Source organism: Acomys minous (genome assembly GCF_964271855.1).
Source record: "Acomys minous genome assembly, chromosome: 9".
In the NCBI taxonomy this organism is placed as follows: domain Eukaryota; kingdom Metazoa; phylum Chordata; class Mammalia; order Rodentia; family Muridae; genus Acomys; species Acomys minous.
This window is the reverse complement of record NC_140490.1, coordinates 103,054,007-103,126,095: the sequence shown is the minus strand read 5'-3', so window position 1 is coordinate 103,126,095 and position 72,089 is coordinate 103,054,007. Positions and strand designations below refer to the sequence as shown.

The 72,089-nt window shown below is 36.7% G+C and overlaps 1 pseudogene across 1 annotated transcript; it reads left to right on the top strand.

The window, feature by feature from the left end:
- The first annotated feature begins 38,267 nt into the window (after positions 1-38,267).
- LOC311604952 (nucleophosmin-like) lies at positions 38,268-42,868 on the top strand (annotated as a pseudogene). The gene is made up of 2 exons: positions 38,268-38,711; positions 42,176-42,868. The product of its transcript is annotated as a nucleophosmin-like (transcript).
- The last annotated feature ends 29,221 nt before the right edge of the window (positions 42,869-72,089 follow it).

Below are 72,089 nucleotides of genomic sequence, written 5' to 3'. Positions count from 1 at the left end.
CCTAGGTCCTCTGGGTATATGTAAGATTTGTGCAGCTGGGTCTTCATGTGGTACTTTTAACAGTGGGAGCCAAGGCTATCTCTGACTACATTGCCTGCTTTTGGATCCCTTTCCTTTAACTGGGCTACCTTTTCTAGCCTCATTAAGAGAAGATGTGTGAGGGCTGGTTGATATCAACTAGAGGCCTCCCTTTTTCTGCAAAGAATAGGGTTGCTATAGGAGGGAGGCAAGGTGAGAGGGAGGAGAAGCTGCTGAATGGGTGTAAAGTAAATAAATAATTTAATCAATAAAAAACGCTTGTAATCGCATAAACACAGACATGTTTATCAATGGAATTGAATTGAAGAGCCAGCCATAAATCCACACACCTATGGACAACTGATGTTTGATAAAAAATCCAGAAATACACACTGGAAAGAAAGACAACTTCAGAAAATGAGGCTGGCCATACCAAGATGGATACAGGGAAAAGAATGCAAATAGCTTCACACTTACCACCATTCACAAAACTCAATTGCAAATGGATCAAAGACCTCAATATAAAACCAGATACATTGAAATGGATGGGATAGAAAGAGGGAAACAGCCTTGAACTCATTGGCACAGCGACGTCTTCCTGAACAAACAGTGGTAGCACAGACACTAAGGTCAACAATTAACAAATGGGACCTCATGAAGCTGAAAATTTCTGCACACCAAAAGACAGTGTCATTGGACAAAGCAGCAGCCTACAGAATAGGAAAAGGTTTTCAACAGCTACACACCTTATTTTAACTTACATAATATGGTTCTCAACAGAAATATAGTACCATTATTCTTCATAACTATTGTCTAGGAAATCATCTAATCTTCCCACACAGTAGGCTTTTAGTGATTGTAGTTGTGTGTGTGTGTGTGTGTGTGTGTGTGTGTGTGTGAAAACCCTGCTCTTTTCCAAACATAAAAAGATTGTTTAAAATTAAAACAATGATTCTGTCACAGCATATGTAACTTGAAAACAATTTAATATGGCTTACTGCTAATTTATTTTAGAGGATACATTTCTATAAAGGAAACAAATTCATTCATTTTCACACAGGCTGCAAAACTTGAGAAATTCAATAAGGAAATATCATGTCATCAATGCATTCAGCATATATTCATTAGGAGTTTAATATTTAGCCAGGAGTGGTGGTGCATGCCTTCATCCCCAGCACTCCGGAAGGCAGAGGCAGGTGAACCATTGGGATGAGGCCAGCCTGGTCTAGGACTGTGTAGGTCAAAGGCTACACAGGGAAGCCCTGTCTTGAAAAACAAAGAAACAAGTAAATAAATATGAATTTACTATTTAAAGGTGTGTGTGAATTTGCTGTTTATCATCAATCACGTAAATGCTGGAAAGTTAGAGCTAAAAAACACACCGTCTTCCCTGTCGTCAAAGAGTGTGTAATCAACAAGAGGGGAAACAGGCTTGAAAACACATTATTGGTAAGGTTTTTATGTCAACTCATAAATTATTCAATCGACACTTTGCAAAAGAAATTAAAATTTGGAAAGCCTAAATCAGTTACATAAGTGAAAGTCACAGCTTGTGACAAGTTTAAGAAATTTTATAAGTCCTATTTGTCTTCATTTGTTCCTTTCCTTCTCATACCCTTCATAGAACTGGGACTTGTGTCTGTAGTACTGAAAGCATCGATTTATTTTGTGAAAACCTGATTGCTTTGGCAATGGCCATGGGATGTTTTTGAGGTCTGGAGACTGCATCATTGTTTTTTTGTTTGTTTGTTTGTTTGTTTGTTTTACATAAAAGCTATAGGCCACTAAGGTGTTAGCTAATTAAATCCAAACTAATTCCACTTTTAATATTCCCAAGCATCACCCAGACTGTTCCACAGGTCACCTCAGAGTCTCTTTGAAAGGAATAAATGTGTATATCTCACTTCTGTCTCTTAACTATTAATTACCATACCAGATCTGTAATTCATTCAGGATACTTAGAACGTGATAAGAACCTTCTCAGAATTTACTAGGAAATAAGATCCACATCTCCATGCCTTCTAAGACTTAATCATGAAAGACACACACAAGGAAACACTACTCTATCGGTGTCCATTCTGACCACTACAAGTTGGTAGAAATTCCCGCAAACAGCCTTAGAAAACGATGCCACTCTCTTTACCTAGCTCTGACCAGCACATATTAGACACATACTCACATGCTGTAGGCATACTGCCCATTGTGATGAGTCAAATGGGAAAGGTCAAGAACAGAGCAGACAGCATCCAATGGGAAAAGAAGCAAATAAAATCAAAGCTCCTGTCCCAAGATTATAATGTCATAACTGCACAGGATAAATCCTAAACCAGCAACATGTGGGATTACATATAATAAGATTAAAGATCAAGTCAAACACTGGACAGAAGAGTGGTGTGTACCATTAGACCTCTAGGAATGTGCTTCCTCACAGTCTCAGAAGCAATCTTAGAAGGAACATTTCGCCTAATTCCTGAACAAAATAAAAATCACAGTCAGTGCTCACATTCAAGAATAAACTGCAATACCAAATATAAACTTTTGCTCACAATTCACTGTGTAACTAGGTGCTTTCTAACCACTTCAGATTTTCCTTAGGAGCTAAATAAATAGCTCAAGCTTCAGTAAAATAGCAGGAAAAAAAACCACTTTGCAAACACAATGCTGAGGAACTACTCATTAAGGCATAAGCCTGACATTCAGACTGCTACAAGGAAATCACCCCAGAAGGAGATCAGTGAGAGTGCAAAAGTTCAGACATCACTTGCTGTGACTCCAAAACAAATGCCATCCTTTTCCTTACAGATTCAAATTTTACTAACTCAAGCACCAAAGTTTTGATTTTGAGATCCCTGTCCCACCATTGCTATAACTTCTATGAACAATTATTTTTTGTTTTTGCAATTGAGGGATTTTCTACTCTATACTAGCTCCCAGAGAAATTCCCTGACATATATCACTCACTGCTCCTTGACTGTAGCTCTCCATGATGTGACGAAAGCTTCAATCACCTTTTGACCGCATTACTTTTTTCAAATAAATTCCTCCTGATTACATAGTACTGATTTTGGAATAAGCACTCTCCAGAAAGCCTAATATCAGACCTAGTGTATGAGTTATTTTTCTCCTTGCTGTGGCAAAATATGACAAAAAATAACTCACAAGAAGAAGGTTTACTTGGTTCAGAATTTAATTAGATAGTAATTTTAATTAGATAGAGGCATGCGGCAGCTGGTCACATGACATTGGCTGTATGGAGGCAAAGAAAAATAAGTGTTGGTGACTATTTTGCTTTCTCATTTTTATTCAGCCTGGAAACCCAACCCATAGAACGATGCCACACACTATAGGGTGGGTCTTCCCAACTTACTTTGCCTGTCTTAGAAACTTCTCCACAAGAATGCTTGTAGGTTTGTCTTCTAAATGGTTCAAGCTCTTATCAAGTGCACAGCGTTAACCATCACAGACATCATCTGAGACAAACAAGGCCCTTCTTGCAAAGCCACTGCTCTCTCTATGGATCCACAAGGCGAGCTATATTATCAAACTGTTACTAACCTAATACTAATCCATTGTTTCATTTTCCATATAAATCCAGGAAAACTACAGAATAGTTTCAATTACAGTGATGGAGTGCTACCCAAGGCCACTCACAACGAGCCTAAGGAAAGAGACTAGACAGACATCACTTTGTCTTTATAGTCTCGTTTTCCTCACTACTGAGAGCAATTCAGTCAGAATACAAATAATTTATCTTCTTGTGAACCAAAATAAGAAACAAAGTTACAGGAAATTTTAAACCAACATATTAAAATGAAGTACCCTTTGATAATTTTGAATGATGAATCTACTAGGAATGGACAAGCTGCTGTCAGTAGAAACACCAGAAGGTAACTTATTGAGCATTTCAGCTTTCAGCATCTTTTTTGGAGGATGTTTACTTTTCCTTTATATAGCTCAAAGGGCTACAAAGGTTGCTTGTTCTTTCTTTATTACTTTTTATTGTAGGGGGTATCATTTCTTTTCCCAAAACAAATTATCAAGTCCCCTAAAGATAAATATAAACTTCGAATTCTGGAGATTACCTCTCATTTTAAAAGACAGTTTCATATTTTGTTTATGAGTGAGGCTCTTTCAGGGCTAGTCGCTAGGACCCAGATTCAATCATCACACCCTAAAGAGTACTGAAAACAGGCATTTCAAATGAATCCTAAAACCCAGATTTCAATTTGAACACAGATGGTAAGAGAAAAGAGCATCAAGCAGGAGATGGGACAAGAATTTGTGAGCAGGAATCCAATCATTTGTGAATTGTTTCGTCAAGACAGCAGCAAGGCTCATAAAGAACTCAAACTGGACATGAAACTGAATACCAGAGCACATTTCAGGTTTTAAGTAAGGAAAAGAATGTTCCGTGGATTATACGTGGGGTGTGCTTTTTCTTATAAGCAACTTGTCCATCATGGTCACAGGGGAATGGACCATAAATGTAGCAATGTTTTATTGCTCAAAGTTGTCATTTGTCTCAGGTCCAAATGTTCACTGTAAGCACAGTGATATCCCCAAAGGGCAGGAACCCTGGAAGGTCAGGAAACTGGTAAATACTTTGACATTAATATTTAGGTGATACCTCAACATACTCTACATAGTTCCAAGGCTCTAATACCATATTTCAAGCTCAATTTTTCTTCTATATTTGGTTTACTAAGTGATATTAAAATATATCTCCTTTAGATTTTTCACATTTTCCTATTTAAACAGGCTTTCTTTTGATTTTGAATTCTTACTTAAGGTCATGACATTAGTTTCTACACTTCTTTGCTCCAGGAGTATGAAAAATGCAATTTTCTTTGATAAATCAAGCAGTGCCACCAAAGCAGAGTGATTCACTATAGCCCAGGGTAGAAATGTGAGTTCTTTCAGAGAAGTCAACCTAATTATCTTTTATTTTTATCCTTCCTATCAAAAGAGCACATCCATGCCTCTAAAAAGACCTTATTAAAATAGACTTCTTACAATTATATATTTCAGTAATACTATACACACTGTGAAAAAGTCAACAATGTTACTCTAGCTCCTGCTAAAATCATTAACTTCTTTCATAAACAAAGCTGTCAAAAATATTTCATTTGGTGTAAGAAGCTTTTGATGCATTGCCTCCTGGTAGGCATCATTATTTTTGTGGCAATGAACATTTGTGCTTCAGTCAGTCAGCAAGGGCCTCCTCACCACCCTTAGGCCACATCCACCCAAATAATGGGGCAGCAAAAGGTGCATGAATATATGGAAATAAAGACAACCTTCAGATCTCATTAAATCACCTTCCAAACCAAATATTAGATAGGTTTAACTATTTAAGTTTCTCTTCCACTCCAGAAAAAAAATTAAATACTGGTGGGCGATCAGGAAAAACGGAATGTTGAGTGAGTAGGATAACAATAATATTCCATCCTGAACACTTGCTTACCTTCGCTGCTTAAGGTATCCTGTGTGTGCAAGGCAGAACCAAGTTACTCTGTTGTTTATTTAGTGGCGGCATAATAACTAAAATAATAAACCAGACCAGAAATAAATGTTCTGCCTACAGAAGTGCTTCCAAGAGTTGTCTGACACCCACTAGACTGGATCTGACTGAGAAAAGAATGTATTAAACAAGAGCAGGAGACAGTGGCTATATTGTGCTGCTTGGAAGCAAATAACAATAATGGTTAGTTACTTGGGTAACAACATCTTAGCCATTTTAAGACCGTCTAGATAACATTTGGTGATCATTAGGCTGTTTTATCACTGAATTCTCCTCAAGGAAAATTTTCCGAGCAGTTCTTTATTAGGTTATGAAGTTTTCTTATTAGTTCTTTATTAAGATTGTTGCGTATCCTCCAAACATAGGAGGATGCGCTAGGGAAGCTCAGAGGTTAAGGACATTCGCTGTTCTTGCAGAAGACGTGAGTTCTGTTTCCAGGCAGCCATAACTCTGGCTCCAGAGGATCTGATTCTTACTTCTGACCTCACTGAGGAGAAGGCATTCACCAGGCACATAAACACACAGGTAGGCAAAACCCTCATGCATATAAATTGTAAGATTCCTCAAAAATATTTAAATAAATAAATGCAGAGGGAATATAGAAGGTATACATTTTTTATACCTCTTTAAATCACGTTCCTCAATGCCCAAAGCTAGTGTATAGTGGGTGTTTAATATATGTATGTAGAATTAGTATTGATACAGGAATCTAAGATATAAAATAGATATCAGCAATCTAAAGAATGCTCCCTTAATTTTCACATTCCTCCTTGCATTTTCTTGCCTTTAATATGGACAGAATGCATCTAACTGCTTCCTATGCCCTGATTTTTTTCATTTTATATACTCTTGTTACATTTTGTATATTTACTCTGACTTTTCCTAATTTTTCTCATTATGAAAACATTCTATTTTATTTTCTTTCTCTCTTTCTTCCTTTTTTTCCCCCCATTTTTCAAGATTTTATAAAATGACTTTACAAGTTCTGGCTGGGGTTGGCCTTCCATCCTTCCAGGTAACAGTTAAAGACCCTTACGCATTGCTCCAATAGACAGCAAGTCTGTTTCTAATTCACACAGAAAACATTGATTGTGTTCTTAGTACAAGTTGGACATTACGTTACTTTCAGAATTTGAAACAACAGGATGATAAAGTCAAAGCCAAAAACCACTGTACCATGTTTTCTCTAGCAACAATGAGGTTGAAAGAGTACCTTCATGCTCTTGTGTGTCAAATTAGCATCAGAGTTCATAGAGCATGCCTGACATCTAGGGTGGAATGCGTGTGATGGTCACTGATCAAATACAAAGTTGATAAGCATGCTGAACAATGGACAGCAAAAAGGAAGGTCAAATAACTCCACTACAAATTATTATACAGAGAGGAGTTCAGTACAAAAAGGAAGTTGTTCTAAGAATAACTGATTGTATAGATACTATAGCTTTGTACACTATGTACTATTTCAGCCAAAACACACAATTTTAAAAGATCTTTTCTTCTAGAAAGAGTGTAAAATATGATATTGCATTACAAAATTAAAATTATTGATTTATTAAAAACAACTACTATTTAAAACATTATTCTATTTGATTCTTCCCTTTAGTAAAGATATTTCCAGGCAGTATTTTTCTAAGGCATGAAATTTCTAATTCTCAATAGCTGTCATCATGCCAGGGAAGGCAGTTGTTCATCCGTGAAAGCTTCCTTTGTTAAAGTATAGATCTCATTATTTATACAATCTGAATGTTTAATGAATGCACACAAATTCAAATGTCAACGTAGATAAACTAAAATTACATTTCTATCAAGGAAGAAAGCCGTTCAACAGAAAAAGGAGACTTTTTTTTTTTTTAAGGTGAAAAAGTTACAGAATGAATCCCAAATTGTTTTTTCTAAAACCAAGTGATACAGAATGTTTGAGGTCTTCGGAAGGTTATCTTAAAAGCAAATGTGAAACCATATCTTTACTAACAGAGTAGTACAGCCATCGCTTTTTAAAGTTTGAAAAATATATTGATACGAGGCTGATTTGGATAACCAGTTGGTGTGCTATTCCATGGGAAAAGTTGTTTCTCTCATAGTTGTTTCTATTCCTTAGTTATTCTTAGGTGGTTTCTGTTTTTGTTTCTTTTTTTTTTTTTTTTTTTTTTTTTTTTTTTTTTTTTTGTCTATGATTGAGCATCCTTCTTCCATTACCATATCTAAGGTACCACCCTTATCATGTTTAGGCAGCTATATTATTGAATCTTTATGGGCATAGCTTCTGACATCTAGAAGACACACTCTAAAGTCAAAATTTCAAATAATATATATAATTATATAAATTTGTTCATGCTGTAGAATATCAATGTCATATATAAATATATATCCCAAATATCTTTTAAGGGAAATAATATATTTTAAGAAATTTTTATCTATATCCAAAATGACATGTCATGAGTTATACTTACAGTGCTAATTTAAAAATCCCTTGAAATTTTTTTACTTGGATTGAAGAACTGGGACATAATAAAAGATTACGTTATTTTCTAAATGCATATAAAAATTTCTCAAATGAAATTATATCTTCTGGAATGTTATTGTAAGGCATTTATCACTCTGAAGGCCACATCAGGAGCTATGACAATGCTGTTCAGATCTTCTCAACTCATCCTCAGCATGGCTTCAAGAAGAAGCCTGTGATTTTAACAGATGCATTTAAAAAAATGATTTGCTAAATAATATCAAGCTTCCCTGTAATTGAATTTAGGCTCATTGTTAAGATGTATTTAATGAGTTTTTTTTGTTCACAGACAGAGAAAACTGGGTAAAAAAAGAAAAAAGAAAATCATGATTTCTGCATAGCTGAGAAGCTAACCAATGAGCTACGTTTCCCTCGAAACCCTATTCTAATTGTTCTCTGCATCGAAAGTTTCTACCATTCGCATATTTTCTATGAAATATTCATCAGCTATTTTACAACATCCATAAGCTTGGCTGGATTAGCAATAACAGAATATAGAGAGAAAGGAAGAAAACAAAGGAGCCAGTGTCACTGGGTTACCATAAGATAATGCAAAAGTCTAGTGGACAGTAAGCAATAATCCCACATAATGCTGAAGCCGGGACACCTACTTTCATAGTGACAGAGCGGTCAGGTTCTGGGATGGTGTTTGCTCATGGTGGCCGACAAATGTTTTCTCATATCTTCAAAAGAAGCAAATGGAGGTCTCTGGGGTCCTTTTGTTAACTTAAAATTAATTTATAAATTTTAGGAACAAGTTGTTGACTTATTATTTACTGAGAATTGCACACACAACTACTGCATTTACTGATGCCCTTTACAGGCACACCAGTCCTCTTCATGAGGGGCTGCTCCACCTCCCAAAGGTCACCTTCCTTAACACTATCATGTCAGTAGTTAGGATTTCAGTGTACAAATTGTAAGATACACATTCAGTTAATCAAACTTAGAAAGCTATTATCTTCTTCTGTATAAATGCTATGCTCAGTGTTGTACAAAACAATTATTAATCATGACTAAGTAATAAATTCCAACTACAATAGATCTTCAAGGAAGCAAATTTAGTTATCTACATGAGAAACAACCCAAGGAGAAATGAAGACACAATTTAGAACAACAATTCTCCTACATTAAGAGATATCCTGTTGATGCACCCTGCAATCTCAGCGCTAGGAAGGTAGAGACGGGCAGGTCTGGGAACTCTCTAACCAGCTAGCTATATGGAACCCTCTTTACTAAATGAGCTTTCATCTTTGGTTTGTTATTTTTTTAATCTTTCTTTTAGAAAATATTTTATTTGTAGAAAATCATTAAAAATAAATTATTATTCACAACCCATTTTCTCTAATATCAGAACCTAAGTTTTAGATGAGTTTGGGGGATTATAATTAATCAGCTGGTATAAGATATTAATTCTGGATTCAGATTGGTTTTTTTTTAACCTAATTGTCCTTTGTGATTTCTGTATCACATTGATTATACAACTTTGTATCTAGTTTTAATCTCTCCTTAGGCTTCTCTCTGTTAATGCTTGTCAAAACTTTGTTTTAATTTAATGAATTTACCAAGAAAGTAAACATAATATTTGAGCATTGGGCATAATGCCTTGTGGGTATTTTTTTTTTTTGTATGTTTGTTAGGTTTTGGTTTATCAAGACAGGGTTTCTCTGTGTAGCCCTGGCTGTCCTGGACTCACTTTGTAGACCAGGATGGCCTGGACCTCACAGAGATTCACCTGCCTTTGTCTGTGGAGTGCAGGGATTAAAGGCATGTGCCACCAGCCCCGGCTCTGCGTTTGTTTCTTGAGATGCTTTGTTTGGTTCCACTGAAGGTGTATGTTCTTGAGATGATTACAGAGCTGAAGGGAAACTATTATCACACTATATCTAGAGAAGATACTGTTCAGGGTTGACTGTACATCCTGCTCAGGTGGCTTTTTACCAGGTTTCTCCATTGTAGGTAAACTCTTTCTTACCTGTAGCTGTAGGAGCCGCTGGTTAGAAGCAAGCATTGAGCACACACTCAAGTTATGCTGAACTGATTCAGTAGCTAATGTCACTAGAAATTTATTCAGCTTACTTCACATTTTAAGCAACAATCCTTTCACTTGCTTATATTATTCAAGCTTTGGCCGTGTAACTCTGTAGTTCATTAGTTGCCTCTGATGTCTCTTCCACATATTACCATTGATTAATTCTACTCATTTCGTGGGGTGGTATGTTACTCCTCGTTACTGTATTTTCTGCTCCTCGTCGCGGATTCAGAGCAGTCTCCAGTGTGCTCTGATTCCTTCTAATGAAAAAGTGGTAGCTATATTCTGTGACTGGGGCATAGTTCATTCTTGATCTTTCAAGTTAAACAGTGTGGTCATACCAAGACCTTCAACAGTAATTCACTACCATGTACATCTTCTCCCTATGCTTACCTTGTAAATTCTTCGTCCAGCAATGGGGAATAAATGGGCTTCTATCACATGCCATCTATTTGCTCAGTTACTCAGTCCCAATAGAAATCTATAGCAGCAATTGCATATTAACTCCTGTTGTGAAATATTTATTAATTTTAAAAGGCTCTACTATAACCTGGCTAGTTCCTCGAGGATTAAGACAGACCTGTTGATTTATTTAAAGACTTAGGCACAATAAGTAGGGAGGTACAATTTAAACCAATTTTCTAAGCTAGCCTGGCTACCGTCCAGCTGCAGGCCCCAAGTTTTTTGCCAGGGTGTCCTCCTGTCTGCGCTGGATCTGCTCTATCAGGCCATGACCTCTCTCTCCATCTTTTTCCTTCTCCTTCCTCTCTCCTAGCCTCGTGGTCAGTAGAAACTTATGCAACTTACTTTATATTTTATGCAAGAGTCCTTTCATCTACTTATATTATTCCAGCTTTGGCTACGTAACTCTGTAGTTCTTTGGTTGCCTCTGGTGATACCCCAGTCCAGGAACTGAAGCGCTACCTACCTTTCTTCTGTCCAGCTACTGGCTGCCCAGCCTATTTTATTAACCAATCAGAGAATACTGGGGAGCAAATTTTACACAAGGTCATTAGATATATGTGAGAATGTGCTCATCTGGACTGCAACCGCATCTCGGGTCCTAGAAATTAGCATTTGTATACATAGCATGAGACCAACCCCTAACAAACTCCATTATATTTAGGAGAGAAAACAGATATATATGTGAGAGAGACAAAGCAAGTCATATCGGTTTTTGAGGTCTGGCTTACTTCGCTTAACAGAGTAACTTAAAAATGCATCCAATTTCATGCGCAAGAAGTACTTTCTTTCATTTTATACATTAATAAAATTACAGTATATAATGTCTGTCCTCGATGTTAAGGTGTGTTTCTTGTACGTCTCCATCAAATAACTCTCCTCAGAGCTCAGGGAACCTCACAAAGAAGAGGAAGCTAAGAGAGTGCCAAAACCAAAGGAAATGGAGGCACCATGAAAACAAGTCCTTCTAAATCAACATGAGCTAAGCTCTCATGAACTCATAGAGTCTGAAGCAAAAGCACGGGGCCAGCTCGTGTTTGCATCAGGTCTTCTATGTATATATTTTGGCTTCCACATTAGTGTTTTTATGGGATTCCTGAGTGTGCAAATGAGTGGATCTCTATTTCCTGTGCCTTCTCTTCGGACCTTTTTCCTCTGTTGGTTTGTCCTGTCCAACTTTGATGTGATAATTTTTGTTTTGTAAGGTATTATTTAAAAATTACAATAGCTATATACGTACCAGAGTTGCTTTATCCACTCATCTGTTCATGGAAACTTTGGATAAATCTGTGACTTAAGTATGGTGAACAGTGTCACAATAAGAACAAATAAGGGGGCTAGAGAGATGGCTCAGCAGTTAAGAGCACTGACTGTTCTTCCAGAGGTCATGAGTTCAATTCCCAGCAACCACATGGTGGCTCACAACCATCTATAATGTGATCTGATACTCTCCTCTGGCCTGCAGATGTACATGCAGGCAGAGCTCTGTATACATAATAATAAATAATAAATCTTTTTTTAAAAAAAAGAACAAATAAGTAGGTGTCTCAATGTCACGCTGGCTTATATCCCTTTGCATAGATTTAATAATAATATACAATAAGATAAAACCAAAAAAAACTAATATATGGGAAATGGAGCAAGCAAACAAACAGAAGAAAATGATCCCAAGGGAAAGCACAAGAAACAGTGACCCACTCATTTTCGTACTTAAGAATGCCACAAAAATAATAAAGGGAAGCCATAATATATACACAGAGGAACTGGTGCCGACCGTATCTACACAGAAAGCCCTGTGTTTCCTGTGAGTTCATATGTGCTCAGATTTTCTAAGAATTGTTTGACTATGTTATGATATAGTTGAACAATATACATCGGGTCATTACTGTAAAACTGTCAGATTCAAGTATCACAAACTTCCATAAGAGAAGACAGGGTAGCAAGTAGAGAATTAAAGAACATCATAGTCCTATTTTTCAAGAATGATTTGAACAAGCATTGTTTGTTCTCATGATTTACTAATATCACTAAGTCATAATTAGAGAAAGCCACCTCAATGAAGTACCAAAGCATCTTTGAAAAGCAAATGAAATCATACATTACACATGTAAGATGCACATCATTTCTTGACTTGTAAAAGAAAACTGTTTTGCTATTTGTTCAGAAGAAATAATTTGAAAGAAATTATGCCACCCATCACCAAACTAAAATTGTCCATACCTTACCATGAACGTTTAAGAGTTAACTCAAATTTAAAATAATTAATAATATGACAGTTTAATTTGTGGATTAAAATTTTTTGTTTAACTTAGATTCAAATTTCAAGAAACTTACAGAAGAATCTTAGTCTTTGTTATATTAAACAACCATAAAGCAATTCAATCTAGACTGTTTACAAAAGGCTTACGAGTTGAAACAAGTCAAGTCAATTAAAAAGTAAAGCCTGAGTTTCTTTGTTCTTTGTCGTTGCTTTTTCACAATTAACTCTGGCTTTGATGCTAAGGGAGTCCATAAAAGGTTCATTAGAGCCAAGAAACTATCATTAAAAAAAAGACACAAAGAACAGTTAACAGCAACAGTTCATAAAAACTCAGAGTTTCCAAAGAAAGAATTCAGGAGATAGATTTGATGAAAGTTTTGTTCAAATTCAGGGCAAGTGGTGTGACTCATATTACAAGCAGGATGTTCAAAGGGAAGCACTGACTCGCACAGAAAAAGCCTTAAATCTCATCCCAGAAAATCTGAAAGGACTAAATGAGGATTTTTGTCTTTGGTGCGAAGAGGGAATAAACACAGCCTGAAGAAGATGAGCACTTTCATTACGGGTCGATGAAAAGACTTCTAAGTACAGATGCTGGCTCATCGTCTCAAATTGAAACATGTCTACAACTACAATGTGTTATTTTTATAAAGCCCACAGTGAAAATATTTCCCAAAATATTTGAGATGAAATCTTCTATTTATTTTAAAGAAAACTGAACTTTCTCCCCATTCACATTTCTCAGCATCCTCTAGACATTATGCCAAAAATAGTAATTGCTTACTGAAGAAAGCTATTGGACTCATGTTTTCCTTACCTCTTTTTGCTCTACTTCAAATTTGTGTTATTTTTTAAATTGTTATTAATTCCTGATAGTTTAGCTGCTTATGGAGATATGTTATGTCCATTGATTTATTTTAAAAGTGTACACTGGTTTAAGTCACAAGTAAAAGGACAGAAAAGGGCACAATGGTGTAAAAAGATGCATTTTCCACTAGTTTATAGTAGTCTTTCTCAGTCTAAAAGCTCTGCTTTTTGTACTGTATTTCTAAAACCAATTTTTGAAATCTTTTATTAATAGAGGTACAGGCCACTTCACTTCTTGTTTTTCTATAAGGATTTAATCCTACATTAAATTGTTGGTTGATTGTTTGATGCTAAAATAATAACAAAAAGATTCTTCTGTAATTTCACTAAGTTTGAATCTGAAGTAAACCAACATTTGAATCCAAAAGAGTAAGACCCACAATCTTATTAATTATTTTAAACTTGATTTAACTATTTACTCTTAGAGGTAAGGTATGAATCCTTTAGTATACGTTATTACAACCACAAGTGAAGAATTAATACATATTAAAGACTCTGTTTTAGAAACTTAGGCTGGAATACAGCAGCACTCAAATAACTCCAGTAGTTCAGAGGTACATAAAACAATCAAGGCCAAAGAGGTGTAGACTGTACAGAACGGCTGAACTCTGAGGGCCTTTCAGAGACAAAGGCAACATCAGAACCTCACACTTGCCAAAGCTATATTATTTTATTAAGGAAAGACTATGTGGAAGAAATGGCTTTCTTATGGTTTATTTTGTCAGATAGAAACTTTGAGCAGAAAATATTCCAAAAGAAGTCAAATACATAGGACGAATAAGAGATTTTTTCATATATACTTAATATCTGAGTGTATATATCAATATATCGCTATCAAAATACATATCAATAAATATCTGAGATAGATATATATATCCAATATGTAAGAGTAGAGAATACAGACATTTTCTCTATCTGGAAAGTAGGTAGAATTCATGATTCTCACTTCTTTGGCTTCCTAATGGTCACTTCAAAGAATTAAGGAAGAAACTTCGAACTCCTACGAAGATCTAGACAATGGACAGGACATTCTCCACAGTTGAGTGGAGAGTTGGGTCTGACTTTCACACGAACTCTGGTGCCCCCTATTTGACCATGTCCCCTGGATGGGGAAGCCTGGTAGCACTCAGAGGAAGGATAGCAGAATACCAAGAAGAGACTTGATACCCTATGAGCATATACAGGGGGAGGAAGTCCCCCTCAGTCACAGTCATAGGGGAGGGGAGTAAGGGGAAAATGGGAGGGAGGGAGGAATGGGAGGATACAAGGGATGGGCTAACCATTGGGATGTGATATGAATAAATTAATAAAATATTTAAAAAATAAATAAAAACAACCATGGCTAATGCAGAAATGAATGAGCATAGTTTTTTAAATGAAACTTTATTTATATTTTAACAACAACAACAACAAGAAGAATTAAGGGACGGCCATTGTGAGAGTGCCAGCTGAGGCTCCACGTTGTTTACCAGAGTAGTGTGTGTGTGGACAATGACCAGAAAGCCCTAAAATAATCTCTACCAAATTTAGACTTGCTAGTTTACAAGTCGGGATTCCGTACCAGACCAGGAAATGTTTAGAAAATGACTCCGAATGAGGGGAAACAAAGAAGACAACACCTGCAGTGTGATTGTTAACTTTTTCCCTGATAAAAAGAACACTGAATGGAAAACTCTAGGGATTTTTCATCATCCACCATTAACTCACACAGCATGAGAGAAGATACGGGTTTGTAGCTTATGTTCTGTGAGTACATAAAGGCAATACCCTAAGTCTAAGGTAGCAGAGGATATCTTAAAAACGTAGACATAGATCATAATTTAGCATCTTTTCATGGGAGTTCCTATGTGGAATCTGATAGTCAAAGCCATGCTGCAGATTTCCAGGTTTGAATCTAATTTAAAATCCCCAGCATCTCTGATGTCTGTGATATTATCTAATTTACCAGATAAGAGACCCCCAACCATAGTAGTTTCATCTTCCCATTACCTTTGCCCTGAAGTCTTCTAGCGTCTAGTAGAAATAGAGAACGTGCAACTTGGGACAGAAAAAAACAAAAAACAAAAAAAAACAACAAAAAAAATACCTCACTTGTTTCCTTTCTTTGCATATTAATAAGTAATCTTTCTAGTCTCAGGTTTTCTGTTTAGATATTTGTGGTGTCTCTTTTTTTTCCTAGTGAGAGACACTTGAGGTGAAAAAGAAAAGCTCATTAAAAATTGTTTATTTCATTGTCAAATGTGATTTAAAGTGTTGTTTTTCTTTATTGACTCAGCTGCTCGTTCCAGCATGAACTCCGCACCACTGTTTTCACAGCTACCTTCTGACACGTTGCTAGGTGACACGTTGCTAGGTGACGGACAATTTTCTTCACTAACTATTGTAGAACTGCAGTTGCTTTTAATTCAGAAGGTTTTTTAGCAGCTTTGGCACCGTGTCTTTCCTAAGTTTTATCTTATTTTTCTACAGTGTACTTACAGTATGAGGACCTGGCCGCACACACTGCATTGCTTACTTTAGCGTTTTGTATCAGGCTAGGGCTATTCAGTTAAAAAACAAAACTACATATTGTTTAAGAGACCAGTGAAAAGCAGGTGTCGCCTTTCCTTCACACTTCGAAACTTGAATATTTGAATGTATATATTTTTCTTGTTATTTTGCCAAACATCTCAATCTTTATGAAGATAAGCAATTAACTCCTCATTTTTCTACTTTGTTGACATCTCCTCTTTCCCACAAAGAACTCTTCCTGGTATTTTGAAAGAAGCACACTTTACTAGGCCACAGAGAAGCCTCAGCAGAAAGTATGTTGTCAGAAACTGTCTCGTGGCTTTCATTAACCTAACATCCAGGGAATGTCTCAAGCCAATATCTGACAAGGTTTACATTGAAGTGTATGCAAACTTTTATTTCCCAAATTCAAAATCTTTCTGAAGTGTATTTGAAAAATCATGGTACATGTCACAAACAGAACTAATAGAAAGTTTTGAAGAAGGATCAATCACAAGAATATGCGTTTTAAAAAGCTCATGTACAAATAACTCCAATTTAAACTCCTGACAGCTGAAACGATAGGTATAGCAGGTCTCAATTTCTTAGATTAACACCATTCTATGTTACTAAGGTAGTGCTGTATATTTTAGAAAAAAATTTATATTTTTGAAGGTGTTGGGTTTATGTAAAAGAAAATCATTGATTTTTCACCTTGGAAAAATGAGCAGGAAGATTTTGTGGATATGTCATGGAGATAATCTAAATTTCAGAAGTACATTTAGGTCACTGAGGCCTCAGTGTCATCCATTAACTTGCATATGGGTTTCACTCTCTTCTCTGAGTACCAATTCAAAGCTTGTGATAGAATTGTCATTGTCACTTGAACTTAAGTTCAAGGAAAATGTTGTCATAATTGTCTTAGTAAGTATATAAAGTTGTACATTTATAAAAAGTATAAAATTTTTGTACATAAGTTGATTGCAGTATATAAAGTAAGTAGATAAAAATCATATATATGTGTGTGTGTGTGTGTGTGTGTGTGTGTGTGTGTGTGTGTGTATAGAATTTTTCTGATCAAAGCATAGTCACCCTACTTGTAGAAGACAATCTCATTCTTACTCTGAGAAATCATTGTCCATAACTTCCAGTTTAGGCTTTTGTGTGTGTATATATATATGTGTGTGTGTGTGTGTGTGTGTGTGTGTGTGTGTGTGTGTGTGTGTGTTGTGTGTGTGTATGTATATATATAAATGCATGATTATAATGATGGGCATATAATTTATAACTTCTAAGCAAACTGCTTTATAGTATTTACTATAGCGACTGGTTCAACAGTCGCCAATTAACAGTCATATCAACTACTGATAGTACTTTGGTTTGAGACACTCTAAAGTGTCAATTTTCTTCTTTTGAGTTTTAAGGTAGGAAACTTTAAATCCATTCCTACTGGAAACTCACTTGCAACCATGAGGAAGGTTTTCTGAGAATACATTAAGGAGGAACAAGTGATAAAGAGAAGAGAGAATTTTAATGACCTGCTCTGTACCATGTGTCCACACATGTGAGAAGGCTGGACATTTTTCTAGGCATGTGTTCAACATCGCCCTGTGCTGCTTAGTACACTTTGCAACCAGAATGCTATCTATGGGTTCCATTTTAACGTTACAAATAAAAACAGTTTTCAATTCTTCCTTGTTATATGTGTACTTTCCTAAAACAAAGCATTCTTGCACGCTTGACACTAAATAATAATGATATAATAAATATACTATGGGCTGTTTTTTTTTTTATTTTAATGGACACAAACACACAAAGCAATCAGAAGAGAACCAGTGCTACTTCCAGGTGCCCTTGCTTTGAACTCCTATCTATTAACTTAGAGGAAGTGGATAATTCAGGGGCTAATAGCATGTCAATTATTATTGTCATTTCTGAAATATGGCATACTGAATTCAAGTGCCAGTACTATAATTATGAGCAATGTAATCTAATGAAAATTATCACATAGTCCATTTTCTCACTTACTAAATTTAGTAAAGCACGTTATGAGGTTGTTAATGAATTAAATGAGATGATATGTATAATGTACCAGGAATAATGCGAAAGGTCTGTAAACACCAATATCTAGACAATAATTTTATCATATTTCTTCTGTTCAATTAACTGTTAATTATAAATAAGTGCAACTATAATGTAAAGTAAAGCTAGGAACGTTTGTTCTTAGTACTTTAATAGTTGGAGTAATCTCCTTTGTCTAAATTAATAAGCTACGTTTATTATAAACTTCCACATGGCTAACTTACCACAAAGCTTTGGTATTTATTATGTAGTACTATGAATTTAAACATTAGGCCGTGAGGTTATAATGCAGTAGGAAAATTTTAAATGTGATGACTTCTCCAAAGGAATGAACAATCTAGAAGTGACAGAAAAAAAAAACCTCAAAACAAATACTTATAATTTGGAAAACCATGTATGGAAGAGAACAATCTCAGGTTCCTATTCTTGACCTTGAAGGTCATGCCAAGCTTTATTAATACTGATTTCAAGTTGAAATGCTGTAACAGTTGAAAAAGGTGCATGTGTTTATATGAAAACACTCATGACACAGAAAGAATGTGGCATGTAGGAAAAATGAGGAAGGCAATTAGTTCTACATGAAGAACAGACAACCAATGAGGGGAAATGGTTGAAAAGCAGGAAAAAGAAAAATTCTGCAGGAAATTTAGAATGTAAATGGATGGTTTATTGTTGGTGTTACTGTTTTAGCATTCTAAGCCATATCAGAATCCACTAAAGAGTCATTTTAATATTAAAAATGGTATCTCTGAGGCTATGAGTATAGCTAAGGGATAGAATATTTACATAGATAGTGTTCAGAAGATTCTGAGCTTAAATAGAAGATCCCAGAGAATAAATAAATAGAAATAAATACATAGAAATAAATAATAGAAATAAAATCATTCTGGTATATATTTCCCAAAAAGGTTAAAATAAAGCATAACCAATAGCGGTGGTAAGTTAAAGATAAATTTGTTAAGAAATACTGAGAAATAAATATATGAATGGATGGATTAATGAGGCAAATACAAGGTAGAAGTGACTAGCTATAAAATATGGCAAAGGAGCTGGCCGAGAAAAGAAAAAAAACTGCCTCATGAGTATTTATTTAATAATGATTTTACAAATGAACAAATACTATCATTTACTAAAATAAGAATATTTTTGCTACAAGTAGACTTCCTTAATTTTTTGACAAGAAGTTAGTAAATAATGACAATAATATAAACACCCATTAAAATAGACAAAAGGATAAACAAAAATGGACTAAAAGGTACCATGGGATGTTTAAAATAAGTTTTTATTTCTCTAAGTTAATGAAATAGCAAAATAATAATAAACTATAAAAATTAAATTATATTAGAACATATTTTGATGAAACATTACAGAATTGCAACAAAAAGCAATGAATAGATAACAAAACAACACAATTTAAACTAATAAAAAATTGACAAATCGGAGTAAAATCAATGCAGACTTCTTTGTTCAAACCCATACTAGGACCTACGGTGAAGGATACTAAACTAACAAATACAGCCAAATATGAGAAGGCTTTTATTAGAAAGACATTATATTTACCTTACATTGTCAGTTTCACTCTGCTTTGAAATTATGCATTTTATAAAATTACTTAAATTGCCTCCCTTGGTAATCCAATTTCCCTCTCTCTCTCTCTCTCTCTCTCTCTCTCTCTCTCTCTCTCTCTCTCTCTCTCTCTCTCTGTATGTCTGGAAATAATCAAGACAAATATAGTTGAAGAGCCTGCCCTTGAAGTATGAGTGTGTGAGATGTAAGAAGAAAAAGAGAAGAGTGTATGAATGAATAAAAGAAAAAAAGGAAACCCAGTCTGAATGACCCTAAGGGGGTATAAATACAGTGAGAATGATGATGAATCATTACTGTTAGAAAAGGTTTTCATTTCTGAAGAACTGATCTTTCCCCTACTAAGCAGGATCACATGTCCAAGTAATATATCACTTTGAAGGGTCACGATCTTTAAAGGCTTCCAGTTTACAATTTGAGCACACAACAAATTACTCTTTGACATAAATGAACAATAAATTTAAATTTTAAATTAATTATAAATATAAACTAAATAATACCAATAAAAATATTAGATAAACATAGTACAAATACTAATTTATCTTCTATAATACATTTAAATGTTAAATCAAAAGTAATATAACAAGATGGAAACATTACAAAGTAAACGCTTTTCTCTATAACAAACTACCATGCCCACTAGAAATCCATACACTTCCTAGTGTTTTTAAATGTGCCTTTAACAAGTTGATACAATCTTAAGCTGACATTGAAATTACATATTTTAATACAGATATATAGGAAACAGATTCTACTGCGATGCTATAAAGTCTTAAAAGAGATTTGTCTGTATTTCATAGTAACATATTTTCATTATCCATATAACCTGCCTATTTATTATTTTTAATCTAACACTTTAAGAATAAATAAAGAATGATTTCATCTTATAAAAATTTGAAACAGATACAACAAGGACATTTGCTCAACAATTTTGATAGCAGCTTTAGTCATAATAGCCAGAATCTGGAAACAACTTAGATGTACCTCAGCTGAAGAATGGATAAATAAACTGTTGTACACTTACACAGTGGAATACTACTCAACTATTAAAAACAAGGAAAGCTTGAAATTTGCAGGCAAGTGGGTGGAACTAGAAAAGATCATCCCGAGTGAGGTAACCCAGACCCAGAAAGACACTCATGGTATATACTCATGCATAAGCAGATAAAATCCACATAATACAGGATAACAACATGACAATACAGTGACTGATACATCAACCAAGACCATGTATGATGTGGACCTAGACTCTCTGTTCAGATGTAATAGCACAGTCTCCTTGTGTGTCCCACAATATGGAGAGTGGGGACTACTTAGGACATGGACTCTGGACACCAAACTTTGATCACTTCCCCCTGACAGGCTGGCCACAGAGGAACAGGTTACATACAAGTAGTACAGATGAGACTTGATGGACTGAGGTCAGACGTTATGGGATGAAGGCTCCCCTTTCCGAGGACCAGGGGAGGGAGAGAGAGGGGGATGATGGAGGAAAGGGGATCGGGAGAGCTCATGAGGGAGGGGGATACAATCAGGACGTGAAGAATTTAAAATGCAGAACAAGTAAGTAATTTATATTGCTCATCCCACTGTATGGGAATAGCTCTGAGACTGGCTGAAACATGAATGTCTGGCCATAAATAATGCTTCTTGCTGGCTACAGAACCCCTATGAATTGTTATTAGATGCCATTCTTCATATGGAATAAATGAAGATATACAAAGAGCAGAAAACCAGCCTAAATTGTTCTGTGGCTCATGCACACCTTATACATTTACAATTTTATGACTGTATAATGTTTGTGAGAAATTATGTTTTCAGAAAAAAAGAACCAGACACTAATACTGGATCAGACCTGACAGGATTCACTCTTCTCAGCATGCTAGACACTGACAATCTGCAGCCTATATGTTCCAGCACCAAGTGCTACAATTGCTGTTCCTCATCAGAACAGGACAGCTCCCAGGACACCTTCAAAGAAATTTTCCAATCCCAATTGGTCCAGCATTTCCAACTGTCCCACACAGGACTCTAATTAAACCTGGGATTTCTCAATATTTAGAAACTGGACCACAAATGCTATTCCTAGCTTGTTCAACCATTTTCCCAATGGTATTTGGGCCCCTACAAAGGTATTATTCATCCCAAATCAGCCAAAAGAAACCTGAAGAGAATGGCACCCCATCTCCTTTAAGGGAGGTCAGGTAGGTTTTCGGTTGCTTTCTTGGCATATAGGGGATCACTATCAATGGGAGCTGGTTATAAGTTATTACTGGTCTTATTCAGAGAGAAAACAAGGTTGAACACAGGGATATCTCTCTTCCTTTATCTTACTTTCTTAGGTTTGGAGATAGGGGTTGAAATGAAAGAAGGGGGAATATGGAAATATATAGGGAAGATAAAACAAAAGGTGGAATAGTGAATCTACTCCTCTACTGAATACCTTAATTGTTACTCACAAGGTTATTTTTAATTCATGGGTATAAAATTTTGTACGTAGATGCAATATAAGTTTAATTTTATGTACAGTGGTATAGAATTCAAATGTAAGATTATTCTTCACACACATTAGTTATATCTCTACTCTAACATGAGGTATTGTACCCATATAACTCAGTTATAATACAACGTTTACGTTCTATGCTTTGAAAATGCTATTGCAGGCTGTTTAAGATAAATAAGTTATACAAGTTAATTTTTAGTTGATCAAATCATGGTCATATCAATTACTAGTCTCTTTTCATCACAAGAATACACATCTTAGGTACAACCAATGGAGATGATTATATAGAAAGATAAAATATTTAGACAAGTTCTTCAAAAACTTCAGAGACATACAGAATATGTCATTTAAAATGTTTTTATTATTTTAAAGATTCACTGACAATGAGACAGGTTAAATCCTGGCAACACCCAGCCTACCTCAAAGAAGATGATGAGCATCAAAGAACCTCCTTATGGAGATGGCTTCATATGTGGCAAACAAACCACTGGGGAAAATGTCCTCATTTCTACTGCAGACAGAAGTCTGCCTAAAAAAGGGTAAGCTTGGATGCAGGCAGATTAGGCAGCCAAACTCTGCCAAGACAGAGAAAGCAAGTCCTCAAAAGTTCCAGCCTCACAAATACATCCATCAGATATATTAGGCCAGAAGGCTGAAGAAGATACTTCAACATAATACAGAGTTTTGGGTGACAGCTTAGGTAGCAAACTGTCTCTGTCATCTTCTCATCTGGGAAGCTGCTAACCTGCACCCGCTATATACTCAAGGTTATTAATTTTATTCTTTCTCATGTCTCTGATGGGGTTAAAGACCAGATAGTTTAGTTTTACAATTAAGCTTGGTTGCTTAGGGGTTAAGCTGTTTTTAGGTCTGGATAAATGTCTTAACTTGGTAATGAGGAGATATGATAGATACTGATTTACATTCAGAATTGTAGACACACAAAAGACAAGAAAGATGTTCTCTTTGAGGATATCAAATACAAATGGCCAAATCACAAAGAATGTAACATTTATATAATTCCAGATTGTTTCATGGTTCTTATTGGTGTAGGTAGTTCATTTTATATATGTGTAATAATATACATATAAATGTATATGTAAAAATAAAAATATTTAATAAATAAAAAAGAGTACACAGCTTTCATGAACAAAAAAATATTGAAATGGACTGTTTTACTCTAATTTATAACTTGTAAGTTCCAATTTTGCCATGTATTAAATAGTGCCATCTGCCATATTACAAATGAAAATAGAATCAGCTACATTGTACATTGTCTCTGTCTATGGTGGCAAATTTTATAATCAATCATCCTTTAAAACGGTTCTTAACCATCCTTCAAAAGCATTCCAACTCTTCTTTGTCTATCACAACCCTCCAAGGAAAACATTCCAAGCTCTTAACAATCAGGCACGAACCTTTCTTTCCAAGAACAACTCATATCACTGCCAACTATGAATTTTTAAACCTGCTGTATCTAATTACTTGCCATGATATAAAATGTGAAAACAACATGCTTCTATGATTTTCTTTCTTCCTGAAAGTGTCTGGTTTTTTTTTTTTCATCTTTTAAAAAGTTATCACCAGCTCTCAGGTTTGAAATTCAAATGCTTTATGAACAAGATAAGAATACAGCTACCTAGTCATGGATTCCTTCTCTACAGAAACTCCCATTTCAAGACTATTAACCCAGGAGATTGCATTCATAAGACCTAGGGAATCCATATAAAAGACAGCACCTGGCTTTACTATAATTTTTTTTAAATGCTCACTGAATAAGAAAAAAAAAACCCAGAAACTACCCAATTGCCCGCCACCTAACACTAAGAATGACAGCTTCAATAATTTGAATTAAGCGTAGACCATGAACTTGATATAGAACAAGGATGGGTATAAATGACAGCTTGGAGGAAGAAAGGGGTACGGAGAAATATTGTGATTATACTATAATCTCAAAAAATAAAAGAAAATGTTATATCTAAAAAGAGAACTGACCCAAGGCATGAGTCATTGAGAGAGGGGGTAAGTAGTAAGTATAAGAGCTAGAGGTGATAAATGACTACTGGAAAACAGGGATTTCCAGACATTCAGAGCAGATTTATGTATGCATGCACAGCAGCTGAAATAGCATTAAAGGACCCAAGCAATACTAACCCATGATGACCCCAGCGTGAGGAGCAAAGGTAGTCATAAACTTCCACTACAATGTAAGGAATTACTAGCAAATGGCAAATGCTTAGAAAAAAAATTCAGTTTGCTTTTCATTTTTTATTTTCTTTTTTATTTTTATTTAAGCAATTTATTCAGACTACATCTCAATTGTTATCCCCTCACTTGTATCTTCCCATTCACCCTCCCTCCCTCTTTCATCCTATTCCCCGCCCCTAGGTCTGTGACAGGAGAGGACCTGGTCCCCTACTATAAGATTACAGTCTATCAGGTCTCTCCCTGGTAGCCTGCTTACTCTTCCTCTGAGTGTCACCAGCTCTCCCTAGCAGGGAGGAGTGGTCTAATAGGGGGCACCAGAGTTCATGTCCAAGTCAGTCCTTGCTCTCCACACAAGTGTGGAGGATGTATCCATTGGTTAGGTCTGGATAGGGATTCTAGCTTTACTGTATGCATTGTCCTTTGTTGATACAGTATTTTGAGCTGACCCACCTGGGTCCAGATCCATCAGCCTTAATGGTCTTCTTGTAGGTTTCTAAGACCCTCTTGATCCTTCTATTGCCCCATTCTTCTTTACCTCTCTCACCTAGCATCCCAGTAGGAAGTCCCAGTTCTATCCCAATCTCTGGCTAAGTGAAGACTTTCAGGGGAAATCTCCGTTGGGCTAGTGTCCAATTATAAGTGAGTATATGCCGTGTGTATATTTCCAGGTCTGGGTTAACTCACTCAGGATGATCATCTCTAGTTTCATCCATTTGCCTGTAAATTTCAAGATGCCCTTGGTTTTAATAGCTGAATAGAATTCCATAGTGTAATTGTACCAGTTTCTTCATCCATTCTTCAACTGAGGGACATCTAGGTTGTTTCCAGGTTCTGGCTATTATGAATAAGGTTGCTATGAACATGGCTGAGCATATGTCCTTATTGTGTGGTGGAGCATCTTTTGGGTGCATTCCAAGGAGTGGAATAGCATGTTAAAAGATTCAAGTAGATCCATATTTATTACCATGCACAAAACTCAAGTCCAAGTGGGTTCAAGACCTCAACATAAAACAAGAGACACTAAATCTGTTAGAAGAAAAAGTGGGGAAGAGCACAGGAGATAACATCTTGAACAGAACTCCAACAGCCCAGGATTCTAAGGTCAACAATTTATAAATGGGACTCCATGAGGCTGAAAAACTTCTGTAAGGCAGAAGACACTGTTGACAGAACAAAGCGACAGCCTACTGACTGGGAAAAGATGTTCACCAACCCTACATCTGACAAAGGGCTAATATCCAAAATATATAAAGATCTCAAGAAATGAAACACCACCAAACCAAATAACCCAATTTAATAATGGTGCTCAGAACTAAACAGAATTCTCAACAGAGGAATCTCAAATGGCTGAGAAACACCTAAAGAAATGTTAAATGTCCTTAGTCATCAGAGAAAGGCAAATCAAAAGGATTCTGAAATTCTATCTTACCCCTATCAGAATGACTAAGATCAAAACATCAAGTGACAGCATATGCTGGCAAGGATGTGGAGAAAGGGGAATACTCCTTCATTGCAGGTGAGAGTACAACTTGTACAACGACTTTGGAAATCAATCTGGTGCTTTCTCAGAGAACTGGGAATAGGGCTACATCAAGAATCAGTTTTCTTTAAGCGTGTGTTCGCAGGTAAGTAGACCATGTTGCAGTGGAAAAATCACACATCAAAGAGTATGTGGGCAGCCTAAATTATGTGTGAATCTCAAAAAGATAGAGAGAGGGAACAGTGTGGTAGAGAAGACACACATACTTGTAGGGCAAAGGGGTGGATATGGCAGGACCTGAAGAGGGGGATGAGAAAGATCAGAATACATTATATAAAACTCACAAAGAACTAATTTTAAAATGAGGGACTGAAGCATGTATAAAAAGGAAACCTACCCAGGTACACCCACAATGAGTAAATTAAATTCAATCATTGAGATAAAGCCTCATATGAAATAGCCAAGATCTAAAGCAAAACTGCTGAACCCCACTAAAGATCCCAGAGAAAAGAATTCTTCCAAATTCATACCTTACATCCAACATTATCCAAACTTATAAAGGAACCCAAATTCCGACAAATATCTGCCAAAAATGCTCTCAAAGTTATACTAATGGAAATTAGCAAGGTGGATATAAATGGAATGGATCTAGTTTAGATATAAGAAAGTCAAATTGTCTGGCAAGGGACTACTAGCAGAATGTAAGAAACTCAGGTAAATAAATAGAATATCCTAATTTATAGATGAACAACAGACACATGTATTTCAGAAAAGCAAACATAAAAATAGATCACTGATATAGGCAAAGCCTCTTGAGACATTAAAGACATGCAAGTCAAAAGCACAAGGTGATTTCACCTCAGGTGCAGAAAAATTACTACTACTCTCAAGTTTATTGTGGTACTATCATATACCCCCCAAAACAGAAAGAAAATATGCTAAATATACTGAATGCAATAAAATTTGGTGACCAAGACATTACTTCCTGTCATTTTGTAAACAAGTTGTAAGAAAGATCATATGTAAAGCTTAATGAGATAGACACTGCATGATCTCACCCTGTGAAATCTGAAAGTTCATCTCTCAGGAGCTGAGGGGTGAGTATTGGTTACAAAAGGCTGACAAAGCTAGAAAGGAAGGACAGAAGAGGAGAAGTTAATCAGACAATTATAATTACATAATTATAAAAGTCTGAAGAATAATATGGAAATGTACTACTATAAACAGTTCCTAAAATATATACATACTTGGGAGTGATCTAAATTAAAATGCCAAATAAGTGGCAAGACAAAGACCCAGTTGGACATCGCTCATCACCAAATCAAAATTCTGTTCTGTGAATGGGTTACATCTATTTAAGATATTGACTACAGGGGCCCAATGAAACCCCTAAACAACCAAGGATATTGTCTATGCTATTAGTTGCTCACCACAAACTGTTGGTAAAGGCCCTACTGGTGAAGACAATACCTTCACAATTCATTAAACATGGAGAAGCTGGTACCTACATAGAGCCTTCACCACTACTGACTAGTGTTCAATATACTAGAAGGCCATCTGCAAGTACCAAACGGAAAATGTAACTACCAACCCAGCTACATATTCTTCATCTACAATGGTGTCATGCATGCAAGATGTGTTAGTGCATAGTGGAAACGCTTGTGGGATTAGATTCAATCATGAGATTGAAAGCATGCCTGACACAGCTAGGTGGCCAAGAACCTGTAGGTAGATAGGTCAGGGACCTAGATCAAACTGTTCTGCTAAAGGAAGGTAACAACAAAATGACTCCTATTAACAGTCTGATATACTCATAAATTAGTGCCTTGCTCGGCCATCATCAGAGATGCTCCCTCCTGCAGTAGATGGGACTAAATACAGAGACCCACAGTGGGACTACGGGCAAAGAGAGAGACCTTAGAACATTCAGTTCCATATGAGATGTCTCCAGAAAATCCTTCCCTTCAAGACTCACAGAACTTTGTTGAAGATAAGGCAGAAAGACTATAGCAGCCAGAGGGAATGGAGAATAGCACAGAAACAAGACCTTCTAAACACAGAAGGGCTGAGCAGACACATAAGGACTCACATGAACATGGACACTAGCTCCTCCCGCTTCCTGCTCCCAGAAACTGTTTCCTACTGATAACTACTCATAAATGAAAATTTCTCCAACACAAAATAAACAATTGTATTTTGGGAGATTTTATTGCTTTATAATGCTTTGTCTGGGGACCTTTTCTCTCTTTTTTTTTCCTTACTCTACAGATTTGTTTATATATTATGTTTCCAATTTTTTATTTCTGTGTCTGTCAGTGTGTATTACGCTGGGTCTATATGCATTTCTTGTGGGAGTTTTTTTTTGTTTTTTTTTTTTTTGGTTGTTGTTGGTTTTGGTGGTGGTGGTGATGGTTTGTTTGTTCCTTTTTATCTGGTTGTTTTATGTATTTGGGTTTGTTTGTTTCCATTTTGTCATTTTATATGCATGTTTGTTTTATATTTTAATAAAAAATATTCCTCTTCTATTCACTACATCCCAACCACTGATTCCCCTCCCTCCTTGTTTTATATTTTAATAGAAAATATCCTTCTTTCCTACACTACATCCCAACCAGTTTCCCCACCCTCAACCTTCCTAGCTACCTCTCACCAAGATCCACCCAGACTCCTTCAGAAAAGAGCAGGGCTCCAAAAGACAACAGCCAAACACTACAAAAGCAAAAGCCCTCATATTGAGGATAGATATGGCAACCCAATGGAAGGAAGAGTAGGCAAAAAGAGTCAGAGACACACACCCCCATTTAGAGTCCCACAGAGACGCCAAGCTAACATTCACACATGTACATAGAGAACTTGGTGCAGACCCATGTACACACTGTGCTTGCTGCTTCAGCCTCTGTGAGTCCATTTGAGCCCCACTTAGATTGCTCAGTTGGCCTTATTCTCCTGGTGTCCTCCATCCACTCTGACTCCTACAATTTTTCCTCCCCCCCTTCCATGGGGTTCCCTGAGGTCCAATACAAGGTACCCAATGGAGAGACCTACAAATGAGACTTTCTTTCTGCATAATGTATGGCAGTGGGTCTTTGCACCTGCCCCCAGAGGAAGCCTCTCTTATGATGAGTGGACACAGCACCATTCTACAAGTGTAACAGAAAACCCTTAGGAATCACTTAATTGATTTTTTTTTTTAACAAGAGAAAGTATGAAAAAATATGTGGGTTTGAGTGAAAGGGAAGGATCTGGGAAGAGTATGGGGAGGGAGAACCATTATCAGAATATAGTGTATGAAAAATTTTTTCAAGAATATATGTGAAAAAATGAAAAAGAAATTCTTTGAAAAAAAAAAAGAAGTGCCCAAATATTGCACACAATTATGGACACTCTAACTTGAGCTCTATAAAATACACGTGTGTGGAAATTATCACATGATATCCCATATACACACAAAGCATTTTATAGGTGAAGAATTCGTTCTACCAACCTAATTAGCAACAATAAAGACTTCAGTTGTTTTAAGTAAAACCAAACCAAACAACAGCAACAAAGCAAACATCACAGTCTGTAGGTTGCCTTCTCTAAATACTATCTAACATAATTGCTTGCTTGGATCTCCCACTGTGAAACCATTAGCTGTAAGTCTGCTATGTGCACTTGTGTAGTTTGTGCACTATACAAAAGTACTCAGGGGAGAGAACGAGGACCTCAATCCAAGAAGAGCTCCATTCCCTAACCCTGCATCCCAGCATGGGGCTTTATCCTCCAGGAACAAAACAGAGGAGTCAAAATATAATTCTTTTACAGTCTGGAATGTGAGCATCTCCCTAAACCACCAAAAAAAATGGGACTTGCGCCTAGAGGGAAGACTTGTCCTAATTTATGCACCCAGGGGAGGTTCCTTCTAATTCCCCCACAGTTGTTACATGGCTTAAGTGAAGGGGTCTCTGATTATAGCGCTCACATAGTACAACATTGGGGTGCAAATTGTGACCTGAGGACAAACCAAAACACTGATCTTTGAACTAAAAGTTATCTATAAGTGTTCTAGAGTTTGGTACGCAGGTGACTTTCATGACCATTGAATTATCCTTCCAGAAAGGAACACAGGGAAGGAGATTCTATTAAAGGTAAGATACACTGAATTCCTGTCTCTCAATATTCCTCAGCTGCTTTTTCAAAGAAAAATCTTAGTGACAAGCACAAGCTACCTCCCTACATGTTATTGGCTAAAGACACTCCAGAAGCACCAAAAGCAGGGTAGATTTGGGCCATCTCTCTTGGTTGCTAGCCATAAACAAGAAGATGGTGACACCTTATTACTGAAGGCCCACTCATTTTGATTACATGATACAGAGAAATTAGTCTTGAAATACCTAAGAAATTCTACTCCTTACGCCTATCTTTCATAGTGCTGGGAGATTTTTCTGAAGGTTCATGAATGACAAAAGAGATGCATGCTGCCCAGAGCTTAACCTTGAAGAAAACATTGAGCTGACAGGCAATAAGTGCCCATAGGTACAATATTGGCAACACTGCTTATGTGTGTAAACAACTACTCTCTTCATTGAATTGAAAACTGGCTCCACACAAGAAAATTTATTGTTCATACTGAAATATGTTCAAAATCCATGGTCAGAGAATCATAGGCACTAGACAAGAATTTATTAGTGTTGCTTTACTAAATACATCGTTATTCTAAGTACCATATCAATGAATGTTAATAACTAAGTTTTCTCTTCATTTAGAAAATATCAACTTCAAAATAAAATTGATTTTTCCCTTTCTAATTCATTGGGATACATCTCCCCTATTGCATTCTGCAAATGGAGACACCCATCTCATTAATTTTAAATGTTAATATCAGAATTTTTTACACATCCTGTAGCATAGTGACTGACATTATCAGGGACACAGTATACTGCATACCAAAAAAAACCCCTCATTATTTTCTCAGACAAATACACTCCTCCATTTGTAATGGATAAATTTTAAAAGCAGAAATTTAATGTGGTATTTCAGCCATAACATGTGGTGGGGATAGTCCTTCATGGTGAGTGCACCATTCTCTCATTAACAATACTCTCCACGGCTTAATATCATGCACTTCCTATGTTGGATAGCATCTGTAAAACATACTCTGACACATGGGAGTGATTTCACACAGATGTCTTTTATACCCAACAACTCATTTGCTTCAGTACTAGTATTTGAAAAGAATGTTTTCTTATCGGTTTCACCTGCTGCTTTTTACACTTTGCATATTTAAGTGCACATCTGTATTAACCCAATGAACTTATCACCTTCTATTTCTTTAGCACAAACTCTTAGTGCCATCTTTCTCTTCTTTAATGCTATACTTTTCTGCACAACATCCAGGCGTCTTTCCGGGGTTATACTCTTTGTCAACAATTCTTCCTGCCTCACCTGTGTCGCTTAGAACAAAAACAAAACAAACAGACAAACCAAAAAAAAAAAAAAGTATTATCAGCAAGCCCTTGATACCTGGATTCTTCTTCCTCCCCCTGTACCCACTAACCACACACAGCCATCACTAAGGCCACCGCTGCAGGTGGTCTGGTATCCAAGCAACTGCGCTTTCCTTCTGAAACCATGACTCTGGCCTATAGGTGAAATCTCACATAACAGCAGCTTCTTACTTTTTTGCTTTTCTCTGTGCCACTTGTCAGTCTGATTGATATTATATTAGTTATTAGAAGAGGTGTTTTGGGATGACGGTTGTGGGTGTTTTACCATTCTTTTTCTCATTTCTCCTTAAAAAATTTTTGGCACAAGGTCTCCCTACATAGTCCTGTCTGGGTGGCATCTCATGAACAGACTAGTTTCCATTTGCAGTGAATCTTCTCCTTCTTGCTCTCCAGTGGAGAGATTATGGACATGCACAGCTGGGCCCTACACTGTATTAGGTTTTCATATGATTCCATCACTTGAAGTATAAACCTTAAAAGCAAAGGTTTACCTGTTCATTTGAGTGTCAGCATGGTACCCACCATGGAAGCAGGAGTACAACAAAGATTACAACGTGGATGAATTCACATAACCTAACACTTACATTTAAGTATTAAGTTGTGTGGTGTTGCCAAAGGTTTTTCTAACATAAGAAGCTTAGAGTTGTTGGCAAATGACTCCAACCTCAGCATTCAAGAGACACAATCATAAGGCTATTCCTTAGCTCAGTGTCATCCTTAGTGATGACATAATGTCTTCATAGTGAGATATGGGTGTGTCTGTGCTACATGGTGATACTATTAAAGAAAGAAGGAAGGAAAGAAAGAGGGGATTTTTTAAAAATTGTAGTTCACAAACACTTCAGCTACAAAATACATGTAGCAATATTTTCATCTGGAGGAAACCACTAATACTTTGTTATACATTATGTGTGGGGGGGGGGGGAGGTAGTCAGGTGTGTATCACAGTGAGACTGTGGAGGTCAGAAGAGAATTTGTAGAAGTCTGTTCTCTCCTTCCACAGTGTAGGTTTTAGCAATTGAATACAAGTCATCGGGCTTTCAGTAGATGCTTTCACCTGCTGATTCAAGTTGACAGGCAGCCCTCACTAATACTATTTCAATGTGAACTCATGTTGAAGGCTTTCTGTTCTCCTGGTAGAAAAATCTTAATAGTGTAGTTAAGTTTTTAATCTTGTTCTTAATTTCTGATACATGCTCAGATGTGATGGTTGGCTGAAAAGGACCCTTCTGCACAGTAAATTTTTTTTAAAAAGCCATATATGTAAGAATGGATACTGTGACAACTAGGGCACTATAGCTTTGCTGAAGAGCTGCCATTGCAGTTTTCTGTGTATATACCAAACAGGAGAGCTGTATAAAATATAGTTTATCGACCAAAGATGGATGCTGCCTGAGAAAATTTATACTTGTTTTCTTACTAATTCCTTTTATGATGATACATACTTTGAGTTTCTCTCCATTTAAGTTGATGTTGGCTGTAGGCTTGCTGTAAACTGCCTTTATTATGTTGATGTATGTGCCTTGTATCCCTAATTTTTCCATGACATTTATCATGAATTGGTGTTGGATTTTGTGTTAGCTTCAGTTTCTATTGCTGTAAAGAAATACCATGACCATGGCAACTTTTATAAAAACAAACAAACAAACAAAACAACAACAACAACAAACTCATTTAATTGCAGCTGGCTTACAGCTCAGATTTAGTCTTTTCTTAAATAAGGATTACATTTTGTTCATAATGCACGCTCAGTTTTATGTATTCTTTCATTAGATCCATATTATTGAAAATTTTTTGTATCCTTTCTAAAGGAAAATGATCTATGATTCTCTTTCTTTGTGCAGTCTTTGGGTGGTTTGAGTATCAGGGAAGCTGTGGCCTTATGTAAGGACTTAGTCAAGGCTCCTTCTGTTTTTATTTTGTGAAATAATTTGAGGAGTGTTGGCATTAACTGTTCTTTGAAAATCTGGTGGAATTCTGCACTAAAACCATATGGTCTTGTGTTTTTTGTTTTTGTTTTTACTGGCAGACTTTTGATTACTTATTTCATTGAGGCTTATATGTCTGTTTAAATTGTTCATTTGATCTTGATTTAATTTTTGGTAAGCAGCATGTATCTAGAGTTATCAATTTCTCCAACTTTTTTTTCAATTTCATGGAGTACAGGCTTTTAAAGCATGTCTCCACAATTCTCTGGATTTCCTCAGTAACCTTATTATATTTCCCCTTTCATTTCTAATTTTATTAATTTGGATATTTTTAACCTAGCTTTTAGTTGATTTTTATATGAATTTGTTAATCTTTTTTCCCTCAAGTAACCAACTCTTTGTTTTGCTAAATCTTTATAATGTTTTTTGCTTGCTTATTTCCATTTTATTGATTTCAGTCCTGAGTTTATTTCTTGGCCACTTCTTTTGGTTGTGATTTCTTCTTTTTGTTCTAGAGATTTTAAGTGGGCTGTTAAATTACTATTTAGATCTCTCCAGGTTTCTTTTTTAATGTGGGATCTTAGTGCTATAAACTTTCCTCTTAGAACTTTATTTTTTGTGTTTCATAAGTTTTGGTATGTTATGTACTCACTTTCATTTGATTCTAAGAAACCTTTAACTTCTTAATTTCTATCTTGACCTATTTTTCATTCAAGAAAATTGTTCAGTTACTCTGATTTTGTAAGTTTCCTCTTGTTTCTGTTGTTTTTAATGTTCAACTTTATTCTGTGTTGATCTAATAGGACCCAGGGAGTTACTTATTATATATGTTGAAGTTTTCTTTGTGTCTGAGTATATGTTAATTTTGTAGGAATTTCCATGAATCATAGAGAAGGTATATTCTTTTGTCCTTGGGTGAAATGTTCTTTAAATATCTGTTAGTTTCATTTGTTTTATAATATCTTTTAGTGCTAGCATTTTGCTGTTTAGTTTTTGTCCAGATGACCTATATATTGGAAAGAATTAGGTATTGAAGACTCTCATCATCAACGTGTGATGGTAAGCATGTAATTTGATCTGTGGTAGAGTTTATTTACAAACTTGGGTGCCATTGTTTTAGGTGCACAGATGTTCAGAATTACAATGTCCCATTAATGGATTTTTTTCTTCAATGAGTATGTAGTGTCCTTCCCTGTCTCCTCTGATTAGTTTTAGGTTAAAGTATAGTTTGTCAGATATTAAGGGCTACACTGGCTTGCTTATAATGTACAATTGCTTAGAATATCTTTTCCCGTTTTTACCCTGAAGTAATGTCTTTATTTCATGCTACCGTGTGTTTGAATAGATCCAGTTTTCACATCTATCTGTTATTCTGTGTCTATTTATTGAGAAATTGACACCATTGATACTGAGAAAGATCAGTGAGAATGTTTTCTTTTTATTTTTTTATTAAGAGAAGGTTTTCTTGATTCTTACTATTTTGTTGTGGTGGGGGTTGTGTTGGTGCACTTCCCTTCTGATATGCTAGTCTAGTATTATTTATTCCCTGTGTTTCCTAGGTGTTGTTAACATATTTATAGTTTCCTTCTACTGCCTTCTATAGGGCTGAATTTATAGATAGATATTAATTTTCTGCTCTCTTAAGAGTATATAGAGCATTTTATAAAGCATTTCTTGCTTTTAAAGTCTCCATTGAGAAGTTAGGTATAATTCCAATAGGTTTGCCTTGATATGTCCCTTTGTCATTTTCTTTTGCAACTTTTAATATCCTTTCTTTGTTCTAAATGTTTAGTGTTTTGATAATTATGTCCCAAGGGGGCTTTCTTTCCCAGCCCAGTCTATTTGGTGCTCCTTACTCTTCTTTGCCATGATATGTATATATCCTTCTACAGGTAGGGGAAATCTTCTGTGATCTTGTTGAAGATATTTTTTGTGCCTTTGACCTGGTTTTCTTCTCTTTCCTATATTCCTATATTTTTAGGTTTGTTCTTTGTATTGCGTCCCAGATTTCCTAAATGTTTTGTACAAAGAGGTTTTTGTTTGTTTGTTTTCTTTGTTTTTACATTCTCTTTGATGGAGGTATCCATTTTTTCTATTGTGTCTTCAATGCCTGCCATTCTCTCTTCTATGTTTTATATTATGTTGATGATGTTAACCTCTGAGGTTCCTGTTTGAATTCCTAAATTTTTCATTTCCAAATTTCCCTCAGTTTGGATTTTTTTTAAAACTTATTCTATATTTACTTTCAGGTCCTGAATTGTTTTATTATTTTCCTTTTACTGTTTGTGATTTCATACATTTATTTAAGCACCTTATTCTTTCTCTTTAGGGGCCTCTATTTTATTCATAAAGACCATTTTAGGGTCCTTTTCTTGTGCTTCAGCAATGTTGGAATTCTCAGAACCTGCTGGTACAGGGCTGCTGAGCTCTAGGGGAGACAAACTGTTCTGGCTGTTACTGACTGTGTTTGTATGCTGGTATCTAGGAATCTGGGTTGGGGAAGATTGTAACCCTCGTTTCTGATAGCTGCTCTTATTTTGTTAATAGATGTTTTGTTCCTTGGTTTCTGTTTCCCTCTCTAGTTCTTAGTAGAGTTTGCTGGCTGTCATTTGTCTAATAGGAAACTCTTCTGACATCCTGATAAGTGTGTTCACCGAGGATTGCTGCTATGTTATGTTTTTAGGTATTAGGAGCTTACAGTTAAAAATGATGATGGGCAAGGATGGGAGAAGCCTTGAGGGGATTCTACAGAATAGAGGAAATGTAGAATGTTCCCCCAGAATTGGCTTAGTCCCTTGGTAATGGGGGTCAGAAGGTGAGGAAAAGCCACAGAGAGTGGTCTTCTATAGAGTTAGGGATGCATCTACTGTGTTTGCGGGATGGAATAAAACAACTAGTGGTGGAGAGAGTTAGGAGAGGAAAACCTGTGTGATCCACTGGGGATGAGGAAGGCAGGGCTGGGAAGTGGAAGGCTGCAGCAGGTTTGCTACAGAGCTGGGGGTAAGACTGGGTGATTGTTTTTGGAGGAGCCGAGGGAAAGGTGAAGATCTGCAATGAGCCTACCTGACTCCCTGGCTGGAGTGGGCTACGAGCTCTTAGGAAGTGCCTTCTTAGAAAAACAAGGCCATGAGGCATTGTCATTTTTGTAGTGTTTATTTCTGTAATGTCTCTTAGTCTTATTCACTCACTAGGTATAGTCACCTGAAAATTATAGTTGCCCAAACAGCCAACTGATGAATGGAGCACCATGCAAGCCTAGAGTTCATGAATGGAGATGTCAGAAGCAGACCTATCAATTGTCATGAAACAGTTCAGGAGAGATTGACTCCAGTAGCTGCAAGCAAAAGTTTTGTCCCTAAGTGTGGCAAACATATTGGAAAGAGATACAATTGGGGGAAAAACTACTTTTTTCTTTTAAGTGGGTGTCAATTGCAGATAGTTTCCTGGTTGGAATGGGATCCTGTGTCCACTACCCCTTCTTAGAATTAGAACCCTTCTGGCCTGTGCCTGGGCAAGCCTTGTACATGCTCCAACCCTATGTTCTGCAGTAGATGGCCAATACAACATAAACTCAATGTTAATTTTTTAGTCTTTGTGTCTCATATTTCTTTGTTTGGGTATTTTCTTTGTCTTGCTTGTCTTTTGCTTGAATATTATGGTTTCCAATTTTGTGTTTTTATACTACTTGTGGGTTATCTTTCTACTTTTCTTCTTTTTATATTCTGGACTGTTTGTTTTGCTCTGGTTATTTGTTGTTGTTGTTGTTGTTTGTTTGTTTGTTTCCTTTTTACCTTTTTACCTGTTTGTTTGCTTGAGATGGGGGCATATAGTTATATTGTGTGGGTAGGGAAGTGGAAGGAATCTGAGAGAAGTTAGGGGGTAAGAAACCCATGGTTCAAAAAATAATTTTTAAAACTGTTTTGTCTTGAAGCCAACAAGTGAGCTTAGGATCTAAAATTAAGAATCCTATTCCTCATGACAGCAAGAATTCAAAAACATTAATAGAACAGCTGGGAGATCCTGATGTGCCTTAACAGAAATAGCTGCATCTTGAGTAAGTTCAGAATAGTTACCAAGTAGCAGTAAAATTTAAACACAGATAATTACAATTCATCATGACGCACCTCTCATCCACTGAACAGATAGCATATGACACAAGTTTCATGCAGTACTAAAAAACATAGTTTAGACATTCTTTAGGGTTTATTTGTTTGTTTTATATTTGTTTTTATTTTATGTGTATGTGTGCTTTGCTGGCATCGATGTACCGTGTTCATGTAGTCCTCACAGATGTCAAAAAGAAAACCAGAAGAGATGTTGACTTCACTATAACTGGAGTTACAGATGGTTGGAAGGCAACGTGAGTGTGATAGCGATTAAATCAATGTCCTCTGGAAAAACAGAGCCACCCGAGCCATATCTAGCACCAATTTGGGCATTCTTAAATTCTTGTTGGCATTCGCTAAAATGCAGAAGTTTAGGATGGCCTAGACAATGAATGAATATAAAACTCTGAATACATTCTTCTTAAAAGACTCTTCATTTCTTCCTGCTATGCTTTCCTGCTTGTTAGCAGTAAACAGGCACCCAAGATAGAATGTGGACCCTGTGTGGAGAATTCACAATGTGGATCTTAATCAGCCGTTGCTCAGATTGCTGTCTAAAAGAACCATACTTTTAACATAATGAGATGATGTGGAGTTGAGGAAAGTAAGGAGCCATCCAGAGACATTTATGAAATGAAAGGGGCTTGGTGTAATTCCGTCATGCATGTCTGCTCTGAGGAGCAGTAAGTAGTTTCCTCTTCTGACTTCTCTAATACCCAAGTGTGCACCTCCTTCTCATGGAAGACTCAACGGACATGGACATAGCCCTCTTAGGCTGCAGAACTACCATTTCAATTGTGAGCTAAAGGCTGACTAAGATTATCACTTTACAGCGCATAATGGTAAAAATGAGCACCAGTTATCATTAAGAACAGTCAGATTAGGGCAGTAAAAGCAGAATTAGACATCATAGAGGCAGAAGCAATGAAGTATGAAGGCAGTCCAATTAAAGGAACACTGACAACTTTGAAAATGTCTGTATAACAAATGGCTTCCCTTGGGTGCTTTGAAATTACACCACCTGTGGTCTTAAGGTTGAAGTGTGGATCAGGGCTGGTGCACATTAGTGGCAGCTAGTAGCTATAGAGGAAGATGAAGAATCTGAAGATGAGGGTGAGGAATATGTAAAATTCATAAATATGTCTGGAAAGCGATCTGCCTCTACAGATGGTAACAAATTTGTGGAGAGCCACAGATAGCAGCAACCCCTGCTGCTTCCCCGGTGCAATGTGCCCCCTTTTGTGCATGCACAGTGAGTAAACCTTATGCCCATGCGCAGTGAGTAAGTCTCTTATGTGCATGCCTGAAGGCATGGCTTGAGGTGGCGTGATTCGAACAAAACATAGCGTGAGGTGGTGTGATCCAAATGCATCAACCAGGAGTGACGACGTGGCAGTTTCTGATAGGACAGGCACACTATAAAGGTTCTGTGGGAGCTTTTCCCGGGGTCACTCCAGGATCCTAAATAAAAACTGCTGCAAGAAGAGTTCCCGGTATTGGTGTCTTTCCTGCTGGACGGGAGCAACATCGACATTTTGGTGGCCCATACGGGGACTCTCAGAACTTGTGGCAGCCAGGGCAGCTAGCTGGTAAGTTCCCGGTCAGTGAGACATAATTGTTAAGTTCTCAGGCTTTGAGACAATAAAGTTCCGGGACTCGGACAAAATGGGGAATTATATTTTGGGGAAAGTGAAAGAGGAACAGTTTGAAGGGGACGATTCTGGCCCCGAGGACGAAGAATTAGAAGAATTGGCTGAACAGCTAGATAGCATTATTATACCAAAAAAGAAGGAGACCAAGATTACGCAGCCGTCAGCTCCTGAACTAGAGCCACCTAAATCTCCAGGCGGAATAAGACCCCCGCCCCATATACCAGGGGGAGGTAGGTCTGCCTGTCCTGAGATATGGAGGCAATTTCATTTGCAAAATGCCCCTCAATGTTATTCAGTTTTTCAGAATGCACAAGGGAATCGTTATCACGAACCCTTGGATTTTAAAATTGTCCAAAGACTGGCTGAGTCTGTTCATGCTTATGGCACGACCGCAGCCTTTGTTATGGCACAGTTGGAGTCCCTAGGGAGATATTGCATGACACCCTCAGATTGGCAAAATTTAGCACGAGCCTGCCTTTCACCTGGCACCTATTTAGATTGGAAAGCTTATTACATTGAGTTCTCAGCTGAGCAGGCAACTGCCAATGCAGCTAACGGACAACTGGCATGGGACCAGGATATGTTTATGGGACAGGGACGTTTCGCTAACCAACAGACAGGATATCCGGTACAAGTTTATGAACAACTTAATTTTATTGGCACAAGGGCATGGAAAGCCCTTCCTAAATGAGGGGAAGTATCTGGAAATCTCACAAAAATTATTCAAAGAGGCAATGAAATATTTGCCGACTTTGTGGCCAGATTAGTTGATGCTGCTACAAAGATCTTCGGTGACCCAGATACTACAATGCCTTTGATAAAACAACTTATTTTTGAGCAATGTACCAAGGAGTGTAGACAGCTATAAATCCATACAAACATAAATCTTTAGATGTGTGGTTAAAGATCAACAGAGAGATAGGAGGACCATTATCAAATGCAAGATTGGCTGCAGCCGTGATGCAGACAGCCCAAAAAAGAAATAAAAATGAAATTACTGATCCTCAAAATTGCTTCAAGTGCGATAAAAAAGGTCATTTCAGACGCCAGTGTCCCAGGGGGATTAATCAGAATAGTCAAAATCCTCCTCCACATACACCTGGCCTCTGTCCCAAATACAGGAAAGGAAATCATTGGGCTAATGAATGCCAGTCAGTAAAAGACATTAATGGTCAACCACTAGCAGCAAGATTTAGGGGAGCACGGCCAAAAAACGGGACACGGGGCCCTCGTCCTCAGGGCCCTCAAATATATGGGACAATGGAGAAGACCAGAGCTCCGGAACAGTGGCCGAGTCTGCGTTCTCCCATAAAATGACAACGCTCCGGAGAGCTACTAGAGGGAGCACAGGCCTCCACCTCTGTTCCACCACCAGACTCGTACTGACCCCACAAATAGGGCCTCAGCTGGTAGCCACTGATTTCACTGGCCCTCTACCAAAAGACACAGTGGGACTACTAATTGGCCGTAGTTCTACTACATTACAAGGCCTTATAAACATTCTGGGCTCCATGACACAGCCTGAGTATAGGTGGAGAATCTTGTCGGGTTTTCTAAAACATACAACTGCAATTTTCCCAAGAATCTTCACCACCAATGTTTCGTTAACAAAAGAGATTGCACCTGATACAGAAAATATGGGCTTTCCCCTTAAAGAAAGCTTATGTTTTCAGATTATTAACTTGTCTAACAGTCTCTCCCAGTATCTTGCAGGTAACTGGAACAAAAGCCTGGATAGTCCCTTGCAAGAACTGCGTCTCTCCCTAGTGCACACCAATTCTACACAAACTGACGTCTCCATGGTCTCTGGGCTGTCGCAGTGGTTCCAGAACGCCTTCTCTCATCTGCAGGAATGGGCAGAAATAAGAGCTTTGACAGTGTGTCTGGTCCTTGTCAGTTGCCTAACACTCTGGTGCATATACAGGATGCACGCTCGCCAACATCGCACGCAGGCCTCTATGATGCAAGCATTTGCTACACTGAAGGCTAGGCAATCTCCTCAAATGTGGCTTGGCATGATAGAAAAGTAGTCAGTGACGGGTATAGATCCTCCGTGCACTTGGCGGACCAAGGCCATGACACTAATGTGCTTCCGTTTCCCCTTCCTTGGCATGGTGAGAATGACATATACTCAGATATTGCCTGTGGTAAGGCATGGGCACCTACAAGGGGTGTAGGATGAGGTACCGCAGGGGGAGGACCCGATTGTCCGACTCTGAGTCCCCCGAAAAGTAAACCTAATTACATAAAGGTTGATGTCGAAAACTGTCTTGTTCGCTATATGTTGGGGATGCCCACAGACAACAGATCAGGATCCCCCTCTCCTCCTCAAAAAGACATCTTGACAGGCCAATGTGGCCCCAGGAGGATCAGGTCAATGCTTCCCCCCTCTGGTTAATGCCCGCTCCCTTCGGGGACCCAAGCACACCTATATATGATAGATCCATCTACCTCCTTTTCTAATAAAGAGAGGGAGGGGAAAAAAAGATGTTAAAAAAAAAGATGTTGGAAACGGGCTACATGGCCAATGTTCAACCATCTTGTAAGCCTATTTCTCCAGTGCAGGGGGGACAACCTACCAGACATTCTCTGTGCCACTTGCTCAAAATTTAATGAATAAGGGGGAACTGTGGAGAGCCACAGATAGCAGCACATCCTGCTGCTTCCCCGGCGCAATGCACCCCCTTTTGCGCATGCGCAGTGAGCAAGCCCCTTATGCGCATGCCTGAAGGCATGGCGTGAGGTGGCGTGATTCGAACAAAACATAGCATGATGTGGTGTGATCTGAACAAGGCATAGCGTGAGGTGGCGTGATCCGAATGCACCAACCAGGAGTGACAACATGACAGTTTCTGATAGGACAGGCACACTATAAAGGTTCTGTGGGAGCTTTTCCCGAGGTCACTCCAGGATCCTAAATAAAAACTGCTGCAAGAAGAGTTCCCGGTGTTGGTGTCTTTCCTGCTGGATGGGAGTGGCATCAAAACAAATTCCCACAGAAAAAAGGAAAATTTGAAGAAGATGATGAGGATGGTGTCAAAGATAATAATGAGGATGATGAAGAAGAAATTGATGATTTTTTATGAAGAAATTGAAGAAAAAGTTCCAGTGTACAAAAATCAAACCCAGATGGAAAAGACTTAAAACCATCAACACCAAGATAAAAGGGTCAAGAGTCCTTCAAAAGACAGGGAAAAACTCCTAAAACATCAAAAGGACCCAGGTGTTTAGAAGACACTAAGGCAAAAATTCAAGCAAGTATAGACAAAGGTGGCTCTCTTCCCAAATGGAAGCCAAGTTCATTAATTATGTGAAGAATTGCTTCCTGATGACTGACCAAGAGGCTATTCAAGATCTCTGGCAGTGAAAGAAGTCTCTTTAAGAAAACGGTTTAAACAGTTTGACATACTGTGTCTTACTTCATTTCTTTAACAGTTAATATCTGGCTGTCCTTTTTATGAAGCAAAGTGAGAACTTTCCCTACTGTGTTTGATAAATGTTGTCCAAGTTCTGTTGGCAAGAATGTATTGTCTAAAATGTCTCTTTAGTTTTCAACAGTTTACTTGGTTGCTGCTGTTTGTTTGTTTGTTTGTTTGTTTGTTTGTTTTTTAGTTTTTCAAGACAGGGTCTCTCTGTGTAGTCTTGGCTGTTGCAGACTGACTCTCTAGACCAGGTTGGCCTTGAACTCACAGCAATCCACCTGACTCTGCCTCTCAAGTGCTGAGATAAAAGGGGAGTGCCACAATGCTCAGGCTTTACTTGGTTTTAAGCATGTATGGAGTATTATGATAGGACATAGTAATAGTGGTGGTCAGATGTGGAAATGGTAGGGAGACAAAAATACACATGGGAAATAAACTCAGTATTTTAATAAAGTAAAAAAAGGAAAGAAAGAAAGAAATGAGAAGAACTGCAATAGGAGAGTCAAGGGCCAAATGTAGGTCTGGATAGAATCTGAGAGTCACTGAAACTATGTAAGAAATAAGAGTTACTATAACAAACACAAGTAGAAGGAAAAAGAAGGGCAATTTTTAAGAACTAAATAAAACAAATACAAATAAGAAAATAAAGCCATAATATGTAACTTGCATCTGAAAGAAAACAATATTTACATAGGAATAAAATGCAAATATAGCTTACTGATGAACTTTTATGCATTTTAATGCTTTAAATATGTAAAATATACAAATATAGCCACCATACATTGCAAAGACATAAATATGGTAATATTTCGCAATTATTCTGTTGAAAGAAATAAGAATTCTCTATAAGATATTGGAACCATTGTTGACCCTCATATTCTCTTTTCCAGCTTACAGAAACGATTGTTCTCATGACTTGTGTATCTCCAAAGCTTTCTGTTTTGTAGATATATTATTTTATATAAACATCTGCATATTTTTACATAAGCATCTCCCTGAAACTCAAAGGCTATCTTTTCCCTATACTCTACAACCCATTCCATGTTGTTATCTACAGTTTTATAACATTCTAAATTCAATCATATTATTGCTGCTTTTACTCCTACAATTAATTAATACTTAGAATTGATATTTATTTTATGAATTTGTTAACTACTGCTCCAAGTATTTCAAACAACAATCTTCTAGTTTTTAGTGGTAGTTTATAAAAGCCTCTGACGGCTACCTCTCAGAGCATTCAAAATATCTCCATAGATATATCTCAACAAGACACTTGCCACCAAACCTGATGATCTTAGTCCAATTCCCCGGGTCAAAAAAAAGTAGAAGAAAAAGCATCAGCTCCTGCAAACTGTCACCTAACTGCCACGTGTGTGCATAGTATGCACTGCACACACACACACACACACACACACACACACACACACACATCTACTGAAAATTAAAAAATAAATGTTATTGTCATAAAGGAAATAAAGAAAATAATAATAAATAAAATAGATAAATGATAAAGGAAATTGTTTTGCTGTCACTCTTAAATGATGGGTTAAGCCTGAACAGACTCATTTTCTTCCAACTCTTTCTCTCCAGGCATATATTTCTATAGTTGACAAATTCCCTTGTTTAATATTTTCCTGTTGCTTCTGAGATTTATTTCACAACCATTAATGGGTGATGATTAATACAGGTTTCCTCTCATGGTATAGATTATCTTCTTTGATTTGGAAAAGATTTCTGACCTGAATAATTGCTTAAAATAATAAAGAATTTCTTCATCTTCTTTCTCCGCTCTAAAATCATCTTGTCAACATAAAGTTAACTGCTCTATTTTCCACTTCTTAACTTTGACTTTGTGTTTTTCGTCTAGTTACCTCAGTGTCACACCGGCTTGGTCTACTCTCTAACATCTTTTATTATCACATTATTGTTAACTTATGATGATTGTTACTGTTCCACAACACAGCCAGCATGGTGTTCACTTCTTACCCATATAATCTGTTATTTTCTTTTTACTTTTCTTTTTCACAGATTTCCCTGTCCCTGCTTAGCAGCTTGCTCTTATTATTGCTGAGACTATTATCTCTGTTAGAATAATATACATTTATTTTAATCTCTCTTCGCAAAATGTTTTGCTGTTTCCATAAACTTTTCTTATCATGGTTATTTTCCCTGTAGAACTTCAAAGAACTTTTCTATTATTATACTTTTCACATGTGTCAAAGCATCATTTGGAGACTTTGTATGAAAGTGGTAACTGCTGTGTGGCGCACATGTCCAGCCAGGTGGTGAGTCCGTACAAAGACTGATCTATCATCTTGATGATGGATCTTTCTTTCTCAAATCCTTAAAGTGTGCAAACCCTCAGCTCTGTTCCTGTTTCTAACAAAGCTTCAAGGCTTTTCCAGGAAGTATTAGACATTAACTTTTATAATCCACATGACACTTTCTAATTTGGAAGTATATTTTCTCTCTACTTGATCCATTTGGTTATCTTTTTGACATTACTTCCATGATTTTTTTTTAAACAGGGTTTCTCTTTGTGCCCCTGATGGTCCTAGAACACGCTATGTAAATCAGAATGGCCTCAAACTCAGATCCATCTTCCTCTGCTTCCCGCCTCCACCATACACAAAACACATCCATGAAATTTTAACTGTCATATGTGCATATACCTAAGTATAAGTGCGTATACCTGATATGTGCTCAGAACAGAGAAAGATTTTGTTTATTTTCATTCTGTTCCCAAGTTGAAATCACATGTTTTATTATTTTTAAAGCCTTAGTATATCTCATTTATTGTTTACATACTAACATACAAGTTTCTAAATAGAATTACATGAAAAAAATGATAGATCAAGTAAGTAATAAGCTTACTTGGCATACAGTAAATACTTAGAAATCGTATCTCTGGGTCGTGATTACAAATTCAGTGCTAAAACGAATACTAGTAGTTTGCTGCTTCTTAAGCCTCACAAGTGAATGAAATTGCTTTTGATAACCTTACAGAATAACCAGCTTGATATTGCATAATTTACATAATTCAAAAGTTAAGGTTTTTATGAAGGACTGAATCTTTTTTAATTTTATTAATTTATTCAGATTATGACTCAATTATCCCATCACCTGTATCCTCCCATTCCTCCCTCCCTCCCACTTTCACCCTATTCCCCTTCTCTAGGTCTAAGACCAATGGGGACCTCTTCCCCCACTATATGGTCATACGCTATTAAGTCTCATCTTGGTAGCCTGCTCATTCATCTCTGAGTGCCATCAGGCCTCCACACCAAGGGGAGGTGGTCAAATATAGGGCACCAGAGTTCATGTCAGAGTTAGTCCCCGCTCTCCACGGAACTGTGGAGAATGGAAGGACTGAATTTTATACAACAGGAGGTATGATGAACTATCAATTGACTGAATTAAGAACTAAGTTCAGGGATAGCTGAACAAAACTTAGTTCTTTTTGATAAATAGATATCATGATGTAGACATTGCCCTTCATGGAACTTGTAGGGTAAGTGGGCGTGACAAGCTCTGACCTGTAGAACACAAGGATGTAGCCAATATAACGTGTAGACAATATTTACCCTCAACAGCGGTCAGTCATAGTCATGGATGGTATGTATGGCTTCACCAAAACAGCTGTAGGTAAAGCTAAATGTGAGAGGCTCTGCCAGGTGGAATACCCTATGAGCATATACAGGGGGAGGAAGTCCCCCTCAGTCACAGTCATAGGGGAGGGGAGTAAGGGGAAAATCGGAGGGAGGGAAGAATGGGAGGATACAAGGGAGGGGATAACCATTGAGATGTAATATGAATAAATCAATAAAATTAAAAAAATAAATCTAGATTTTTTTTTTAAAAAAGAAGTTAAATAGAAGGGAAGAGCAAAGGGAACCTTGGGATTGAATATGATTTAAGGGCATTGTATACATGTATGAAGGAGTAATGATGAACATCACTTTATACAACTAATAGAGACAATAATGATTTTTATTTTTCTACAGTGATGCTTCCTCCCCTCCCCCCGCTTGTTTCAAGAGTGTCTGAAATTCCTTGGATCATTTTTGGAGCTCCTGCTTTAAAGTCTCTATGAGGTAATGACAACATGTCCATTGTCTCTGTGGGCCGTCTTCCCGCATTCATTTCCACGGGACATATGTATTTATTGTTCCACCCAAACAGTAAGGAAAACACCCATCTAGCTCCTAAGAAGTTACTTAGCAGAAGGTGTTTGAGACATTAAGAAGACGAGGGAAATTCAGCACAGGGCACTGACCCCAGTCTCCAAGCCCAGGCCTGAGTTAGCACTGGGATCTTCAAAAATGTACACCATCTGTTTCACACACAGTCACAATTGTGAGGAGCAGTCTGAACAAAAGTCAGATGCTCTGGGGAGTAAACGTATGAGGAGACATGCCCCATTTGGCACTCTTAGCTGTGTCGATGTGTTTGGCATTCTCCCCTTGGAATCACAGCACGCACGAAGCTGATGAGGTGGAGGACAGCCATGAGTTAGGAGCCAGCCTGAGGTACACATGAGTTGCATGCCAGCCTGGGCTACAGAGTGGAGCCACAGTGAAATAATATGGTTACAAAGATTTTTCTGGCCACAGAAATCACATTTTTTAATTTCAAATTTTATATTAAAATTTTAAACGCCAAACCACCTGCTGACACTCTCCCTTCAACCTCATTATGGTTTTGCTTTGTTTCCCCACATTGTTTAGAGCAAGGATTACTGACCCCTCAACTATTTGTACCTGAGGAAAGGAAACTATAGAACGGACTAGTCTCCTGTATTGTTCAACTGACGCTACAATTCTATGTAATCGGACAGCAACATTAGGAAGCTGGAATATTTGTGCTAAGTAAGTAACTGTGCTCCATTATAGGAAACAAATATATAAAATGAAAAATAGAACTACGAGTTTGCCTTATTTAAATGGAATGTAAATGGGTCAAAAGAGCCATAATAGCACTTCAGGTGTCCAGCTGCTTATTGGAAGTAGTGAGACCCACGGCTGTTTTTTCACTCTAAGCCCTTTAAAATATTTAATTCATTTTTATAACATATATATTATTTGACAGTCACAAAAAAAAACTGCCATTAGATGTCATGAACATTAGGCAGTAGAGGGAATATGAAGGAGAAAATAAGAGAAAGAAAGATATCCATTTATGATCTCTAGCTTTTTATTGCTTTTGACTCTGGACTTCAATGTACAGTATTAATTTTAAAGTCTAAAATTTCTTAAATATTGTTGAGGAGGAAAACATTTTCTCAACAGTTTTAGGACTTCTCTCTTCTATTCAAAAGGCATAAAAGTGTACATGGGTAGGAATAATTAAATTAAAATCACTACTAGATTTTGTGCATCTGCAGACTAATGACAAAGGAATTCTTTTCTTTAAAAAGCAAGAAATAATCTTTCCCTAGAATAAATAACCTATTTTTCTAATGGAAACCAAGGATTAACTTTTGTGTTCAATATCTTCCTGAGAAAAGAATGGCCCCTTGGTTTCCTCAGCTCTTAGATATTAAAGCAGCGGCCACAAAGCTCAGAAGAGAGAGGTGGAACAGGTTTGTAGAGTCAAAGAAATAATATGTATTTGAACTTGCTTCTCTAGTTGGTATAAATCACATTAAATAAGAAATATTACGATTGCAACAACCAACTGAAGGCTCAGTGATAAACTCTGTTTAAACATCATGATCAATCCTGTGGAAAGATCTGTTCTGCCATCCTGATTTTATTCCTTTTAATTTCTCTAAATATGTAAATAGTATGTTACCTATAATAATCCATATCATTTATTTCATTAGTTGAAACTTTAGTAGGATCATGAATATTTAATAATCCTGGAAGAAAAACAATGGGATTTAAAGCATATTTCAAAATTGTCAATAAAATTGCTTAGACGGTAAACAACTCCGTTCCCAAGGTGAAAAATTTTAGAGAGTAAGTGCAGAGACAGCTGTTTTCAGAAATCATATTCCCAGCCCAAAGTGATACATCCTCTTACACTTCACAACATTAATAGTCACATGGTGTCACTTGATTTAACGCAGGATAATTCTGTGTGATTTATGCAACCCGGTAGTGGATTCAGGAAGGAGAAAAATCCAACACCTAGGAACTGTGAAACAAAGATACACTTTCCTGCAAACAAAAGTGAAATAAATCAAGGTTTTTCTGAAGCACGAAAAGTCATTAAAAATAAAGAGTAAGAGAAAAGAGACATCACACAGCAGCCGCAGAGTTTTATTCCAAAACACATTTCAATTCACCTTTGCAGTGATCTCTGAGAATGCCAGTGAAGAGACTCGGCCTCAGACATGAAAAGCCCTTAAGCTGTTTGAACTTGACAGTACTTAGTGGGGAGGGAGTATTTTCCTCTGTAGTGTGAATCTCCGAAAGACAGAGGCTTTCCATCACTTGTCCTGCACAGCCCAGGCGATGCCTACACAGACCCCGTTGACAACCCATGATCCCGTCTTCTTTAGCATCTCTCAAAATGTACTTGAGACACTGAAGGCATTACATGAACAACACTGGTGGACTGTTAAGTAAAGAGATAGGATGGAGGCAGAAATAAGTTCACTATCTGCCTCAAGGTAGCTTTCCTTGTGTTTATTCCACTCTATTTTAATTTTGTCAGAAATGTGTACTGTGTGGCTCTTTATGAATCTAATAAAATGAGTAACTCAGAGAACAAGAAACCAAGTTGAGTCCATTTGCCTCTCAAAAAGTTGTATTCATCTTTTTAAAATTTCTTTTCCCCACAGTTAATGTATTCTTTGAGAATTTCATATATTACATTGTTATCATGCTCTTTCCTATCCGCCAGTCACTCTGAGAAACCACCTCCCTCCACACAACTTTGTGTTGTTCTTTCCCTCATAGATAGATAGATAGATAGATAGATAGGCAGATATAATATATAATATATAATACATATATATACACACACACATAATATATATATGAGCCTTTAATGTGAACAGATAAAAACTAGTTAGTTATTCCCCTAACATTTGTATTAGCATTTCACCAGTAGAAATGTCTTACAGGAATTAATGTAATTAATTTTAGTTTGCAGAGTTCATAGAAGACTTATATTTATGACTAATTTACTCTGTCAGTAGTGTGTATGGTGCCTTCCTGGACTATGAATGCTAGCCAGTAGGGACACAGTTTCCAGTTGTTTACCAGCTAGGTTCCTCCAAGATCTATGCCACAAGTATGTATTATTTTCAGCAATAAAGTTGTGCCATCATAGGGGAGGGAAATAAGGGGAAAATGGGAGGGAGGGAAGAATGGGAGGATACAAGGGATGGGATAACCATTGAGATGTAACAAGAACAAATTAATAAAAAAAATTTTTTTAAAGGAACACAAAAAATAAATAAATAAATGAAGTTGAAGTTGTGTCATCAAATTTTAGAGCATAACTAGTAGCACAAGCAATAGGCTTTACTGCTATTTCGTTAGGGTAGGAGGGGCTCTATGGTTTTTTGACCAAGAACTCAAAAAGATGCAACTCATGGTACTAGAAGTTTGATACAGTGTATACACACACACACACACACACACACACACACACACACACACACACACATATGGAAGCTTTTATAATAATAGGTCTTTACATGACTTTACAGAAGGACTTTAGCATTAGTTATCCCTCTCTGAAATCCCTCCTATACTCTCATGCCATTCCCCAAATATCTTTTAACATTTTGTTTTTATTTCCTTTTTACCCCCCTTTTAATGCATCCGTGGTTACTCTAAACGAAACACAAATATCTAAAGTCTCAAAGGTAAAATCCATATATAAAAGAAAAGATAAAATGGTTGTCTTTAGAGGTCTGGTTGTTTTACAAAAGATAAGTCTAGCTCCATCAATTTACCTGAGAATTTTATAATTTAACTTTTATTAACAGATGAATAATGTCCCATTGTGTAAATACACCACATTTCATTACTATTTGCTGGCTGAAGGACACCTTCCAATTGCTGGATGTTATGAGTATACTAGCAATGAACACGGATGAGCACATATCTCACTAATAAGATATAGAGTCCTTTGGGTATATGCTCAATTATGGTAAAGCTGAATCTGGGAGTAGATTTATGTTCAGCCTTTGAAACCCTCAACACTGATTTTCAGAGTGTCTTTATGAGTTTGTACTCCTATCAGCAACCGATAGATGTTTTTCTCTTTCCCCCTATCCTCAGCAGCATTTCCTTTCACTTATTTTCATTAACCTTGGCTCTTAAGACTGGGCTAAGATGAATTTTCAAAAGAGCTTTACTTTAATTTCCCAAAGGGTTAATGATGTTAAGCACAGTTTCTAGAATTTCTCAGCTATTTATGTTTCATGCTTTAAGAATTTTCTGTGTAAACCTATATCTCATGAAAAATTTTAAATATGTTTTAATTAAGATACAATTACATCATATCCCTCCTTCCCTGCCATATCTTTATTCCCTCTAAACTCCTCACACTAAAATTGATAGCCTCTTTGTCTTTGGGTCTATTGTTTGGTTCTATTTGCACTCACAGAGAGAATATATAAACACAACCCACTGACTCCATTGTTTCTGTACATATGTATTCAAGATGGTCCACTTTATACTCGATAACCAATATCAAAAAGCCTAGCAGGGACAATGGAAGTAGGCCCTCTTAGACAAGTCCCTTAGGGAGATTCTACTCTTTGTTGTCAGAATTCCAGCAACAAACACAGCAGCAGGAACAAGCAGAAGTGGGAGCAACAACAAACACAGCAGCCTCTTCAAAGTCTTTTATAGGAACATCTCAAAGAAAAGCAATGAACAGCCAAGTGATGTGAAGCAATACAAAAGCCAACTGGCAAGCCTCTGTTTCTTGGGCTCATATTTATCTCCTCTCAGAGTACATACCAGGATGTTTATCACCTGGCAAAGACCATGCTCTCTCAAGAGGTAGTTCGCTTTCTAGCGGACCAACATTACACACCATCTCACAAGTCTTTTTCCAACAGACAAACATCACACACTCTCTCACAAGTCTGTTTCCAGTAGACTAACGTCATGGACCCTCTCACACGTCTATTTCACATTCCACACTTGGGATAAAAACAAAAACATGTTTACATTCAATACACATTCCTAAGCCATAGATACATAAGTTGTGGTGTAAATGTAGTCACCAGGTCTTGTTTCCCTAAAATTGACTTATATCTGCATTGTGCCCAGCTGTGATTCCCTGTTTCTCCATTTGCTGCAAAGCAAACCTTCTTTGATGATGGGTGATGGCTATACTTATCTGTGCATGTAAAGATAAGACTTAATGTACGCAATGTTTTATGCTAGTCTAGCAAAGTAGCAGTTGTAGAGTCTCTTCTAAGATCCATGGCCTCATTAGCTCTTGGGAGTTGGCTGTGTTTCTAGTACAGACATAATTTCCCTCCCACTAAGCATCTCAAGTCCATTTAGAAAGCCATTGCTTACCACTAATATTTGATCCCCACTATTTGTCTTTATAGATATCATTGTTGTTGGTCATTGTTGTTGTTAATTGCTTCCCTCCATTGGCAACTTACATATTACTTTCTGGTAGTTTAGAAGTTAGATAATTGGAAGAAAGCTTTGAGATTAGATCTAGTTTGAATAGTATAGCCTTGTGTTCTAAGTGTGCAGTGCATTCAGCAATAGTTTCTTAACTTCTACCTCTGAAATACATCCGAGGACAGCATATTTTTTGGTTACTTGTATGCAACCACTTGGACTACCCTGGTGCCTGATACTAGGGGTTTTGTTCATCTGTAGCTCTTCTACAAAGAATTACCTAAGTAACATATCTTCATTTATGCTATATATATAAACAGTTATGTATGTAGATTTATATATATTCACATTCATATATTTATGTTTTGTGTATGAAATTGGATAACCAAAAAACAATATGAATCATTGAAGCTTTAACATAGAACTTTGCTTTTTTCTGTCCCTCCTGAACGCTTCTATTCTGTACTGACCTTCCACTTCTCTCACAAGTTGGAACCCTACTTACTTTTTGCCTAGTTTTAATTGAATTGTTTCTTTTCTCTACATTCAGCTGTTTTTTCTTTTAGCTCTTTGTATATTTTACATAATAATCTTCTATCTAATGCATGTTGGTAAAGATTTTTGCCATTCTGTAATTGGATACTTCATTCAAATTATGGTGTCTTTTGCTGTACAGAAGCTTTTTAATTTCATGAAGTTCCATTTATTAATTGCTAATCTCAATGCCTATGCTATTGGGGCAGGGTTCAGAAAGTTACTTCTGTTCCAATGAGATCAAGCATGTTGTCTACTTTCCCTTCCATTAGACTTAGAGTATTAGGTCCTATGCTGATGATGTCTTCAATCCATTTTCAGTTGAGTTGATTCAAAGTGACAGATAAGAATCTCATTTCATTCTTCAGTATGAAATTATCCAGTTAGATAAGCATCATTTGTTGGTGATACTGTTTTTTCCACATTTTTTTGTATCTCTAACAAAAATTATGTGTTTATATATGTGTGAGCTTATATCTGGGTCTTTTGTTCTACCTCCTTTATCAATATGTTTGCTTTTATAGCAATACAACTCTCCTTTGATTACTATGGTTATGTCATGCTATTTAAAATCTGGGCTGGTGAAATCTTCTGTGTTTCTTTTATCATTCAGGATTATATGTTTTATCTGTTTGCTTGCTTATTTTTTTGTTTGTTAGTTTGATGGTTTTTAAGCCCACTAATGGCCCTGAAAGAGAATTCAGTGCATAAAGCTCCTGCTTCCCCATGTGATTAACTGAGTACAAACCTGAGGAGCTACGTGGTAGAAAGAATCAGCTCCTGTCCTCCTCACATGCAGTGCGGCATAATCACGCCCCCACACACATACATACACTATATACAAATAAGTAAATACATGTAACATTTTTTAAGTTTCACTAAAAAAAATGCAAAAGAGGTAAAAGCCAAGCAGAGGTGTTTAGATTCTACTGCTAACTCCAGAGTCATTATAGTCTGATAAAATGATGCCATTTTAGGATCATGACTTCAGATACTTTTTTTAAATGGTTGAATATGTTCTCAAGCCATTAGCATCCCCATAACAGTATACCTGTTGTATAGATAAAGCATTTCATCAGCTAATTACATAAAAACAAACACTGCTATAGTTTCTGTTATCAACATCAGACAAAAAACTAGCTTCCCCTCGGGAAAAAAAATAAAATCTCAGATCTATGTAAAGGAAAATACTAGTAAAAATGAATTAATTTAGAAGCATTCTGAATGTCAACAAAACAGATGTAATACTTTTTTATTTGGGATTTGAGGATTTTTTTTTTTGCAATTACAGAGTGGTATCTGGCTACCAAAACAATTGTTGTCATATAAACTGCACTAGACACAACTGAAGATAAAAACAAAAGACTATCCCCATTTAGACGTGATTTGTTCTGTATACCAACAAAAACCTGGTTGAAATTTTCATGCCAATTTACACCCCTGTATTGTACCAAGCAATGCCAGTGGCTATTGAAAATATCTCCAGGAAATAGCTATCTAAAGACATATTTGGGTATTTAATAACCACTAAAAGACCTAGGGAAGGGGAATAGTGTGAAAACAGAGGAATGGGAAGATACAATTGATGAGATAACAATTGAGCTGTAATCTGAATAAATTAATTAAATTTTAAAAAAGAAAAAGAGTGCAAGTATAAATACATTGAATAAAATTATAATTACATTGAATAAAATTATTTTTACTCCTGGTACTTTTGTGATAATCTAAAAGAAGTTAGTTAATAAACACAAATGATTTGAGAATGACAAAAATCTCCTCTCTAAAAATAGCAATATCATCATTGTATCTAAAAATTGAAACAACCAAATATTATTACCAAACATTCCATTCAAATTAAAATTCCAGACTCACTTCAGAATGACTTTAGAGCTTTTTTTTCCTGGCAACTTATTACTACATTTTTGATAGAATAAATGAATCTGGAAACCCAAAATAATAAATAAATAATAAAAATAAAAGAAAGACGCTGTATATCTGAAAGTTCAACCCTACACCTGTTTACATTATATATTTTCCTTTAAAAAGAGAGAGTTGTGTTTTCATTGGGTGGCAGAGTGGAGGTTTCAGGTAAATGTTTTATAGACAAGAAAATTTCTGTGCTAGAACCAACTTCTTCTTCTTCTTCTTCTTCTTCTTCTTCTTCTTCTTCTTCTTCTTCTTCCTCTTTTTCTTCTTTATCATCATTATCTCCATCTTCACCTTCTTCATCATCCTGTTCATCTTCTTTTCTTCCTCCTTCTCATTCTTTCTCTTTCTAGCCTAGACAACTCCCTTTTGGTGAATCCCATTTCCTTTAGCTATGTAGGGAGCAAGCTCCTTTTGCTGTTTTTCCTTCAGATCAACAGCCTTTTCTCATAAAGCTGCCTGTCATTTTCAGCAATCCACATCCTTCTCCTTTAGCAGACCTGGTCTTCTAATTGTATTGATATTTTTTCATCGCCATCCCATAATTACAAATTAATGCAAAGATTATTTTAAGTTCAAATACTAAAGTAACCTTATTTCTCTTATAAGACATTTTGTTTCTACTTTATACATTAAAGAGTTGACAAGAAGTTAAGGCAGGAAGGAAATTTCTGCACAAGCTTGGGAAATAGTAAATTTGATACCTGCTAGCTACTATATTAGTTCAAGCATTTATGTCTAAAGCCTTCTTTTATCTCAATGTCAAAGCAAGCCACTAAACACCTATCTGCACTGTGGTAAATCATGATCCAGTAACAGGAGAGTAATTATGAAGATGATGCTTTTTCAAGCTTATCTACTAATGTACAGTGTCATTAGAAGTTCCTTAAAATGACCAGAACTAAGTCGTCCTATAAAAGTGTCATGTACATCTTCAGTTCACTATAGTCAGTTACACCATTCAAAGAAACTGTGTAGTAAAATATTCCATTAGTGCTTCCATTGAACCACACTTTATATAATTTATATTACTCTAATGGACCTTCCTCCCAGATGAAATCTGACTTTGATCATGTATCTTTCTTTGGCCAAAGAGTCAGAGGCAAGCATGATAAATAGACAATTGATTAACCCCTTATACATGACGTTTTGCCTCCATGGATGACAGCCACTGCAATGCTGTAAGGAAGAAAGCTCCCTGTAGAATGTGATAAGGCATGCCAGCAGACTCGTAGATGATGAGAATCTTGATTTTGTAGTGTGGGTTAAGCTCTAGACACATCTCATGCCACAGATACATGAGGACAACAAGAACAGCCTAGTCAAATAACAAAACAAAATGATAAGAATATTTGTTGCATTAAAGGACCTCCTTATGGAGATGGCTTCAATATGACAAAATGTCCTCATTTCTGTCACAGTCAGAATTCTTCCTAAACATGGGCAAGCTTGGATGCAGACAGAGTCAATGGCCAACCTCTGCCAAGACAGGGTGAGCAAGTCCTCAATAGCTCCTGCCTCACAAATATATCTGTCACATATATTGAGCCAGAAGGCTGAAGATAATGCTCCAATGTTATAGAGAGTGTTGGGTGACTGCTCAGGCAGAAAACTGTCTCTGTCATTTTTTTCATTTGGGAACCTGCTATCCTGCACTTCCTGTCTACTCAGATAATTAAGGTTATTCCTTCTTAAGTCTCTGGTGGGGTTAAGAGCCACATAGTTTACTTTTACAATTAAGCTTAGTTGCTTAGGGGTTAAGACTTTTTGGATATACATAGATGTTTTAAGTTGATAGAGATAAGATATGATAGATAGTGATTTACATTCAGAATTTTAGATGGAACAAGATAGGAAAGATGTTTCTTCAAGGTTGCCAAATACAAATAGCCAAAACACTATGAATATAACATTTATATAATCCCTGATTGTTTCGGGATTCTTCTTGCTATAGGTAGTTTGTTGTATATGTGTGTAATAATATAAATGTATATGTAAAAAAAGAAAAATAAGAAAAAAGAAAAAGGAAAAAATTTAGGAAGTTGTTTACATAGTAATAAATAACTGATACACGGCCCTGAAAAGTTCTCACATTTATTGAAGGAAAGGCATGTGCAAATAAAAAGCATATGCACAGAAACAAATATGCATATAAAATTAAAGTCATATGTGTGTATATATTACATTATTTTTAAATTACCCTTGCTTCTACCTAGTTCAATCTTAAGAGAGGACGTTTTTAATCTGGTTCTTTGAAATTCACTTAAAATGTAGCATTGAATAGATTTAAAGTAAAAGTGGGTCATATAGTAAACTATATTTGTTTAAAAAAAAATGGTGATTTAATCTGCTGGGAGGAGTCTCTCCTAGGCTGTCTATGTTAAAGACAAGATAGTATAGTTTTACAACCAAGTTTAGTTGGTTAGGGGACAAGATCGTTTTAGATCAAGATAAAGAAGTTAAGCTATTAGAGTTGAGATAGGAAAAATATTGAATCTTATTCAGAAATTTAGACCCAACAAGACAGGAAAAACACTTACTTCAAACGAGATGAATGTAGATGGCCAAGCCACTATGAATATAATATATATAGTACTCAGTATTCTCATGATTGTCACATAGTTCTCCCTGTTGCATGTAGTTTGTTTTATACATGTGCAATAAAAGTATATAAAAATGATGATGATAACATGTTATAATGATACTCTACCACAAATAGAATATTAATTCCTATTAATTCTCTAACATATGAAATTTTATTTAATTTTCTTTAAATTTCCTTGAGATAATATGTACAATAATTTTTCTTATTTTTAAATTCTGAAAGCTAGAGAACTGTTATTTTGTGACTTTCCAAAATAGATGCCCATGACTGGCAATGACTGATTCAAATTTAGATACAGATGGCTATATAATTTGTGCCTTTATCCACACTATATTGCCCACACTATTCTCCAGACTTCCCTCAAGTAGCACTTGAGGACAGTGAAGAAGCCTTGACAAGACACAGAAGTAAAGAAAATTGTTCAATGTTTTAAAATAAAAATATCAGGACAGAAGGCCTGATATGAAAAATAAGCAAATTCTACTTAAGGAGGCAAAATGAATACCAGCCTTGGGCAAAATATAGTCATAAGAAAATGCATTTCACTAAATTTGCCTCAAGGCAGAGTGGGAGAAAATTGAACAAGAAACAGTCAACACTAGAGCTGAGATGAGAAGTGACAAGGAGCAAGAGTGTCTGGAAGCTGTTCTGCAGGAAGCATCCACTGCTCAGTAGATATGGAGGGTACTTCTTCATGGGGAAGCAGAGAAATTCTAATAAGCAGTTGATCTATGTTGCTGATTTCCTTCTTCGGGCACATTCTGACTATACTCTGACTTTCCATAACCTATTATACATATTTAAGCTACTTTTCTTGCTCTTATACTCTATTCTAATTAAATCTAAGATACTTCTTAGGCCTAAACCTGAGATGTCCCCTTCTATGTAATACTTCAATGAGATATCTGGGTATTCAAACAACACTTACCATAGAAAATGCCCTTGTTTGTAAGTGAAATTGCCAGTTTAGTTAAGACACTACGGTCTAGTCATGTTTCGTTGAATCTAAATTGCAAGCAATCTTTCTACATTCTTTCTACTGAATCAACAGAAAACTACATCATCTTTTCCCTTCCTCTTGATGAACAATCCTGACTTGTACTACCAGAACACATACGGGAATGAAAACCAGAGAAGTCCAGGCTCTCTGAAATCCAACACTAGGATTAAAATACAGGTTTCCAGAAAAGAAGTGTGCCTTTTCAACAAATTACTCTGTTATGTGCAGAGTAGTTGCCTTCCTGACATATGGAAATGGTAAGATAATGTCCACCTGAAAGAACTGAGAATATTGAGTTAATATATAACTACCCTAGAGTGAAATGTGCTGTATAATAAGCATTCATATGATAATAGTGATAACAGGAATGGTTATGGGAAAATATGCTTCAAACTGGGACACAAAAAATGAAGTAGGAACCAATGAAGTTATTCAGCTGGTAAGGGTGTGGCAGACTATCTTTAAGCCACAGGACCCACAGGGTAGAAGGAGATAACCAACTCCCATAAGTGCTCTGACCTCAACATATGTACTGTGCACGCACATGAACACAACACACACAGAGGAGACGAGCCTAGGGGTTTGCAGGCTTGTAAATGCTCAGAAAGCACTCTGCCAACTCCAGTTTCCAATATTTCAATTCAAGATAGAAAATATTCGTATTCGTAGTACCTTGGTATTTCATATTGAGATGCTACTGCCAAAAGAAAGCTGGGAAAAACTTGGGAATTTAACATTAGCCAAACAGAGATAAAGACTATTTGTCACCAGGCTCATATTCCTAGAAAAAAATATGAGCTAATGTATCAAATTATTCTAGAGTAAACTACATGGTAGTGGCTCAAATAAATATTTAACTAAGATGACATGTAATAAAAGTGATATTTTAATAGGCTTTGAAGTTTGCTTAAAGGGCGTCACGGGCCACTAGCTATTATTTATGAAAGTCAACTAGATAGGAAAATATTTTCTTCAAGTTTGCCAAACACAAACAGCCTAAACACTATGAAAGTAGCATGAATATAATTCCTGATTGTTCTGTGGTTCTTCTTGCTGTATGTAGTTTATTTTATGTCTGTATAATAATATAAATGTATATGTAAAAAAGAAGTAAATAATAATAAAAGACAGAAAAAAAGGAAGGACAGTTGATAACACAAGATTGTTCAAGGTGTTTTAGCATTAGTCCTAGAAACCATAAGAACATAAAATCAAGGACTTGTTCTCTCACAAAAACTGTATACAGTTTTTGACAAATATAAATATATTCTTTGGACTGTTCTCTTTGTTTCTAACTTATTAATGTCAGCCCTGAGTTTGATTATTTCCAGACATCAAAGCGAGACCTAACAACAGACAATGAAAAAGTACAAAGAATTGTAAGATCTTAGTTTGAGGGCATATATGCCACAAATTTTGAAAATCTAAGGGAAATGGATGATTTTCTTTATCAATTCCACTTGCCAAAATTGAGTGAAGAAGAGATAAACAAGCTAAATAGTCCCATTTCCCCTATAGAAATATCACTGATAATCTCCCAAGCAAAAAAGCCCAGCGCCAGATGGTTTTAGTACAGAATTCTACCAGACCTTCAAGGATGAGCTAATACCAGTACTCTTCAAGCTACTCCAAAAGATAGAAAGGGATGGAACATTATCAAATTCATTCTATGAAGCCACAGTCACATTGATACCGAAACCTCACAAAGACCCAACAAAGAAAGAGAATTTCAGACCAATTTCTCTTATGAAATTGATGCAAAAATATAAATAAAACACTGCATTATATAACTTTTGTATGGTATGTGGGTTACGTATATTACATGTATGTATTATGTGTATGTGTGTTATATGTTTGTGTTATATGTGGGCTATGTGCATTATAGATGTATGCTTCATATATGCATTATGTGCATGTGTGTTACATATATGTAGTCTAAATACAACATTTCAAGGGAAAAAAACACAACTAAAGGGCTGGGCAGTGACTGAGTGGGTAAGGCACTTGCTGTGCAAGAAAGAAGACCTCAGTTGAACTCCTTGGAACCCATGTAAAGCCAGGCACAGAGCCATGTACGTGATGCCTTTGCAACTATAGCAAAATGGAAAGAAACAACAAAATCCCAGAAGCCTGTGGCCTAGCATACAGCAGGGAAAAAGACTCAGGGTAGAAAGTGAGGAATGATAACAGGGGATGTTCTTTGATAGTCCCAAGTGTGTGTTTCTGTACTCCAATACACGCACGCATGAGAGAGAGAGAGAGAGAGAGAGAGAGAGAGAGAGAGAGAGAGAGAGAAGGGGGCATGATGAAAGAGAGAAAGAGAGACTTAATTTGTAAAAGTCTAAATTCCTTCTTGTGAAGTTTAAAAAGAGACATGAGGGAGCTTTATTAATTTCTGTCCCAAACTAGGTCACAGCAAACTGTTTGAGTGTTGAGCAGACTGAAAGAGTATAAAAAAAATAGTAAAGAATAAAAATAACTAGATTTTTTAAAAAAAGAATAATTAGATCACTGGAGGTGCCCATATAGCTCAGTGGTTAAGAACCATGGCTGCTCTTCTGTAGGAACAAGGTTCAACTCCCTGGCCCTACATGGTAGCTCACAATGATCTAGCTCACATCCCAGAGGATCTAATGGCCTGTGTGGGCAGGGTCTACACCTGGTATATAGCCACGCATGCACACAAAACACCCACACATGAAATAAAACTAACTAAATAAAAAATATACTTTAAATTTTTTTAAAAAAGAAGAGGAATAACTAGATCACAGAAAGAGATATGCAAAAATGAAAGTAACCTCAAAATTCTCGAGACATGACTGCAGACCTTTTGTTCTAAATTTTCAGCACGTGAGGGGTTCAATTCTACTGAGGTGAGACTTGTTTCTTGCCACTCTATGACCATGGAATTGTAAGCTGTATCCCTACAGCACACAATGACCTTTCTTCTTGCTTCATAAATCCAAGCCTAGGCTCACCTCGCTAAAATGTACAATGTGTTTGAAATTTGTGGGACTTATTTCTCTGAGCTACTGCAATCTTTGCCACAGTGTTCTTCATCTACTGTCAATAACTGTTTGACTCTGCTAAAGTGCTATGACCATGATCAGGATTGGGAACTTAAAACAGCCTACAATGTTTTCTTTATCCATTCTTCTATTGAGGGACACTTAGGCTGTTTCCATGTTCTGGCTATTATGAATAAGGCTGCTATGAACATGGTTGAGCAAATTTTCTTGTTGTGTGCTGGAGCATAGAAGCCTACAAGTAGAACATTATGATAGGCAGATTTGGGCACAGGGGTCCCGCTCAAACTAAGGCACCAGCCAAGGTAGACGATAAACCTTAAACTCCTACCCAGATCAAGCCAATGGACAGAACACTCTCCACAGTAGAGTGGAGAGTGGGATATTACTTTCTCACATACTCTGGTGCCTCACCTTTGACCATGTCCCCTGGAGGGGGAGACTTGGTGGCACTCAGAGGAAGGACAGCAGGCTACCAAGAAGAGACTTGATACCCTATGAACATATACAGGGGGAGGTAATCCCCCTCAGTCACAGTCATAGGGGAGGGGAATAAGGGGAAAATGGGAGGGAGGGAAGAATGGGAGGATACAAGGGATGGGATAACCATTGAGATGTAACAAGAATAAATTAATAAAGGAGAAAAAAATGAAAAAAAAAAACAGCCTACAATGTGCAAAAATTCAAGTTGAAATGAGAATAGGGAAAGCATAGTCTCTCCCACCTTCTGGAGAGAGATATAGCTAAGATTGGTTCCCTTTGACTCGCAGGACTAAACCCAGAGAGAGTATTCAACTACTTGGGTATCAGCACTTCATTAAATTCCTTTCTCTCTGCCCTCCTCCTGCAGCCCCCGACTCTCTCTCTCTCTCTCTCTCTCTCTCTCTCTCTCTCTCTCTCTCTCTCTCTCTCTCATGTGTGTGTCTCTCCCTTTCTCATTTTCTGTCTTATTTCATCTCTTTGCTTATTTCCCCTCTTCTTGTTCCTGAGTCATCGCTTACCGAGTGGCTGAGTTTTAAGTTCTGACTGCAATTCTCTGAGGAGTCTCTGCATACTTTTGAGTGGAGGGATTAAAATGTACATCACACAGCCCAGATTCTAATGGTTAAAAATTCAATAATGGGAACAGATTGGTGGTCCATTGCCACTTTAATTAAAGAAGGTTATGGAATGACATTTTAAACCACAATGTCATTTACTAAATTGACATAGCTCCATTAGAAGAAAAAATACTTAAATTGGACCTGAAGCCGAACAGTTTCTCTTCCAGTAATATAGGACATTTCAGTTTAAAATTTTAATATGCCAACAATATATTCACTGCTGGAGAAAAAAAGGTTTGCCCGTTTTCTCATTTTTGCCTGAATCTCGCTATGAAAAAGATGCTAAGATTACTTCCAGGCATCTCAAAAAGCAAACTATGACTGGTACAGGGCTGCAGGGAAGTGGGAGCGACTTTCTGCACAAATCTAGTGTAACAGGCACAAACTAGATTTTTCCAAAAATAGTTTTATTTCCACTGACAGGAACATCATATCCTTCCTGTGATCTCCCTTACATGGTAGGAAGGAGCTGCAGGTCAATGGGTCCCAGCATTGGAGAAAATTGTTTAGAGATTTGCCTTATATAGTTTAGTCTCAGAAAGTCAGAACTGTGGCTCAAGCTTTTAGTAGCTAACCAGGGGCATTTTTTTACTCTATGAAAAGAATTTCCTGGAAAGAATTTCCCCATTAACATCACTTACATGAGGCACTTGGTGGAAGAGTTTACTTTGTAAAGATGTGAACTTTTAAGGTAATAAAAATGATCTATTTTATAGTTTTTGAGGTTTTTATTCTTGAGTAATCTAGACAGGTTTCTATTTCAAGGAAAACTTAAGGAGCTTGGGTACTAAAAAGCAAGATGGGTTTAGCTTTGCTTTTAAATTATAAGACACTTTAAGTATGCATACAATAGCAAATATTAACATTATGATGCCATGATTATTAAATGAAAAAGTCGGTACCAAGTATGACATACCTTACTACTCAGAGAGACTTTCATAGGCACTCAGAACATCACAGAGTTTTGCCGTTGGTCTTGATTTCCACCCGTTACTAGATGGTAGGACCTTACTCATGAGACACCACTCATGTTGGATGTATGACAAAGAGAAATCAACTTCGCAATGACCAGGAAGCTAGCCATCTGCTAACTTACACAGTGTAAGAATGTACTATACAGTCTTCTGGGGAAGCAAAATGTCAGTGGCCATACTGAGTTCTGGACTCCGCATGTTGACACACTGACATGCCAGCAAAATAGCCCAGACATACAGTAGCCTAGTAATATGTTATTAGAGCTAACTAGCTGCTTACTAATTGGATGTGAAGCTGGCTCCACAGAAAGGATTTCATTCTTGGTACTGTAAATTTGGTTAAAGCCCATGACAAGGAAATCATGAGCCAATGGTTGAACCTATTGTTGTTTTGAAAAAAAGGTTATTCTGTCAAACTGCATTCTAAATATTTATGTTTATGCCCATAGATCTGTACTGCTCCTAACTTTGGTTAGGAATGCTTCTTTTTGCAGTGGGTAGTGATTAACTCAGAGACTCATTGCTGGTTAAAGTGCTGAAAATAACACTGAAGGTTCAGATGTGGATGGTTCATGTAAACCAACCTCTGACCATTTTCAAGGTTCAGGAAACTTAGTAGAGGAAGGTGAAAGAAATGAAATACACAACAACTGAGAAGAAATATAAAATACTGGCTCCTAAATATCTCTCAACTATTGCATTGCCTGAATCAAAACCAACAACTGTGGTTGCACAAGACCCATGTAAGATCAAGCCAACATGAACAATTCCAACATGAACAAAGAAGAGGTCTCTGAGGCCTCATCAGTAGTTGAAGAGTTATTGGCAGTTTAAGGCTGATAAAGAGTGCAGATCCACACTCCTTTGTGGTCTTGGCCTCTAGTAAGCTGCCCATGGCCCACAGGAGAGCTGCTTACCAATTATGTATATGAGTAACACCGATTAACATCAGTGTTCCTTAATCACAATTATAAAGAGTATATAAAGTTTGTAGATAGGCAAGGGGTACTAGGGTTGGGAGGAGAGTGAAAGTGATGGAATTATGTTATCAGTGTACACTGTATGAAAGTATGAAAACTTCAAAAATAAAAATATTATTTAAAAATGGAAAACACTACAAATGTATATATTTGAATATTCAATATTCTTTTATATTGATTTGCGTTTTGAGACAATGTTTTATACTATGTATGTAAATCAGGATGGCCTTGAACTCTTAACTATTTAACCTTCCAAGTACTCTAATTACAACAACATGAGTGTCTGTAAATACCCAATTTTATAATTTTTCTTTAAACATCACAATAGTATTAAATTTTAAAACAAAATTAGTTGAACCAATATTCCCTACTTAATCAATTTCTCTCTTTACTCAGGAACAGCCATTATCCTAGACTGTGATTTGTATTTCACATACTCATAAGTATTTTATCAGTTTAAAAAGTAATCAGTATGATAATAATTTAATAGTAAAAATAATAGAATAGCAGGCCTTTCTTATGCCTTTTCTCTTCTTGGATAACCAAAACTAGTCCATTTATTTGACTGGCTGAAGAGTTCTTTAGTTTATGAAGATATGACCCTTTATATTTTCCCTACCTTTTCTTAAAAACAACTTCACAATGAACAATTAAGGTTTAAATTTTAGTGCAATGAAAAGTTATCCATTTTTTTATTTAGACTAAATTGTTTTATGTTTTATCTGAAAAAAAAACTCAATCACATCCGTTTATAAAATGTCATGCTTGGTTTTTCAGTTTTGATTATTTATTGCACCTTTGCACATGACATGTGGGGAAAATAGTTTCTTCCAACTTGGATAAATTCCTTCTGCATCATTCATTAAATATCTCAGTTCTGGAACAATTTATGATTGATGTCCACATATATGGAATGTGTATCCTATAATAAGTATTAGCCAAAATTTTATTGAGCACTTAAACAAGGAACTCATGTCATCTGTCGCAAGATAGACAAACCTGGAGGACATCGTGCTATGTGAAAAAAGCCAGGCATAAAAAGTGAAACACTGTGTGACCCTGCCCACTAAAACACAAATCTAAACTAGTAAGACTCGGGGAGGCAAGTGTGAAATATTGGTTGTCAGAGTAAGAGACAAGAAAAGGACAAGGAGATGTCACTCAAAGGACACTAAGGTCCAATTAGGCAGGATCTAATTTGTTTAAGGATGTAATTCATAATATAATGAGCAAAGTTACTATTTCTAACACACTTAAAATTTGATGAGTGGATATTAAGTATTCTCACAGCCTTCACCACACACACAGAAAAACGTAATTGTTGCTACTCAAGGTCTCAGTGTATTTCTTCAGACTTACTGAAGTTAGTTTGTGTAAACTCTACATCTGAAATGGTAAAACACTACCCTTATCATTGGTGTTAGAACCCTGAAGGATTTGTGTTCATCAACAAAGAAATAACACAGTCTGTTGTGATTTATCTGAGAAATTCACTCCACTCAATATCCAGATTCTATAAAGCTTCATGAAAGTAAAAGAATTAGTATAGATTTAGATGAAAATGCCAATGGATTATTTAAAAGGCTATGAATCTTCCAACAATAATGTATAGTGGGAGCACTTTTTCTTGAATGTGGAAAAATTTATTGAAAATGTAAAATGATACCTATTCCCAATAGTATAACACTGCCCAAGTCATTTATTAAACAAAAGGGAAAGAGAAGCAATTAGCGATAAAAGGTACTGCTGACCTTTAGCATGGTCTACTCTGGCAATTAGTAATTATCTAGGTTGAATAGACAAGCAGTTCTATTCCTATCTGTAGAAAGCCAATACTTTGGAGTTCCCATAATTCTCATGAGCATTTAAATTCTCTTATTATGTTTTCTAATGGATCAACTTCTTCCCCTAGTAACCAAGTGCTTTGGTCAGCTACCACTTGACAATCAATGGATGTAAATGTTTCTTTTGTCATGTCCTTTCCATGAGACTTATTTTCTGTGTGTTGTCTTCAAAGTCTTTAGGACAGATACCAGATTATATTACAGAAAATCAAATGGCTCCTAGATCTTTCATTCATCTCATGCCTCCTCTTGAAAGCAAGACACAGTGCATTGTCAGACTCACGGAATAGTCTCACACACTCTCTATGAAAACACATTTCTTTCATGTTAAGAACAAAATCTACCTATTGTCTTTCCTTGTCTGCAGTGATATGATCTAATCCTTTGCACTTGTACATTTTGGGGGTTAAAAAATATCACCTTTGTAGCCACAGTGTTATACTCTATAGAAAGTTTAGATAAATTGTATATATGTAAATCTCAACTTTTTTGGTCTTGACATGTATGAATAAAAATTCAACTATTGTGATAAAGTAAGCTTAAAATAAAGAACCTGCTAGTATGGCTCCACAACTGGCAAATGTGTGGTTGTATTCAATTTCTATAATGAATAATGTCCACAAAAGTACTCATTTCTCTTTAATAAATCATACTTCTATTTTTACACTACTATTCACTCCCTATACCCTCTGTATCCTCTTTCAGTCTTGTGGTACCTCTAAGCCTTGCTCTGTAAATCCACCTTCTCCTTTTGTATGGATATGTCAAAAGTTATTTTAACTTCTCTATATGTACAAAAATATATAATTAAATATATAGAAAATGATTTAAAATAGTCTTGGAAAGTTCGTGAGATTTTTTTTCTTTTCTAGAAGTAAAGAACAAAGCCAATCTCAATATAGTGCATATATGTAATATATCACAATTTTTTCTCTTATTTGTTTATTTATTCAATTTACATCCAGGCTGTAGCCTCCCTTCCTCCTCCCCTCCCAGACCCAGCCACCCTCCCTCAATTCCTCCTCCCCTAGTCCTCAGAAAACGGGAGCCCCCCTACGTACCCACCCCAGCTCATCAAGTTCCATCAGGACTGAATTCATCCTCTTCCCCTGTGGCCTGGCAAGACAGTCACAGGGAAGTGATTGGAAAAAAAGCAGCCTACAGAGTCTATGTCAGAGACAGGCCCCTCTCCCCTTACTAGTGGAAGCACATGAAGCCTGAGCTGCCTGTTGACTACATCTATGTAGAGGACCAACATGGTTCTTGGTTGCTGCTTCAGCCTCCACAGGCCCCTCTGGGCTCTGGTTAGTTGGCACTGTTGGTCTTCTTGTGGAGCTCCCTACATCCTTTTGTCCTTCTCTCCACCCCCAACCCCCACTTTTCCACTAGACTCCCTGTGCTTTGGCCAGTGTTTTGCTGTGAGTCACAGAATCTGTTTTGAAGCACTGCTGGGTGCTATTTACAATAGCAAGAAAGAGGTCACAATAAATGGTTTTTTTCTACACAACGTACCTGTCATGTCAAAGACGCCAGAACATGCTGGCAAAGGTTCTCTTAGGCATCTTTCCATGTTCAATGAGTTGTGTATGTGTTGTCTTCAGCAATAGGGCCTTGCTGTCAGTTTCAAGAAAGCAACCTACTGTGTGGTTGCTTTTGGAATTTCCCTGGTTGTTTTGGAATTTCTATAGTACCTTTTTGGCCAGCAACTCATTTGGATGAAACCCAGTCTCAGCACTGGGAACTTTGTTAAGTGACGAGAATAGTAGTAGTAGTCAGTTCTTCAATTCCCAATTCCATCCTTCAATCCCATCTGCCTTCCTCCTTCCCATCTGATCTTCCTATTGCAGGCCCTCCCTATCATCACCAGCTCCTGGTCACTCATAAAATCTATTTCCCCTCCCTGGGAGATTCATGTGTTCCTCCCTAGTGTAAGAGTAATTAGTATTTGTCTTTTGTAAATATCACCCTAGAGGCTTATTGCTGAATAAGCTCACCCTTTCTAGTTTTTTCCGAACTCTAGATGGCTGGTTCAACTCAGTTATTCTGGCTCAGAATCCTCTCCAAGATGACTGATTCAAACTGGCTTCCCTGGCATTCTCACTGAATGCCTCTGCTTTGCCTCAGACTAACTCTGGCAATTTGTTCTAATCTTCTGGCTCCTTCTTATTCTTTGGCTTCAGTGGCTTCTGCAAGAACTCCCAAATAAGCTCAGTTCCACTCAGCTATACTCAGTGCACTGACTACCAGCTGAAGGCAACAAATTCAACTCCTCTCAACTGAACTGACTGAAATGAATTCACAAATGAACTCACTCTTTCCTCACGCCCCACTGCTCTTAAATACCTTTTCTCCTGAGAGTTGGATATATCTTTTCTCTGACTTATTCTGTGAAATTTTTCTCTGATTTGTCACTTTGTCTGCCCCTCAACCAGATGCCACAGTTTGGGATTAAAGGTGTATGTATACTAAAGGATCCTAGCAAGAGGAATTAAAGCTGTCTACTAAAGGCGTGTCTGCATTACAGCTGGATAACAGAGACCTAGGAAGGCTTTGTATGTGGATAGAACAGCCATGTTGCTAGAATAAAAGTCCTCTACACCCAGCTACCTCCTTCTTGCCTAAGCTCTCTTGTCCTATGGATTGTAGCTTGGTCATTATTTATTGAATGGATAATATTAAGATTAAGCAAATACATACCATATTTGTCTTTCTGGGTCTAGGTTACCACACTCAGGATGATTTTTTTTTCTAGTTCCAACTATTTGCCTGCAAATTTCATCATGTTGAGCAATACTTCATTCTGTATATATACCATAGTTTATCTACTTATTATTCTTTTGAAAGACATCTAGTTTGTTTCCACTTTCTGGCTATCAGGAAAGGAACAGCAAGTGTTACCCTTGTCCCACATCCTCACCAACATAAGGTCTAGTCACTTAGCCATTCTCAGAGGTGTAAGACAGAATTTCAAAGTTTTGTTTTGCCCTAATGGTTTTACACATTTCTGTGGGTGTTTCTCAGCCATTTGAGTTTCATCTACTGAGAATTCTCTGTTTAGAGCTATACCTGATTTGTTTTTTTGTTTGGACAAATTAGCAGCCTAGACAGTGGGAAAGATTTTTACCAACTCTATATCTGATAAAGCACTGATAACCAAAATACATAAAGAATTCAAGAAACTTGATATAAAAAACAAATAATACAATTAAAATGTGATACAATGCCTGGGATTGGTGAAACATGCCTTTAATCCTACCACTCAGAAGCCAGAGGCAGACAGATTTCTGTGAGTTCAAGGCCAATCTGGTATACAGAGCTAGTTCCAGGACAGCTAGGACTATACAAAGAAACTCTGTCTCAAAAACAAAAACAAACATTCTGTCCTTTGCTGTGCAAAAGCTTTTTAGTTCCATGAGGTCCCATTTACTAATTGTTCATCTTAGTACCTGGGCAGATGATGTATTCAGAAAGCTGTCTTCTATGCCAATGAGTTCTAGGTTACTTCCCACTTTCTCTTCTATCAAATTCAGTATTCCTGGTGTACTGTACAGGTCTTTGATCTATTTAGAGTTGAATTATGTGTAGGGTGATAGGTATAAATTTATTTGAATTATTTCACATGCAACCATCTAGTTTAACCAGCACCATTTTTTAAAGGTTCTATTTCCCCCCCCCCCTTGTGTATGTCTGACTTCACTATCAAAGAAGTTGTCATCCATACCTTTGTGGGTTTATGTCTAGGTCTTCAATACAATTCTACTGATCAACATAGTACTTGAAATTTTAAGCAATTTTAATTTTAAAAAACGTTAATATCTAAGTCATAGAATCTTTAAAATAATGGGTAACAATCTGAGGAAAAGAAAACAATATATGAGTAAACACACAAGTGAGCAGATGAGTGATCGCATACCTTAAACCTAAGTCTTCCATAGTCTGAATTCCTGAAATGCCAGTTAGGCTAACAATCAAACAGGATAAGGAAGTTTACCCTGCCGACACCTGAAAGCTTAGGATGAATGAAACAAGATCAAGCATGTCAGACTGCAGGAGGTCAGGGGGAAAAAAAGCTAGGAAAAAAAAAAAAACTCAACAAGAAAGTGAAACAAAACAAAGGGCCAGAATCTTAAAATACAGCAAAAACAAAAAGAATGGAATATGAGGTGGAGCAAATGCTTTCTTCTTAGGATTTTTAGGAGAAAAGAACTCATGGATTCTGAGTATATAGAGAACCCAAGGGATATGAAGTCTCTCCTTTACAAGATATAGTTTCCTCCTTTGCTTCAAAGACATAGCACCTTTCACAGTGCTGGAGCCTGGCATACATGCCACTAGAGGAGAAAAATTAAGCATCACTCTCACCTACTATTGCAAACTGTAACATTGAATGACCTGGCAAGACAGGCTTACTGGTGCAATAGTAGCATGAATGTAATGAGAGTCACCAACCCTTTTCAAACTGAATTGAAATTCTTTTCCATAAAATGAGACCCATAACTGATGCCATTATGAAGCCAAGAACTTCTGGATACACATGGTATAGGACCTAGGGAAAAACTGTTGCTAATTTTTTGCTAAGTGGACATATTATTAAACTGACTCCCAATGACTTTTTTTTTTGGGCCTGTTGTTTAATACATCTCCCAACCATAATCACACAATCTATTTTTGTAGCTGATGGTGAGTAACAGAGATCAACAACTGGGCAAGGCACAGAAAATTTTATATATATATATATATATATATATATATATATATATATATATATATATATATATATATATCATATATATATATACACACATACATCTTACATATCCTCCTCCAAGGGATCAGGGATCATCACAGAAGCTGGGGGTAAGAAAATGTAAGAACCAAAGTTGGTAGATGACTAAAAGAAATCAATATCTTTTGAATATGACAGGACAGCTGCTCATATGAATTCATGGAGGCTCTAATGATGTGCACAAGACATACAAAAGCATAAGGCAGGCCACATCCCAGCACAGGGAGGGGACTTGGGTATAAAATTCCACCCCTGGCTGTGGACCTATCAGCAATTAATATTTGTTCTGGTAAGAAAACCATGTTATTAGCCACATATCCAAGAGTATTTGGCATCACAAAATGGTCTTAAAGAGTTATATTTTTAAAAGTACAAACAGTTGGGTATATGGGTATGGACTGATGGATCTGGGAGAGTGATTATGATCAAAATATGTCATATACAAGTCTCAAAGAACAATTAGTTTTTAAAAATCTCAGAAAATAAAAAAGAGCATAACATTTTCATAAAGACTTAAATTATGAATTATACAAAGTGCACAAGCAATGTTGTCAAGGTTGAAATTGTTTTTGTGTCAGATGAACTTCTCTATAGATTGTCAAAGAATATGAAAGATGATGTAAAATGTGTACCTTTTGTTCTTTTTCTCACACTAACACAAGGAAACTTTTCACAAAGTCAATAACAGCTATATGCCAGCAGGTAATGTTGACCCATGGTAAGGTGGGACTGGGCAATTTCTAGACATTGCTGTCTAATAACAGTGAGTATGACAGGATTATTTTTGTGCTGCTTACAAATGTCACTGTCAACTTCCACATACTGCTCTAGGTCCCCTTGGCATCTGCTTTGGTAACAATGTGATGTTTGTTCTCCTTTAACAAAGAGCAAAGAGGACAAGGGCACAGTATAGTCCCCAAGAGTCCCCATAACTGTGTGTGCAAACAAAGCGGCAGTTTGTTCAGTTTCCTTGCCAAAGCACAATTCCACCAGGTCTACTAGAAGATGAACTAACTCTACCATTTTCTTTTAAAATCTGTTTATCAAAATCATTCACTGAAGTATTGGAGATCTCACAAGAACTCTTGCCTCGGAAAACTGACAATAATGTAAATAGTGTATTCGGTCTTTGAGGAAGGAGTCATATTTTTAT